Source organism: Odocoileus virginianus, unplaced genomic scaffold (genome assembly GCF_023699985.2).
Source record: "Odocoileus virginianus isolate 20LAN1187 ecotype Illinois unplaced genomic scaffold, Ovbor_1.2 Unplaced_Scaffold_16, whole genome shotgun sequence".
Lineage (NCBI taxonomy): Eukaryota > Metazoa > Chordata > Mammalia > Artiodactyla > Cervidae > Odocoileus > Odocoileus virginianus.
The window spans coordinates 1,116,658-1,182,918 of NW_027224278.1; the positions used below are offsets into that span (position 1 = coordinate 1,116,658).

The following is a 66,261-nucleotide window of genomic DNA, read 5'->3' on the forward strand; positions in this document are numbered from 1 at the left end:
GTCAGCCACAGTAGAAATTAGCATCATAACGGTGATATTAAAACTCATGGAATTCTCCAGGCGAGAATACAGGATTGGATTGCCATGCCCTTCTCCAAAGGATCTTCTCGACCCATGGATCGAACTAGGGTCTCCTGTACTGTGGGCAGATTCTTTACGGTCTGAGCCACCAGGAAAACCCATATTGGATTAACACTTATATAATAAAGTTTTTTCAAAAAAAAAAACCTGTGTATTTGGAAATTTTACAACATACCATTAAAAATCACTCAAAATAAGACTGATATTTAGAACTGAACAATAATAAAAATGCTATTTTAAAACTCAGTGGCTCATAAACTCAGGTGAGTCTTAAATACATCAGTCTATTTGCCAGACTCCCTCAGGCTACTCTGGCACACTCAGACTTCTTCCTACTCTTCAGGAAGGATTTACCTGTCACTGCCCATCCCTATCCTCCCAAGAAAACTTCTCTAGAGCAGCTGTTATGACTGTCTGTCGGGAGTGACTCCAGAGATCTCTCCAGTTGGCAGTAAATCTTCACCAAACTGAGGAGTAATTGCATGGTGCCTGCTCACAGTACAAAACTACAACAGCACAATGAATATATGTAACTGTCTAGAACATAGGCCACAGTGGGTTTCTGGACTGCTTCCCAGGAGCCCAAGAAAAATAGGGTCTGGGGAGAAGGTTGTAAAGGCAACTTTAAAAAATTCTGGGGAAAGGTGGGAACTTTGATCTGTTTCCCCAGGGCACCCACATTTTGGAACATTTTTGTTAGGTAGTTAGAATAGGAAAAAGGAGTCCAAAATGGTGGTGGCTAAAAGACAAGGAAGGGAAAAGCCCATGAAAATAGAACAAAGGAAGGTCCGAGGACCAGAGTGAGGACCTCAGGAATCCTTGCTTGCCCAATTTACATAGGGCAGGCCCAGGGGGAGGAAAAACATATAAAACAAGGCGCCAAATGCTGTAGGTCACTCTCTCTCTCCCACGTGCTCTCTCTCTCTCTCTCTCTTCTCTTCACATCTTCTGGCTCGGCATGCTCTCATGCGTCAAGGATGTACTTTCCTTTTATTTTCTAAATAAAACTGAGCTGTATCATGGAACTGTTAACACTGATCTGTCCGAGAGCTATAACACAGTCTGTCTGAGAGCTGAGAGTTATAACACAGTCTGTCCGAGAGCTGTGACACGCCAAGGGCTTTAACGTCCATCACTTCAAATTTTTGTTGTGAGGAGACAGAACTCCCCTGACTTTCCTGCTGGCTCAGATGGTAAAGTGTCTGCCTACAATGCAGGAGACCCTGGTTCAATCCCTGGGTTGGGAAGATCTCCTGGAGAAGGAAATGGCAACCCACTTCAGCATTCTTGCCTGGAAAATCCCATGGACAGTCCACGGGGTCGCAAAGAGTCAGACACGACTGAGTACTTTCTTTTCTGACAATTTTTGTTTACTAACAATAATTTACCAGACTTTCCTGGGGGTCCAGTGTTTAAGAATCCACCTTTCAATGAAGGGGATGTAGATTTGATTCCTGCTCAGGGAACTAAGTTCCCACATGCCATAGGGCACCTAAGCCCATGATCTGCAACCAGAGAAGCTGATGTGCCACCACGAAGACCCAGCACAGCCAAAACAAAGAGAGAGAGAGAGACTCAATATTTTAAAAACATTGAGGGAACACCAATAAAGACATTACTGGACTACTGATAAACTAGTCTACAGGCACCACAGACCCCTTACCACCATGCAGTGTCAGGGCTTCATTCCTTCTGCTTCACACTGACCTGTCCAAGGCCCCACACAGCTAGTAAGCAGCACCGTTAGGAACAGAACCCAAAGCTGTTTGACGCAAAAGCTACAAACCTCCGCCCTTAACTCAAAGCCAACATGTCTCTCTAGTTCTCTCCACACAGGCTCCAGGCCCCTTCCTCCTGGGGAGGCTCCAGGGTGGGGTTGCTGTCAGTGTGTAGAGTAGCCACACTGTACAACTCCGAATGAGAAAACCACTCAGACACCACCACCCATTCCTTTCAACACTAGACAACAGGGTCCGTAAACTACCAACAAAGGTTTTCACGAAGAGGATGAATTACCTGGAGAAATGAAAGGCCAGGGCTGGTCTCCAAGGTCCCCTCTCTTCACGTCCCTGCTGGCGACTGGGATACAGGAGGGTGTGTGTCATTTGCTTTATTTTTTTTTTATTTTTAATTTTTTTAATTTATTTTTATTAGTTGGAGGCTAATTACTTTACAATATTGTAGTGGTTTTTGCCATACATTGACATGAATCAGCCATGGATTTACATGTATTCCCCATCCCAATCCCCCCTCCCACCTCCCTCTCCACCCAATTCCTCTGGGTCTTCCAAGTGCACCGGCCTGGGCTGGTGATCTGTTTCACCCTAGATAATATACATGTTTCGATGCTGTTCTCTTGAAACAGCCCACCCTCGCCTTTTCCCAGAGTCCAAAATTCTGTTCTGTACATATGTGTCTCTTTTTCTGTTTTGCATATAGGGTTATCGTTACCATCTTTCTAAATTCCATATATATGCGTTAGTATACTATATTGGTCTTTATCTTTCTGGCTTACTTCACTCTATATAATGGGCTCCAGTTTCATCCATCTCATTAGCATTTGTTTTCTTTGAAGGGGCCTGGGAGACGGAGGGGCGGGTATGTTTACAATATGGGCTAAGCATCTCCTGTTTACCTGCTGCTCCTGGCTCTAGAACCTGAAGGGAGTGCTACTTGCTGAATTCCTGTGCAGGGGCCCCAGCCTCCCTGGGCCGTTCCTCAGCTGCCACTCTGAGCCACTGCTGGAGGAGCTGGGGGGCGTCTTATGAAAATGTGCTGGTGGTCTCCTGGGCAGAGAACTCAGGGGAGCCTACAGAACAGTCACGTGGACAAGCTGCCCGGTGAGGTCATGAAAGCTTGGCTGAGCGAGTATTTAATGGTGAATGCATTTTCTTGTTGGCATATACTTTCCACTGCTAAACTATTTGCATCTCCAAACCCCTGCACTGGGCTAACACTTCCTATGCCTGAGCTCACAGACTCCCCTGGCCCCCCACCATCACAGATGAGAAAATGAAGCGTGGAGAGATCAGAAGAATTGCGTCAAGTCACATGGTTGGCAGTAGAGCTGGGATGCAGTTCCAGGTGGGAGAGGGTCTATTAAAATGGACCCAGCACAACAGAGCAGACGGGGCCTCAGTGAGAGCCCACGTGCCGCCAGCTCCACCCAGAGCTATGTGAGTCAGGCTGGCCAGACAGCCCCCTGAGGATGACAGCTGCACCTACCCCATGGGGCTTCTGTGAGCATTAAGTGGGCTGGCCCATGGAGTGCACTTCAAATGGATGCTCCCCACAGTCTCTGAGACTGTGCCCCTTGAAATCCCCTGCTGTCTTCCCCATCCCAGCTTTGCACTTTTTTCCAGCTGTATTATGATTGACGTTTGCATTCTTAAGAAATCTACTGCAGAGACCAAACACCAGTGCAAAGCCTGGGGGTGGTGGCAGTTTCCCAGAGGAATGCTGATGAGCAGGGTGGGTGTGAAGGAGCCAGGGGCACACCCCACACCCAGGCCCACTCTGCACCCTGCCGTCCACTCCCTGACCCTCTAAGGCCCTCTCAGTGAGTCCCTGACACTGGGCCCAGGCTTCACTCAAACTTCAGTGACACAACATTTACAGAAGGACCAGGGTCTGAGTTCCTTGGCCAGAAGGGCACAGACGACCACCGAGTCACCGGTAAGCCCTCCATCAGAGAAGCTTTCAACGACTAAAACTAACATCTAGCCCCTCTCTGCTTAAAGACACGTGGTTTGAGTTCATTTAAGAAAGTCACAAAGAACACAACTGATCATATTATTTAAAACTAGAGCAAGAGACACCCTCCACCACGTAACACTGGTGTCTCTAGTGCAGCCATGTGATCCAGTCCTTTTAGAATTAACGTCAGGAAAACTGTATTCTAAAAAGCAGGCAGGCTTCTTTCAGCGCGCTACAGAGAGTCCTGTGCTCCTACTGAGGTCCTCCAGCAACCACATCGCCACCGCCAAACAGTAGTGCTAATGACGACGGTGACGACACCGCGAGGACGTGGGTACTTCTGCATCTAGAGATGTGCTGCATGCTTTGTGACATCATCTCCCAGGACCCTCAGCCTGGGAGGTGGGGGTGGGGTGGGTGGGGAGTGGGTACAAATTCTCTTCAACCCACATCACTGACGAGGAAACAGGCATCAGAGGGGAGGCACGTGGCCAGCCGGCTTCAGTGGTGGAAACAGGATGTGACCCAGGCCCCTGATCCAGGCCTGAACTCCTAACAACTGGGATCCCCGTGTGTCGAGCCATCAGCCACAGTGTGTGCTGAGAAGCCAAGGAGATACTCAGTGACACAGCCCCAGTTTCCAGGTCAGGTGCCGGGCTCACTGCTCACCTTTGTGCATGGCAGGGCCGTTCTCCTGGGGAGCCACCTTCTCAGTCCCCGGAGAGCGGGGTGGGGGGGGCTTCCTTTTCTGCATGCTTCTGGGCCTCCCTTACCCACTGAGCCTGCTTGCACTTCTGGTTCAGCTGCTTGACTTTGGTGGCACAGGCGGCCAGCCTCTCCTTGTGCGGCCGTGGCCCTTCTCTTCCCAGTGCTTCCAGGCTCACTCCACAGTCTCCGCCATCTCCACCTGATGAACTTCTGCTGCAGGGGCGTCTTGTCCTCTTTGTTCTCTGCAGACAGCTGCCAGATACGGTGCCCATGGAGGACTTCTGCCGAGAGAAGACGGTCAGAGGAAGTCACAGCTCAGAGACAGGCCACTGCTTGGAGGGGGTCGGCTCCCTTCCCAAGACCCTTGGGCACCTTCGAGAGGCCCGTGGCAGGAGGATCTGGGCTTCGATCCTGCTCTGCCCTTCACTGTATTTGGAAAGAGGGCTGGACAAGCACCAACAGTCTAAACTCTAATTTCTCTTTTGGAAACTGTGGATAATCAAGGAAGCCCTCCAGGTTGTAGAGGTGCACTGAATCTTTTGCAAACCTCAACACTGACTGAAATGCAGGCAACACTCAAGAGAAAGGATGCTCCTGCAGCCAGCTCTGGGCACGCAAGGTCAGGGCATCCACAGCTAAACAACAGGAGCAGGAAACCACATGCTCATCACTTCTCAGCCACAGAACTACCCTACTGCTTCTCCCATGACAGTAGATGAACCCATGGATACAAAGAGCCCCATGACACCAGAATTCAGTCACAAATCAGGTTTCAAAGTGATTATATGTAAAAACCAAAAAGCATCTCTAAAACACCCCTCTGAGGTATTTTATCTACTTTGGAGTCTCTCATTGATTGTTAGTTACTAGACAACCACCAGGGTGCCAATGATGCAGTGTGAAAACCTTTCAATTCTGGGAGGATTTCTCACTGATTTGCAGGAAGTGAAGCTGCAGGCAGAATACACAGGAGTACAAAGGATGAGCTGGGTCCCTGGACCCCAGCCACTGGAAGTCTAATGACATACGACTGGCAGAAAAACAGACAACTTCTTGTTTTGAGTGATAGCTACACAGATGAATGTAACTGTCAAAAGTCATCAGACAAAAAAACCAAGATCTGTGACTTTTCTTGTATTTCAATTGTTATCGTCCAGTCACTAAGTCCTGTATGACCCTTCTTCAACCCCATGGACTATAAGGTTCAAGAGAAAGGCTGCATCAGGTTTAGAATAGGGCTCAGTCACTCAGTTGTGTCCGACTCTTTGTGACCTCATGGACTGTGGCCCACCAGGCTCCTCTGTCCATGGGATTTCCCAAGCAAGAATACTGGAGTGAGTTGCCATTTCCTTCTCCATGGGATAGTGCTGACCCGGGGATCAAACCCATGTCTCCTGCTTTGGCAGGTGGGCTCTTTACCACTGAGAAGCCAGGGAAGCCCTTTGTGTAAATTACACCTCCTTAAAAGCAGTAACTAACAGTGACTCTAGACAGTGACTTTTCTCATAAAACTAACTTCTCATAATCCAGAAGCAATTACTACAAGATTATAAATGTCTGATTTAGAAGCACAAATGTAATTTTTACATAATATAATTGGGGCCAAGTGTGTATTCTCCTACTTTGCCCCGACTGATGCCATCTGTCCAGGCACCATAACGGTTGTGCACTGTCTCACTGCGAGACTCCACCAGGACAGATCTCACCCCCTGGTGCTCAGGACGCCTTGCAGATGATCTCTAAGGCAAACACCTGATTATTCTCTTCAGAACTTCCAGGAAATGAAATACCAGAATGAAAGGGTATGGGCATATCATCAAGACCCAAAGCGGGCCATCATTTTATAAACTAAATGTTCTGCAAAACATTTAAGCACTGACAATCTTTTCAGAAATTTGGATTCATGAAATGATAAGAGATTTTATCTTTGTTGCCTTTAGACAATAACAAAAGCACTCAAGATAATTCAGTGTTCTTATGAGCAGATCATATTAAAAAAAAAGAAACCTTTTTTTGAATATGGAGCAATCCCAATATTTGAATGAAATCTGGGTTAATTGCAAGATAATTTATAAGAGCTGTACTGTGTGTATTTTCACTTTTTTTTTCCATGTATTTTTAGTAGCTGGAGGCTAATTACTTTACAATATTGTAGTGGTTTTTGCCATACATTGACATGAATCAGCCATGGATTTACATGTATTCCCCATCCCGATCCCCCCTCCCACCTCCCTCTCCACCCGATCCCTCTGGGTCTTCCCAGTGCACCAGCCCTGAGCACTTGTCTCATGCATCCAACCTGGGCTACAGAACAGACTTTTGGACTCTGTGGGAGAAGGCGAGGGTGGGATGTATTTTCACTTTTGTGTCCCCTGTACTGAGCACAATTCCTAGCGTGATATATGATATGTGCTCAGCACAAAAGACTCAAGATAAAGGGCATTTTCACTTTAGAGGAAGATGTGGAACAGAAGCCCTTTAAATAGCAAAGTGCACTGAAAACGGCAAATCTGCCAAGTTTATGAAAATTAATGCCTTCCCCTCCACAGCTCTGCCCTTCCTGCTCAGTTCCATCCCAAAGTCAGGCAATGTGGCAGAACCAGGCCGGCACCTGGTGCCGGGGGGTCAGACAGCTCAGGGCAGGTGGTCAGAGCCCTCAGGGCAGGTGAGCAGGGTGTCCACATGGAGGCGTGGCTGATGAGGAAGGTGCAGCCCAATCAAGTGGGGTGAGGAAGGAACTTCTAGAAGAGAGGGCTCAGCAGGGAAATTCAGGGCCTCCAGAAGAGGGGGAGGCTGACATCTGAGGCACTGAAGAGGGCACTTGTGCAAGGGAGAGGGTGAGGGTAGAAATAGGGAGACTAGGGAGACAATGGGAAACAGTCAGAATGAAGTGTGTGTGTGTGTGTGTGTGTGTGTGTGTGTGTGTGACAAACATACATTCCTAACCCTGTGTGTGTGTCTCTCTCTCCAATACATACATTCCCTAACTGTCCTTGGAAAAGGCCAGAAGCAGCGGCACTCCTGCCCATGTACTGGTTTATAAGTGTCATTAAAGGCTGACTCCAGGGCCAAGGTTAGGCAAGGACAAAATGAGCTTGGAAAAGCTTGTTCCACCAGGAAGCAAGGAATCCCTCATAAAAGAACAGAGACACGTAAAAAAGCACATGGCTGCCAGCCTGAAGCTCCCAAAGCAAAGACAACCTGAACATCCAAAGGAACAACGATACTGTTTAATTAAAACTTTGATGATAAACAGGATATTCATAGTCTTAAAGTAACTAGCCACAAAACTGCTATCAATTACGAATGTGAAGTGCATGTGAAAGCTCATGTTGTGAAACCCGGTAGCCAGCACCTCAATCCTGAGATCAATGTAAGGCTGTCACAGCGGGCAGAGAGGGACCAGGGTCACCCAGGTGGGAGCAATGAGAAGAGTCAGTGCCAGTTCTGAGAGACTCTAGCCAAAAAAAGGAAGCCTTGAACCCCACCACGAGGAAGCTCCAGCCAGAAGATATTAAGAAGAGGTGGCAAGAATATACAGAAGAACTGTCCAAAAAAAAGATCTTCATGATCCAGATAATCGTGATGGTGTGATCACTCACCTAGAGTCAGACAGCATATTAAAAAACAGAGATATTACTTTGTCAACAAAGGTCCGTCTAGTCAAGGCTATGGTTTTTTCAATGGTCATGTATTGATATTAAAGTTGGACTATAAAGAGAGCATTTAGAGTAGTCCTTATACAGCAGGAATTTTGGTTAAATTATTATAAGCTTTGAGCAGATATAGAACAAAACAAAATGTGGCCCAATGTTTATAGAGTCTGAAAAAAAATCACGGAACTGTACTACTTTATATGAGTCTGCCAAAATTTGTACGGATGACACACTAGAAGTTTATAAAATAAAAATACACAAAAGCCTTATTTTTCCATGTTTTATGGCTGTTATTCAATTTGTATTAAAATTGATGATAATAGGTCTAAGAGAATAACCATTTAATGCAAGAATAAATGAAAACAAGAAAAAAAAAAAAGCTGAGCGCCGAAGAATTGATGCTTTTGAACTGTGGCGTTGGAGAAGACTCTTGAGAGTCCCTTGGACTGCACAGAGATCCAACCAGTCCATCCTAAAGGGGATCAGTCCTAGATGTTCATTGGAAGGGCTGATGTTGAAGCTGAAACATCAATACTTTGGCCACCTGATGTGAAGAGCTGACTCACTGAAAAGACCCTGATGCTGGGAAAGATTGAGGGCAGGAGGAGAAGGGGACAGCAGAGGATGAGATGGTTGGATGGCATCACCAACTCAATGGACATGGGTTTGGGTGAACTCTGGGAGTTGGTGATGGACAGGGAGGCCTGGCGTGCTGTGGTTCATGGGGTTGCAAAGAGTCGAACACGACCGAGAGACTGAACTAAACTGATACATGACCACTGGATAAACCACAGAGGTTTGTGACTGAGGGGACCTTTTTATTAATAAGCTGATGTCTCTTCTTTTCAATACAAGGTCTAGGTTTGTCATAGTTTTTCCTCCAAGAAGCAAGTGTCTGTTAATTTGAAGACTGCAGTCACCATTCGCAGTAATTTTTGAGCCCAAGAAAATTAAGTCTGTCACTGTTTCCATGTTTTCCCCTTCTATTTGTCAAGTAGTGATGGGACCAGATGCCCTGGTCTTGGTTTTTTGTATGTTGAGTTCTCAGCAAGGTTTTTCACTCTCCTCATTCATCCTCATCAAGACACTCTTTAGTTCCTCTTCACTTTCTCTTTTTACAGTTTTACCATCTGCATATCTAAGGTTGTTGTAGTTTCTCACAGAAACCTTGATTCCAGCTTATTACATCCAACGTAGCATTTTGAATAGTATACTCTGCATATATTTCACATAAGCAGAGTGATAATGTGCCGTCTTGTCACTCTCCTTTCCCAGTTTTGAACTGGTCAATTGTTCCATGTCTTGTTCCAACTCTTGCATCTTGACCTGCATACGCATTTCTCAGGTGACAGGTAAGAAGGTCTGTTACTCCTGTCTCTTTCAAACTGTCCACAGTTTACTGTGATACACACAGCCAATGTCTCTAGTGGAGTCACTGAAGCAAAAGTAAATGCTTCCCTGGAATTCCCTTGTTTTCTCTAGGATCCAATGAATGTTTCCAAATTGTTCTCTGGTTCCTCTGTTGTTTCCAAGTCTAGAAACATCTGGAAATTCTTGGTTTATGTACTGCTGAAGAATTCTGAGTATTACCTAGCTAGCGTGTGAAAGGGGCCCAAAGTGCATGCTTGTTTGTACGTCCTTTGGCATTACCCTCCTTTGGTGTTGCAATGAAAACTGACCTTTTCCAATTTCATAGCCACTGATGAGTTTTCCAAATATGACGACATATGAACTCAGTGCCCCAGTTTAACAGCATCATTAACAGTTTAGCAGTTTCATGTTAATGAATGCTCACAGTTTTTACTTAAACCATTTGATTTCTCCTTCACATCTGAATGAGATCCTTGTTGGTTTTAGGTTTGGCTCATTCATCATTTTGTGAATGTGCTACCATCCTCTACTGACCTGAAGAGTTTCTATTGAAATACCAGCTGCTAATCCTTATGGGGATCCAACTGTATGTTATTTATGTCTTTCCTCTTGCTGCACTTAATGTTTGCTTTTTGTGCTTAAATTTTCAGTGTTTGATTAAAACGTGTTTTGAAGTGTTTCACTTTGGGTTCATCCTGTTTGGGACTCTCTGGTGTGTTGGGATTCAGGGAGCTATTTCCTTCCCCATTTAATGGAGGTTCTCAACTTTTATGTCTTCAAAAGTTTTCTCATGCCCCCCCGCCGACTTTTTTTCTTTTTTGATCTTCTCCGTTTGGACACCTATGATTCTCATGGTAGGGCATTTAATATTGTCCCAGAATTCTCAGAGCTTTTCCTAACTTTTTTCCTTTTTTTGGCACATCCCACTGTGTTTCATTTATTTCCTCTTTTCCACCTCCACCACAGTTCTTTCTCTGTCTCAGTAATTCTACTGTTGGTTCCTTCCAGAGTGTTGTTAATCTCAGTTATTTCATTGATTATAACTGCTTTACTCTTCTTTATTTCTTCTAGATCCATGGTAAATGTGTTTATTTCTTCTCAGTCTGGGCCTCCAGTGTATTTATTGGCAACTCCACTTAGCTTTCAAGATTTTGATCATCTTTACTATCATTATTCTGAATTCTTTTTCAGGAAGACTTCCTATCTCCTCTCCTTTTGTTTCGTTTGGTGGGTTTTTATCACGTACCTTCAGCAGCTTCATATTTCTCTCCCTTCTCATTTTGTTTAGATTGCTGTGGTTTTGGTCCACTTTCTGCAGGCTGGAGAGTTATGGCTCCACCAGCTGTGGAAGCTGATCTTTGTGTGTGGGATGGGACTGGTAAGTTGTCAAGGTTTAATGCTTGGGGTATCTTGTGCCTGTGCTCTGTCAGGTGGAGCTGGCTCACTTCTCTATGAAGTGTGATGAATTTTCCTGTAATGCACTTTGTGGTGTCTGTGGGTTTGGTATGGCTTTGGGCAGCACCTTTTTAATATTCATTTCTGAGTTCCTGCTTTGCTGGAGAATAGGTGTGGGTTGCCTTGCACTGAAATTGCTGGCTTCAGCTAGGGGCTTGATTTCCATTTAGGCATGGAAACTTTTGGATGTGTTTCTCTTTTAATGTTCACTGATGTCAAGAGTTCAACAATGATACAAAGATCTGGAATTGACCTCATGGCCCCTAACAGTAGCATCAAGAATTCTGCACCCACAGAATAGAAGACAAAACCCAAGGGTAGTAGAGAAGCAATTCTCCACAGCCAGAAACAGCCAAAGGGATTCACAGAGTTATACAGAGCAAAGAAAAGTGAGGAGAGAGATAGAGGTTTCTAGGAGGAGAAAAGGGAGAGTCAAAAGGGAGGGAACAGGAATTAAATCCGTAAGTGAAAATATATCCTAAAGATAGAATTCCTAAAGGTAAAAACATTGATAAAAAAGTTTCAAAAAGCAAAGATTAAGAACCTAGAATAGAATTTAAACTACTCTAATTACTGGAAAAAAGATAGAAGCCAAAATAATTCTCAAACTTATAATGTAGTATATAGAAATGAAAGTAAATGGAATGATAAGGAACAAAAATGTTTAAAATGCTTTTAAAAAACATGAAAATAATAAAGAATAATCTAACAATTTCTCTAGAGTTGCTGTGAGCTTAGTGGTGTCAGATCAGTGTCAGACAGTCTCTTTTTCCTGCTTCTACTTGTTATCAAAGGCTATTGTTGTCCCTGAATTGCAGTTTCTGCATTAACTTCAGAGTTTCAATTTGTTGCACCTGTCCCTTCTGGGCCAGTTCACACTTCTTTGCGTATTTTTAATTCCTCAGTTTGCAATTCTCTTCCATGACTAGTTTACAGCTGACTAGTTTGCACCATAACATGAGGGGACAGCGGGCCCTTATTTGACCTCACTTGCTCAGTGGTGCAGTGGTGAGGGGGGGAGCACTGAAAACCAATACCACTGGGATATGTGGGGGTGCTTGAGGTGGATGGACCACAGTGGGCTTGCCACTGACTTAGGTGACACGTATTTTCTTGGTCTACCCGGCTCAGGCTCCTGGCTGATCTGTGTGGGCACTGTCCAAAATGGGCCCTGTGTTTCATGTACTTCCCAAGTCTAAACCACTCAGGCTCTTGGGTGTTCTGCAAGGGCGCTGACCACAATCGGCTGTGCGCTTTGGTCCCTTCCTAGGTCCAAGCTGCTCAGGTGACTGGGTGGCAGGCAAGGCACTGTCCCAGGCAGGCCGTGGATCTTATGTACCTGGCAGATCCCAGCCACTCGGTTTGTTGTCTTTGATAGAAGGGCAATTTGCAAAAGTGCCGTGTGTCTCCAGAGGGGCACTGAACTCAGGTTTTTACCCTCCTGGCTTATGTGAACTGTGCAAGAACCCAGAAAGACATGATTAACAACTGGCAGCCTGCTCAGAGCTGGGTGGGAGATGTCATCTCTGGGGCTGATATAACAGCAGCTTCTTGCCTTCTACCTCTGGCTGATGCAAACATTCCTCTCTGCCTTCGTGGAGGAAAGGGCCATAAATGGCAGCTAGCTTGCACACCTTTGATATTTTGTAATGTGCAATCTTTTGTTCTGTGAGTGTGCCAGTTTTCACTATGTGACCTTAGAGACTTCTCTCAAGAAAGGTCCTTTTTTTGCATTTTTGTCTTTGGTATTCCCATAGTTTAGGTTGCTACATAACCTTAGCTCTGTCAGATTGTTCTCAGGGCATTAAAGCTGGGATCCTTACCATAGGGCAGATGATACAGCCCAGGAAACCCTCCCAGGCCCACCTCAGTGATGGTGGACAGGAGCATCTGAGCTTCTTCTCTGCTGGTAATTGCAGTTAGGGACATGTGTTTTTGTTTTTCTTTCCTCTGGTTATGTTGCTCTGTGTGACCTGAGAGTTCTCCACTGTCACTGATCTGAGAGGGTTTACTATTGTCTGCAGTCTTCTCCGCCTTTACAACTTCCTCTTCAAGACGGGTCTCAGCCCCTAAACACTTTCTCTCTCTTTATGTCTCTCTTATTTTGTCCTAACTCCGTTTGAAGAGAATTGTTTGACTTTCTGGGTATCTAGGGCCAGTCAACAGTGTTCACAATTTGTTTTCTGGAAGTTCTTCCATGTGCAGTCGATCCTTAGATGAATTTGTGGGGGAGAGAGTAGTCTTTACCTCCTATTCCTCTGACATCTTGAGACCAACCATCAACCTACAAGACCCATTTTATTAACTGAAATGCTCTTGCTCTTCAGCCACTAAGCCATGTTTGACTCTTCATGCCCGCTTGGACTGTAGCACATCAGGCCTCTCTGACCCTCACTGTCTCCCATATTCTCCCTGAGATCATATCCTTAGAATCGCTGATGCTGTCCAAACTTTCAACCTCTCTCACTCACTGCTCTTCCTGCTTTCAACCTTTCCTAAAGATCATGGTCTTTTCTAATGAGTCAGCTCTTTGCCTCCGATGGACAAAGTTTTGGAGCTTTATTTTCAGCATCAGTCCTTTCGATGAATCTTCAGTGTCGATTTCCTTTAGAATTCACTGGTTTGATATTCCTGCAGTCCAAGGGACTCTCACAAGTCCTCCCCAGCAGAGCAGTTCAAAATCATCAATTCTTTGGTGTTCTCACATCTGTACATGTCTACTGGAAAGACCAAAGATGTGACTCTTATAGGCCTCTATTGGCCAAGTCATGTCTTCGTTTTTTAAAACACTTTCTAAATTTGTCATAGGTTCTCTGCCAGGAAGCAATCATCTTGTAATTTTAAGGCTGCCTTCACCATCTGCAATTAATTTAGAGCCACAAAAAATGAAATCTGTCATTCTTTCTGCATGTTCCCCTTCTATTTGCCTTGAACTGGTGGGAACAGATGCCATGATCTCACGTTTTGTAATACTGAGTATTCAAATGTATAGCTTAGCAAATGTTTCCCTCTAAACAGTGGCAATTATTGTTTTCTTGTAACTTTGTTTTCCCTCAGTGTTTAGAGTAAGAAATTATTCTCTAAGTGTTTTCTAAGAGTATCGCTGCTCATTTTATGTAATACTGATAGCTTTAATTTTCCTGCTGGAAGCATATGCCTTATGCTTCTATGACAACTGGGTGACGTGTTGATAAAATACCCAGCCTATAAAATATTTCCACATTAACATAATGTCTTGAGCCTATTCAAGATATCTAGCTGGTTTTTCCCTAATATGGAAACTAGGCAAATACAAAGGATGACAATACCAAGAAGATGTGATATGGAGAGGGGGCAGACAGCTGAACCACCGTGGCATGAAGGGACAGAAGTTTGGTTCATCAATGGTTTCTATTGTAATATTTAGAACAAAAAGTTAGTGATGAAGGGAAATTTTACCTACTGAGATATGGAGAAGAGATTCTGATTTGTACATCATTTAATTGCAAAGTTAGGCTATCCAGAATAGCCTGATTATGACCTATGCACTGTGCACTCTGCATCTGTTTTACCCATTAAAGTGAAATATATTTTTTAGAAGTGGGGTAGCTCTTATCCCAAAAGCAACTAGTTGACCACTGGGAATATTATTCAGATATATTCCTATGTTACTGGAACTTGAATTTTTAAAATTTTATCCAGTGTAAGAATAGCAGCTGCTTTCTTAGAACAATTCTTTAAGCACCTGACAGTTGCAGTTTTATGGGCTCAAGGTCTCATCAGATGTATGAAACCCATCTCTTATTACAGAAAGAATAGCATGAGATGAGCCAGATTATGGCATAGCCTTTCAGCAAGAGGACCTAAATTGTTCAGCCAGAAAGTGATTAACAAATCTCGGGTTGCCCAAATAGTTCATTTACTCTCTTGGGAGTGCCCATTGTTTGGCCACTTTAATGAAGATGCTGTAAATATTATTTTGACAAAAAACAAAAACAAAAAACTTGGAACAAGATGCAAGTCCTGAAGCCATTTAAAGTGGTATTTACTGTAGATTTATGGCATACTTTACTTGAGGAGCATAATTTCTACTAATATGTAAGTTTTTAAAACTATGAATTGAGGGGGCTTATTTGATGATATTAACTGTATGATTAAAGGAATCAATTTTTATAGTTTAGCTTTGTTTTTCTGATTTACCTGGGTTTAAAAAGTTACTAAATAATTTTCTCCTTTGGTTTCAGTTGCAGCTCTATGATAATCCAAATTTTGAATGAGTTTATCCCCAAATTTGGTAAAAATGAAAGAAGGGTTAGGAATAAAAATGTCTCTACACTATCTTCATTAGTCCGAGATTGTAAGAAGCATTTTAAGCAAGGGGTAATGTGGATGATCATAACTCTGACTTTCATCTTGAAACTAGAGGACAGGACGTATTTTCAGCCTGAACAAGTTTAAGTATGCCATTCCTACGAAAGCCTTCTACCATCCAGATAGTTGCTGATACAATTGCTCCAACTCAAAATGTTTTCTCTTCTCCATCATCAAAATCAGTTAGACCACAGAAGCATATTGTGATACATCAACCTGCAACTGTTGTTGTTGTTGTTTTTAATTGAAGGATGATTGCTTTACAGAATTTTGCTGTATTCTGTCAGACCTCAAAATGAATCAGCCATAGATATACGTCTATTTCCTCCCTTTTGAAACACCCTCCCATCTCCCTCCCCATCCCACACTCTAGGCTGAGCATTTTTCATGGGACTTCACATAGCATCTACACTAAATCAAATGGCCCGAATGAGAATTTTGCAGCTATGTCTACTTTTATTTCTCAGTACCACATCTTATCTCCATTACAGAACAGGTATTTTGGACTGAGGGTGGAGACTTCTAACTTTCCAGATTTGTACGGTAATATGGCAGCCCATGGAGAAGGCAATGGCGACCCACTCCAGTACTCTGCCTGGAAAATCCCATGGGCGGAGGAGCCTGGTGGGCTGCAGTCCATGGGGTCACGAAGAGTCGGACTCGACTGAGCGACTTCACTTTCACTTTTCACTTTCCTGCACTGGAGAAGGAAATGGCAGCCCACTCCAGTGTTCTTGCCTGAAGAATCCCAGGGACGGGGGAGCCTGGTGGGCTGCCGTCTATGGGGTCGCACAGAGTCAGACACGACTGAAGCGACTTAGCAGCAGCAGCAGCAGCATGTCAGCCCATGACAGTGCTTTTCCTAAACTACAACACACAGGCAATTCATGTTTCCCAGGTCCAAAGATCCCTGGTACATCTGCTGCCTCTCTTTCAAGGTCAACTCATCAACCATCTTCATTATTTGAAAATCATCCTAATACAACTGATCTACCAAACAGGTGTCAGATTATGCAGGATAATGAAGATTAGAATTAATGTTGGGAGATATCAACAAATTCCTACAATTCTCTTATTTGAAGAATCAAGTTACATGTTCATCTTCATAGTGTCAATTTCTATTTTGAAATAATTGAGAGTAAAATGAGAGTATTATTTCAGTGCCTGGCTATTTTACTGTGCTTTAATATAAACTCTTCTATTCAAGGAATCATTCAATATGCATCCTATGTAAATTACACCTAATGAATTGTTTAAAAAATATAAAATTAGAACAAAGTGAAAAGATGAAATGTAAATAAAATGATTTTGAAATCATCCAGGCTGAGTTGACTGGGTGTCTAAGTTAAGACAGTATGGGAGAAGGGACAGATACAAATCAAACTTAGAAAAAGCAAATGAAGAATACGTACTTTAGTGCTTCCTCAGTTTTATTATATCATGTCAGTTATCAGGAAGAAAGCTAAGAGGTTAGACAGCAGGTTGTCTTCATTAAACAAAAATTTGTTTCGTACTTGAAAACACTGAGATGTACTCAGTAACCATGATCACCATCATACCATCACTGGAATACCAACAATAACATGACATAGTCAAAGATTGCACCACAGTCAGCAAAAGATAGGTATTTTACAAGCGAGATTATAAAGGGTCATTTTTGTTCTGCTCTCCTTATATAATGTCTTCATTTCATCCCACCAAGACACCACCCTATATTTCCTAATGTATATTTTGATGTTGCTTTCCTGTTCCTGAAAGACAGACTTAAATCCTTGTGGTGAATGCAGCATCTCATCATGGTTAACCAGTTCTTGGAAGACATGACATCTGTTTCCCTTAGTAGTTTCATTATCTATCTGTTTCACTGAACTTCTAGAGCTACAATCAGGCTAAATATTTTCAGTCATGCTAAGCCACATTTCACAATTTTCCTAAACTCTCGCATGGAATTGGAAAGAACCTGTTTGCCTACCTACCAAGTTATTCACATGTATCAGATTCTTCTATATGTTTCGTGTCTACCCAAGTTTCCTTATGTATCTTGCACATCAGTTAAGACTTGAAAGAAAGAAAGTGCAGTCGCTCAGTCATGTCCGACTCTTTGTGACCCCATGGACTGTAGCCCACCATGCTCCTCTGTCCATGGGATTTTCCAGGCAAGAATACTGGAGTGGGTTCGCCATTTCCTTCTCCAGGGGATCTTTAAGACTTAGTACCTGCCAAATGATGTATTTTACATACTTACTGAATTAACAATAAAGAGATGTAATAACCAATCAAAAGCTATATACATTACTCAACAACATCCCATAGCCTCCACTATTACCATAATTGACCTTTCTTATTTACTGAGAATTTAGTAAGGTGATGTCTCTTCTTGTTAATGCAATGTCTAGGTGTGTCATAGATCACACACATCAAGAAGCAAGTGACATTTAATTTGATGACTGCAGTCACCGTTCTTAGTGATTTTGGAACCAAAGAAAATTAAGCTTGTCCCTGTTTCCACACGTTTACCCCTTCTATTTGCTGAGTAATGATGTTACCAGATGCCCTGATCTCTGTTTTTATGAATATTGAGTTTTCAGCAAGATTTTTCACTCTTCTCTTTCGCCCTCATCATGAGGCTCTTTATTTCCTCTCCACTTTCTTTTTTTTTTTTTTTCTGTCTTACCATCTGTATATCTGAGGTTGTTGATGTTTCTCCCAACAACCTTGATGTCAGCTTGTGATTCATTCACCTGGTATTTTCATAGTATTCTCCACATATGTTTCACATAAGCAGAGTTATGAACTGGTTTGTCACTCTCCTTTCCCAGTTATGAAATGGTTAATTGTTCCATGTCTGGTTCCATTTCTTGCGTCTTGACTCATGTAAGAGCGGTTTCAACTTTTACCTCCTCAAGAATTTTCCATGTACCACAAACCCCCCCCCTTTTTTTTTTGTTTTCTCTGTCTGGACACCTGTGATTCTCACCATGGGGCATTTTTTTCCATCTATTTTTATTAGTTGGAGGCTAATTACTTTACAATATTGTAGTGGTTTTTGCATACATTGACATGAATCAGCCATGGATTTACATGTGTTCCCCATCCTGAACCCCCCTCCCACCTCCCTCCCCATCCCATCCCTCTGGGTCATCCCAGTGCACCAGCCCTGAGCACTTGTCTCATGCATCCAACCTGGACTGGTGGCGATCTGTTTCACACTTGATAATATACATGTTTCGATGCTGTTCTCTCAGATCATCCCACCCTCGCCTTCTCCCATAGAGTCCAAAAGTCTGTTCTATACATCTGTGTCTCTTTTTCTGTCTTGCATATAGGGTTATCGTTACCATCTTTCTAAATTCCATATATATGTGTTAGTATACTGTATTGGTCTTTATCTTTCTGGCTTACTTCACTCTGTTATACAGAGTTTTATCATCTCATTAGAACTGATTCAAATGTGTTCTTTTTAATGGCTGAGTAATATTCCATGGTTTATATGTACCACAGCTTTCTTATCTGTTCATCTGCTGATGGGCATCTAGGTTGCTTCCATGTCCTGGCTATTATAAACAGTGCTGCAATGAACATTGGGGTACACGTGTCCCTTTCAGATCTGGTTTCCTCGGTGTGTATGCCCAGAAGTGGGATTGCTGGGTCATATGGAAGTTCTATTTTCAGGTTTTTAAGGAATCTCCACGCTGTTCTCCATAGTGACTGTACTAATTTGCATTCCCACCAACAGTGTAAGAGGGTTCCCTTTTCTCCACACCCTCTCCAGCATTTATTGCTTGTAGACTTTTGGATGGCAGCCATTCTGACTGGCATGTAATGGTACCTCATTGAGGTTTTGATTTGCATTTCTCTGATAATGAGTGATGTTGAGCATCTTTTCATGTGTTTGTTAGCCATCTGTATGTCTTCTTTGGAGAAATGTCTGTTTAGTTCTTTGGCCCATTTTTTGACTGAGTCATTTATTTTTCTGGAATTGAGCTGCAGGAGTTTCTTGTATATTTTTGAGATTAATCCTTTGTCTGTTTCTTCATTTGCTATTATTTTCTCCCATTCTGAAGGCTGTCTTTTCACCTTGCTTATAGTTTCCTTTGTTGTGCAAAAGCTTTTAAGTTTCATTAGGTCCCATTTGTTTATTTTTGCTTTTATTTCCAATATTCTGGGAGGTGGGTCATAGAGGATCTTGCTGTGATTTATGTCAGAGAGTGTTTTGCCTATGTTTTCCTCTAGGAGTTTTATAGTTTCTGGTCTTACATTTAGATCTTTAATCCACTTTGAGTTTATTTTTGTGTATTCACCATGGGGCATTTTCATTGCCCCAGATGTCTCAGAGCTTTTCCTGTTTTCCTTTTTTTTTTTTCCACACTCCACTGTGTTTCATTTATTTCCTCCTTTCTACCTCCACCTAATTAGTTCTTTCTCTGTCTCATTTACTCTACTGTTGGTTCCTTCCAGAGTTGTTAATCTCAGTTATTGCATTGATTAATACTGCTTGACTCTTCTTTATTTCTTCTAGAACTGTGGTAAACATGCTTATTTCTTCTCAGTTCGGGCCTCCAGTGTATTTACTGGTGACTCCTCTTAGCTTTCAAGATTTTGGTCACCTTTGCTCTCATTATTTTGAATTTTGTTCAAGAAGACTTCCTATCTCCTCTCCTTTTGTTTGTTTTGGTGGGTTTTTATCATGTACCTTCACCAGCTGCATATTTTCTCTCCCTTTTCATTTTCTTTAGATTGCTGTGGTTTGGCTCCCCTTTCTGAAGGCTTATGAAGGGTTATGGTTCCACTTCATTGTGGAACCTGACCTTTGTGGGTGGGATTGGACCAGTGACTTGTCAAGGTTTAAGGCTTCAGCGAATTTGTGTGTGTGCACTGCCAGGCGGATCTGGATCTCTGTGTTCCCCATCCTGAACCCCCTGTATATTTGTTCCCCATCCTGAACCCCCCTCCCACCTCCATCCCCATCCATCCCTGTGGATCTCTTCTATCTGGAGTGCAATGAATTTTCCAGGATTGTGCTTTGGGGTGTTTGTGGGTTTGGCATGGTTTCAGGCAGCCCCTTTTATAATATTCACTGTCATGTTTCTGTTTTGCTGAAGAATAGGTGTGGAGTCTCTTGTACTGGGCTTGCTGCCTCAAGCGTGGAGCTTGCTTTCCATGTAGGCATGGAAACTCTGGGGTGTGTGCCTGTCCTTTAATGTTCCCTGAGGTCAAGGGTTCTATGGTGATCTAAAGTTCCGGAATCAACGTCCTGGCCTCTGGGTTTCTGTCCCCAAGTCACAGTAGCATCAAAAATCCACATCCACACAATACAGAAGTTAAAATCCCTAGGTTAATGGTGACACAACTCTCCTCATCCAGAAACAGTCAAAGGGATTCACAGAGTTACATAGAGCAGAGAAAAAGGAGGAGGAAGATAGAGGTGCCTAGGGGGAGAAAAGGGAGGGTCAAAAGGGGAGAGAGCAATCAACTCGGGAAACAAATCCCTAAGTGAAAACAGATCCTAAAGATTTTGTTCCTAAAGTTACAAAGTTGATAACAATTTTTGGAAAGCAGAAATTAACAACCAAGAATAAAATTTAGACTCGTTTAAATAGTGTAAAAAAAAGAGGCCAAAATCATTCTCATATACATGAAAGCACGTTTAAAAAATAGATTTATGCTTATTTTTTTCATTTTTTCCCAGTTTTATTTTTTTTTAATTTACAATATTGTATTGGTTTTGTCATACATTGGCATGAATCCACCATGGTGTACATGTGTTCCCCATCCTGAACCCCCTCCCACCTCCCTCCCCATCCCATCCCTCTGGGTCATCCCAGTGCACCAGCCCCGAGCACCCTGTATCATGCATCGAACCTGGACTGGCGATTCATTTCACATATGATAATTTACATGTTTCAGTGCCATTCTCCCATATCATCCCACTCTCACCCTCTCCCACAGAGTCCAAAAGATTGTTTTATACATTGGTGTCTCTTTTGCTGTCTCACATACAGGGTTATCATTACCATCTTTCTAAATTCCATATATATGCATTAGTATACTGTATTGGTGTTTATCTTTCTGGCTTACTTCACTCTGTATAATAGGCTCCAGTTTCATCCACCTCATTAGAACTGATTCAAATGTATTCTTTTTAATGGCTGAGTAATATTCCATTGTGTATATTTACCACAACTTTCTTGTCCATTCGTTTGCTGATGGACATCTAGGTTGCTTCCATGTCCTGGCTGTTATAAATAGTGCTGAGATGAATATTGGGTTACACGTGTCTCTTTCATTTCTGGATTCCTCGGTGTGTATGCACAAGCAGTGCGACTGCTGGGTCATATGGAAGGTCTATTTCCAGTTTTTTAAGGCATCTCCACACTGTTCTCCATAGTGTTTAGAAAGGTAATAATAGTCAATAGAAATAAAAGTTTAGGGAATAATAAAGAACTAAAAGTTTTAAAAGTTGAAGAAATCATAATTATAGAAATAGATCTCAGAATTTCTAAGAAGTTGTTTTGTGCTTTGTGGTGTCAGTAAGCATCAGATAGTCTCTTGTTGAAGCTTGTACTTGTCAAAGGCTACTGTTGTCCCTCAAGTGAACAGTCTCGGCATTAACTACAGACTGTTATTCCATTGAACCTGTCACCTCTGGGTTGGTTTACACTTTGCTAATATTTTCTTCTTCTATTTGAAAGCCTCTCCCATGTCTGGTTTGTAACTTGAACAAGGGTGTGGTAACCTCTTATTCAACCCCAGTTGCTCAGTGTTTTGGTGGTGAGGGGCAGGACACTGAAAACAAATACCACTGGGATATGTCGTTGTGCTTGAGGTGGATGAACCACATTGGACTTGCCACTGACAAATGTGACATGCCCTTTCTGGGTCCACCCATCTCAGTGTCCCATTTGCAACACGAGGGCACTGTCCCAAGTGGGCCCTATGTTTCATGCACTTCCCAGGTCTAAGCCAATCAGGCACTTAGGTGCTCGGCAAGGGCCCTGACCATGTTTGTCTATGTGCTTTGTGCTCTTCCCAGGTCCAAAAACTCAGATGACTGTGTGGTGGGCAAGGCACTGTCCCAGTTGGGCCATGCATCTTATGCAGCTCTCTGGTCCCAGACACTCATTTTGCTGCCTGTGCCAGAGGACACAGTCTCAGCTGTGCAGTGTGTCTCCTCAGGGTAGCTGACCCCAGGCTGTTACGATCCTGGTCTATGTGAACTGTCCATGAAGCCAGGAATTCACGGTTAGCAACTGTCATCCAGCTTAGAGCTTTGTGGGAGATGTCTTTGGGGCCAAGATACCACTAGCCTATTTCCTTCTGGCTCTGGCAGTCGTACACATTCTTCTCTCCCTCCATGGAGGAAAAGGTCTTAAATGGAAGCTGGCTAGGTCTCCTTTGGTATTTTCTAGTGCACAGTCTTCTGTTCTGTGAGTGTGCCATGGTTCACTATGTGGTCTTAGAGCCTTCTCTCAGGAAAAGTCCTTTTTAAAATTTTTGTCTCTAGTGTTCTCATGGTTTAGTTTTCTATGTCACCTTAGCTGCATCAGACTGTCCTCAGGGCACTAAAGTGCCTCAGGGCACTGGTTCTAACCATAGTGTGCTTGATACAGCCCAGGCCTCCCTCCCAGGCCCCACTGAATGATGGTGGACAGGAGCATCTGAGCCACTTCTTGGTTGGTAGCTGCAGTTACTGACATAATCTGTGTTTTTGTTCCTTCCCCCCGCCCACAGTTCTGTTTCTTCCTGCACTGACACCTATGAGAGAGGGTTTCCTATTTTGTGCAAATTTCTCTTCCTTCATGACTCTCTCTCCAAGATTGGTCTCCATCCCTAAAAACTTTTCCTCTCTTTATATCTCTTATTTTATCTTACCTCCTTTCTAAGAGACTGGTTTGTCTTTTTCGGTTTCTAGGGCCTATCAACATCATTCACAAGTTGGTTTCTGGAAGGTGTTCCATGTGCAGTCGATCCATTGATGAATTTGTGTGGGAGAAAGTGGTCTGTGCCTCCTATTCCTCTAACATCTTGAGACCTAACCACGACCCTGGAAGATCCATTTTATTAACTGAAATCTTGTTGTTGTTCAGTCACAAAGCCGTGTCTGACTCTGCGAGCCATTGGACTGCAGCCCACAAGGCCTCTCTGTCCCTCAACATCTCCCAGAGTCTGCCCGCGATCATGTCCATTGAGTAAGTGATGCTATAGAACCTCCTCCTCCTCTCTAACCCACTTCTCTTCTTGATTTCAATGTTCTCTGAGAATCAGGGTCTTTTCTAGTGAGTCAGTTCTTTGCTCAGGTAGTCAAAGCTTTAGAGACTCAGCTTCAGCGTCAGTGATTCTAACACATCTTAAGAGTTGATTTCCTTTATGTTTGACTGGCTTGATCTCCTTGCAATCCAATGGACAATCACAAGTCATCCCCGGCAGAGCATTTTGGTGTTCTTACATCTGTACATGTCTACTGGCACGAACAAAGATGTGATTCTATGGACCTCCATTGGTCAAGTCATGTCTTCACTTTTTAACATACTTCTAAATTTGTGGTAGCTTTTCTTCCAGGAAGCAACTGTCTTCTAATTTTATAGCTGTTATCACCAACTGCAGTGAATTTAGAGCCTCAAAAGAGGAAATCTGTCACTGTTTCTACCTTTTCCCCTTCTATATCTCATGAAGTGGTGGGACCAGATGTCATGATCTTACTTTTTGTAATATTGAGAATTCTGTTTGGTACTTGGTACTGTTTACCAAGTGTTTTCCTATCAACATTGACAATTAATGTTTTCTTGTAACTTTGTTTTTCCTCAGTGTTTAGGATAAGAAATTATTTTCTAAGAGTATTCTAAGATGATAGTTACTCATTATATATAATACTGCTGATTTTAATTTTCCTGCTGGAAGCAGTTGTGCCATGCTTCTGTGACAACTGGGTTAAATATTGATAAAATACACAGTCTATAAAATATTTCCCCATTAACATAACATATTGAGCCTGTTCATGTTATCTAGTTAGATTTTCTCAAATGTGGCAACTATAGAAATACAAAGGACAAGATCCAAGAGATATGATGTGGAGAGGGGGCAGGAAGCTGAACCACTGTGGCATGAAGGGAGATAAATTTTGATCATCAATGATTTCTGTTGAAATATTTTGTAGCAGACGTTTAAAGTGATGAAAGAAAATTTTACATACTGAATTATGGAGAAGTGATTCTCATGTCTACATCATATAATTTTAATGTTCAGCTAGCCAGAAGAGCCTGATTATGATCTATGAACCGTGCACTGTACATCCATTTTACGCATTAAATGGGTAGCTGTTATCTCAAGTCCAGCTAGCTGAACATTGTGCATGTGGTTCAGACATGTTCCTATGTTATTACAGAATTGAATGTTTAAAATTGTATCCAACGTGAGGATAGCAACAGCTTTCTTAGAATAATATCTTTAAGTAACTGAGAGCTATGATTTTATGGGCTCAAGGTGTCCTCATATATATGAACCTGATTTCTTATTACAGAAATAATAGTGGAAGATGATCTAGATTTAGGGAGAGCCTTTCAGCAACAGGGTCTGAATTTTTTTTGTGTGTGTGTGCTTTATTTTATTTTTTTCTTTTATTAGTTGGAGGCTAATTACTTTACATCATTACAGTAGTTTTTGTCATACATTGAAATGAATTAGCCATGGATTCACATGTATTCCCCATCCCGGTCCCCCCTCCCACCTCCCTCTCCGGGTCTGAATTATTCAGCCAGAAGATTGTTAAGAAATACTGGGCTTCCCAAGCAGTTCATTTAGGACCTTGGCGGTGAGCAAAGAGTTTGCCCAACTAAATAAAGTTGCCTAAAATTGTATTTTGACATATATATATACACACACACACACACACACACACACACACACATATACTTATTTGCACGTGTGTGTGTGTGAGTATAAAAAAAAAGTACAGTGGCTTATAATTCCTGATAGGTATAAGAGCAATGGAAAAAATTAAAATGCAAAAGTAGAATGATTCAAAAGCCTTACTTGGTTATTGAATATATGTAAAGTGGAAATACTTCAAAATGTGTTTTCTTGCCCACATCTAAAATATGAGGACTTTTTTATATCACTCCCCTCTTTCCTTTTAATGAATATCTACCAATTTTCAAATGTTTGTCCAGGTTTAATGACAAAAAATAGACAGATATACTGTTTGCATAACAGAAAATATTGATACCAAGCTTAGATCTCAGGATTATTTCTAACTCCAAGCTCCATTTAAACAGGAAATAACCAAAGTTGTTGTTGACTCAAACACTCCAAGAGCTGGGGAACCTGAAACAGAAATCGAACCTGCAGCTGAGATTTTCTGTCACATTTATCATCAACCTCTAAGCCCAACACTTTATTTCCTTTCTTGCTCTAAGCAGTCTCTTCTTAAGATTGAAAAGTATGAAAAAAGAGAGAGAGAGGTAGGAGATTGTAGACCTCCATGTGTTTCAAGAGTAATTTTAATCAGAGAAGTTAGAAAAGGCCAGAAACAAAGGAAAATAATCAAGCAATATAAAATAATAAGGATTTAGCCATTAAGCAAAGTCAAGGATCTTTAGTTCCTCCTCAAGGGCCATAGATAATATTCTGAGCAATATCCTGTGCGCAGTTTTAGAGATGCTAAAGCCCCAACCAGGCTGAAATTTAAGTACATAGACCACATAGTAGGTGGAACTAGCAGGTCAATGATGTTGTCTCCCAATATCCTCAGTAACAGGCCATAGTAGAATGTCCTAAAACTGATCACACACCCCATGGCCTACCCTCACTCTGTCATTAAACTCCTTCCCCTGAAAGCATTTGGGGAGTGTGGGTCTTTTAATCACCAGCTGCTAGGATGCCTTGCTTGGTCCTACAATAAACACTACACTTGCTTTCACTGCAATACACAGTCAGTTGATTGACTTTATTGCACAGAAGTGAGCAGACCCAAGTTTGGTTTGGTAACAGTACTGAATAATAAGAATGTGTGTATAGAAGGGTGATAAATCACTTTTGTTTCAGGAACCAAGTAGATTTATTGATGTGATTTTTCTGTGTAAAAATTCTTTAGGAATGAGATTTTGCAGGTTTCATATTTTTGGTTGCTATTTATGTAAGCAGCCTGTATTTAAGTTGATACAGAAGTAGACACTGGTTGAACATTACCCTTCAATTGCTAGGAGACCAGTGACTTTGTGATGTCACAGCTACCCTTCAATTGCCAGGAGACCAGTGACTTTGTGATGTCACAGCTTTTTGACTTTGAGAACCACTGTGATGGTCTAGAGAGTTTATCTCTGTAGGCCAGCCAGGCAGCATTTGAAGTTGCGGTGTGTAAAATCAGACAAATGAGAAAAGTATCTGAAGAAAGATTTCTTTGAGATGGCACATTTTTCTTCAGAAATTCAAGATGTGCCTCCTAAAGATGAATCAACTGGTTCAGAAACCTCCATTAGATCTCCTTTGTGTGATTACACACTTACTGAGGACTCAGTTTTGAGATCTATGATTGAAGAAGCAGCTTTTCAGGCTTTGTGTGAGGAAGTTGTGATAAAAATGCCACGTTACACATTTTCTGTCTCTGAAACAGATGAATTGAACGATTTTATTTCACTCAATTTTCCTCAAAAACTTTGGAAGATAGTTGAAAGTGATCAGTTTAAATCTATTTGGTGGGATGAGAGTGGCACTTCTATAGTGATCAATGAAGAAGTCTTCAAGAAAGAAGTCTTAGAAAGAAAGGCCCCTTTCAGAATATTTGAAACTGATAGTATGAAAAGTTTAGTTCGACAGCTTAACCTTTATGGATTTAGAAAAAAGCAACAAACTTTTCAAAGATCTGCTTCACTAGCTGACTTTCTGGAAGAAGAAAACAATGTCTCTGTTTTGAGCAAGGTATTCCAAACTTTTCACTTATTATTGGCAATATGTAAGATTAAATCATGTAACCTAGGAAGCATGTTCACATATGTAGCTAAAACTGAATTTAAAATTGAGATAACAAACTGTTGAAAAGTTTTATTTTTTGAAGTTGAGAACAGCTAGAGGTTAAAATATTTATTTGATATTTAACAAACATTCCTAGCAACTTGAAACTGGATACAAGCCCTGAAACTAATTAAAGTGGGATTTACTGTATATGATTACGACATATTTTTACTTGAAGATCATAATTGTTTCTAACATGTAAGGTGTTAAAACTACTAATGGAGGTATTTTATTTGATGCTATTTCATTTGTATCATTAAAAGAATAAATGTTTATAGTTTAGTTTTGCTTGTCAGTTTTACCTTGATTTATAAAGAAACTAAATAATTTTCTCCTTTGATTTTAGTTACAGATCTATCATAATCCAAATTTCAAAAGAGGCTATCCCCAACTTTTAGTAAGAATGAAAAGAAGAGTTGGGATTAAAAATGTCTCTCCAATATCTTCATTAGTTCGAGATTACAAGAAGAAGCATGTTAAAGCACGGGGCAACATAGATGATCGTAACTCTAATTTTCTTCCTGAAACTAGCGGGCAGAGTGCATTTTCAGCCTCGACAAGTTTAAGTGTGCCTTTCATACGAAAGCCTTATACCAGGCAGACAGTCGCTAATAGAAGTGCCCTATCTCCGTGTGATTTTCCTTCCCCATCATCAATATCAGTTAGACAAACAGAACAGATTGTGATAGATCAACCTGCTGTTTTAAATCAGTTGAGCATTTTAAATTGGCACTCACATAGCAGCTACACTCAAGCAAATGGCCTCATTGAGAACTTTACTATGACAATTACTTCTATTTCTCAGAACCACATCGTATCTCCATTACAGAGCAGTTATTTTGGACTGATGGTGGAGCCGTCTAAATTTCCAGTTAGGTACAGCGATATGTCAGTCTATGACAGTCCTTTTCCTAACCTGCAACAGAGAGCCAACTCATGGTCCCCAGTGCCAAGGATCCGTGATACATCTGCCTCCTCTCTTTCAAAGTCAACTCATCAAAAATCTTCATTATATGAAAACCATCCTAATTAAAACTGATCTATCAAATATGTGTCAGATTATGCAGCATAATGAAGATTAAAATTTACGGTGGGAGACATCAGCAAATTCCTACAATTCTCATATTTGAACAATAAAGCTACATGTTCATCTTCATAGTTTCATTTTCTATTTTGAAACGAGTAAATGGGGCCTTATTTCAATGTCTGGCTATATTAATGTGTTGTTTTATACACTCTTTAGTTCAAGGAAGCATTCTTTATGCATCCTAGGTAAATGACCCCTAATCAATTGTTTCTAAGCAAGAAAATGAGAACAAAGTGAAAAGAGGTAAAGACTGTAAAACTGATTTCTGAAATCATCCCTGCTGAAATGAATGGGTGTCTACATTATGATGGTATGGGAGAAGGAAGGGATACAAATAAAATTAAAAAATGCAAATACACAGTACATACCTTAGAGTATTCTAAGTTACATCATATTATATGAGTTGTTGGATAGAGTTATTGGATAGTTAGACAGATTGTCTTCATTATAGAAATTCATTTCATACTTGAAAATATAGATGTTGTAGCATATCCAAAATCATGATCGCCATCATACCATCACTGGGATACCAAAGACAACATGGCATAGTCAATGATTGGCCCATGGTCAGCACAAGATAGGTATTTTACAAGTTGTATTATATAGGGTCATTTTTTGCTCTGCTCTCCTTAAGGCATGCCTTTTTTCCCTCCAACCAAGATTCCACGCCGTATTTCCTTATGCATATTTAGATGCTGTTTATCTGTTCCCACAGAGACAGAATAAATTCCTTGTGGTGATTGCAGCACCTGAGCATGGTTAACAAATTCTTTGAAGACATGATATCTGTTTCCTTTGCTGTTTCATTATCTTTCTGTTACACTGGCTTCTGGAGTTATAATCACACAAACTACTTTCAGTCATGCTAAGCCCCACCTGACAACTTTGCCTCAACTCTTTCTTAGTGTTGGAAGGAACCTCTGTTTGCCCTCCTATCAAGGTAAGCACAGATAACAGGTCTTTGATGTGTTTTTGATCTACCCTCTTTTCTTCATGTATCTTTCACATCACCTAAAACTTAGAGCCTGAAAATGACACATTTTAAGTACTTACTGAATTATAATTAAAGAAATGTAATAACCAATCAAATGCTATATACATTACTCAACAACATCCCATAACTTGCATTATCATCATAATTGACCTTTCCTATTTACTGAAAAATTTTTCCAAGTTGATAAATATTTATTATATTTACATGAATGTCACATGTGGTAATTCAAATTATAAAATGATTGCTGCTCTCATGAAGTTTACTGTCTATAAGAACCCATTCTAAGCATGTTGCCTCAGGCCCCAGTTCCCTAAAATTCAGTAGTAGTTATAGAGATATGTATTTTTTTTTAAAAAAGGGGAATCATTCAATTTAATCATCTAGAAAAGTCATGGAATAAGCAGGAATCAAAATAAATGGTAATCCTTAATATATTTCACAATGAAATACTCTGAGCAGACTGTGCTTGTTGGACTATCCAGATTGTCATGAACACTACCTAGAAATCTTGGCAATCTCAAATTTGTGGCCATTCTTTAGACAGGCGTGGCAACATCAAGTCATGTCCCTGTTTTATTATGGTAATCCACATAGAACAGCACAATGTTAAGTTCACCGTTCTCATTCTTGCAGCCAACAGACAGTGAAATCTGTGGAATATTTGCGTAGATAAGGGAGTTGTCCACACAGCACACTCTTTTTCTTTCACTGAAAACTTTCATTAAATGTAGGTGAGAATACCATGCTTTAGAGAGGTAAGCATTTTACAGCAACTGTGAGAGCTATTGAAATTGGTGTCCTTAGTTATCACTTCAAGCACAAAGTCCAATGGCCTTTGTTTTAGATTTCAGGCATCTTAGTATGTAGTCAAATTTGCTTGCTTTGAGAAATATCACCTTAAATGTGATTATATCTTCTATTTCATTACCATATACTGATTATTCCTTCTCACTCCCTTTTAACTTCTTTTCATGTTCTGGTTTGAGTGGCAGGTCCTTCTCAAAAAGAACAGGATTAATCCACTTAGTCCTCTGTGATAACTTGGAAAAGGCATGGATAAGGACATCCAATATATCGTGTTTAAAAACTACTGTTTTTGTTCCCTCCTGAAAACATATTATTAAATTGTACCTCAATTGCCCTACCAAAGGAAGCCTGGTTGCATGATACATTACCTTGGTGATAAATTTCCATATGGCTTTAGCATATCAGTACCTTTAATTCTCAAAAGCTTATAGAGAATATAGCTCAGTACATTAGGTAAACATTGTACATGAATTCAGTTTAATTTCCTTTAATTTTTTAATTTATTTTATAATTGGTGCCTAAAATAGTAAAAGTGAAACTGAAAATTTAAGTGAGGTAAATGCAGAAGATTGGGGCAAAAAGCAGAAATATTGATAGGAGAAGGTCAGAGGATGAAATCGGATGCTTAAAGTGTAACAAGTAAATGTGTAACTGCAGGGCCTGAAGAGGTCAATATGTCTTCAATATTGTTACCCTACAACATTATTTTCATTTTAGCAAAACACAGAATAGTCTTACATACAAAATATTCTAAGATCCCCTGGAGTGCAGAACAAAGGTATATCTTTTAAAACATTCTGATTTAAAATGTAACCAGATGAACATTGGGGTGCACGTGTCTCTTTCGGATCTGGTTTCCTCGGTGTGTATGCCCAGAAGTGGGATTGCTGGGTCATATGGTAGTTCTATTTCCAGTTTTTTAAGAAATCTCCACACTGTTCTCCATAGCGGCTGTGCTAGTTTGCATTCCCACCAACAGTGTAAGAGGGTTCCCTTTTCTCCACACCCTCTCCAGCATTTATTGCTTGTAGACTTTTGGATAGCAGCCATCCTGACTGGCGTGTAATGGTACCTCATTGTGGTTTTGATTTGCATTTCTCTGATAAAGAGTGAATATACACCATGGAATATTACTCAGCCATTAAAAAGAACACATTTGAATCAGTTCTAATGAGATGGATGAAACTGGAGCCCATTATACAGAGTGAAGTAAGCCAGAAAGATAAAGACCATTACAGTATACTAACATATATGGAATTTAGAAAGATGGTAACGATAATCCTATATGCAAAACAGAAAAAGAGACACAGATGTATAGAACAGACTTTTGGACTCTGTGGGAGAAGGCGAGGGTGGGATGTTTCAAGAGAACAGCATCGAAACATGTATATTATCTAGGGGGAAACAGATCACCAGCCCAGGTTGGATGTATGAGACAAGTGCTCGGACCTGGTGCACTGGGACGACCCAGAGGGATCGGGTAGAGAGGGAGGTGGGAGGGGGGAGCGGGATGGGGAACACATGTAAATCCATGGCTGATTCATGTCAATGTATGACAAAACCCACTACAATATTGTAAAGTAATTAGCCTCCAGCTAATAAAAAAAATAAATTAATTAAAAATAAAATAAAATGTAACCAGAGTGAAATCATTCAACTACAAAATAACTTCCAACATTAAGCCTACAAACAAGTTACAGAGAACTTCTGTGCAGTTCATAGGTGTCCCTTCGGTGAGTCCTTGGGTTTTCTTTTCCTTTTGTTAATTGTGTTTTGAGCATATAAGATTGTGACTGTGCTTGTGTGTGTCCATCAGAGTAAGAACGTGTTTGTGAGTGTATGTCTGGGTTTTCTTTTTGACTTTTATGTTAGAGATTTTGGCTGAAGAGATGGTTAATCCAAAAATACAAGAGGCACCAATTAAAATGCCCATTCAAAAGTCTACTTTCTCTTTTTAAAGTGCAAGACAAATGGGTGAGTTTCAAAGGTTGAAAGCATTTCAATAATAACCAAGCTACTCCATCCAAACATAGTTGAAAACTATGGTAGTCTCCCAATCAGCCCAGCAAAAGTTAAGTGGGATCTTAGATGTCTATTACGTCTGGCAATAACAAAACACCCACCTTCTAATATGGCAGTACCAGAGAAGGCTTAGTAGATGCCTGGGGTTTCAACCAAGTCCTTCCTGTAAGAGGATACTACCTTCCTTCATAGCCAGGAATGTACTGTGAAGAATTAATGGGGAGCCTGGAGGCTGCACACTCACCAATAATGAAGAACACTCTTAGGAATCAGATGACACTAAGGATGAAGTCTGGAATTCTGTTCCCACATGGTGGGAGTTGCCTTCCCCCTTCCCAAGTGTATCAGACAGACAGTTAAAATAGAAGGAATAACATATAACATGGCCCACATTCTTACCTAATACCTTAAGTGTCCAAGCCCAACCACACTGCTAAGATGCTGACTATACAGGACTTCTGGGCTTCAACTCTGTGTGGCAACCATCAAATAAAAATTTTATGAATATTTGAGATGTATTGATAGTGCAAATCTATAAAGCCAAAAGTCTTGAGATCTGATTCAAAGAGGAAAACTGTGTACTCCCCGTCATCAGTTTTATGGGGCTTTCACATGCATTCACTCACTACCACAATCCTCAACCTTCATCTGAAGGCACAAGCTGTGACATTAAGAGGAGAGAAATGGTCTGTTCACAGAGAAGGAGAGTGGCAAAGTCAAAATGGATCCAGTCACCTACCAGCTTCCATGCTCAGTAATGTAACCCCTTGTAAGCATTCCTAAGGGTGACGAGGATGCACAAATCAAAGATGCTGCTCACTGGATTACAGAGTTTGACTGAGAAGCTATAAGTTTGTTTACCTCTCCCCCCATTTCTAAGATCACATACCATGCATGTTAATACATAAGAAGACGGGCAGCTCTAGCAGACATTCAGAGACAGTGCCTGCTTCTGTCTAAGACCAAGGTTGTTGGTCCAAGGGGCATGTGGGCTAAGGTTACCATTTCAGGATACCACATGACTCCGCAGGAGTTCTTCTCTGGAAAGCTCATGAAAGGCATTGTGAGAAGTACATTTTGAGGGAGGAAAAGAAGGAAACTGACCAGAGCTGTGTTCTTAATAATTGTCCTTAATCTCAGTTATTATCCCAGGTACAATGCCAGAGTTAACATGCTATCTGAACCATCTCCCAAGCACTGCCAATACCAATTTTTTGATGTTGTTCAGTCACTCAGTCTTGTCTGACTCTCTGCGACTCCATGTACAGCAAGAACCCCGGGCTCACTGCCCTTCAAATAGCCCACAGTTTTCTCAAACCCATGACCTTTGAGTCAGTGATGCTTTGCAGCCATCTCCTCCTGCCCTCACTCTTTCCCAACATCAGTTTCTTTCCAGTGATTTTGTTCTTGGCCCCAGGTGGCCAATATACTGGCTCTTCAAGTTCAGCATCAGTCCTTCCATGAATAGTCAAAGTTGATTTCATTCATGCTTTACTAGTTGAATTCCATGCTCACCACAGAACTCTTACACATCTTCTCCAGCCCCACTGTGGTAAAGCATCAGTATTTTCACACTCAGTTCTTGTGGTCCTGCTCTCTCCTCCATATGTTACACCTGAAAATTAACTTTGATTGTTCAGATCTTTTTTCAGTAATCTCTCCACCTTTTAATATGGTATCTAGTTTGGTCATAGCTTTTCGTCCAAGGGGCAAGTGACTTTTAGTTTCATGGCTGCAGTCACTTTCAGCAGTATTATCGGAGGTCAAGAAAGTAAAACCTGTCACTTATTCATTTGTATCCCATTGATATATCTCAAAATGGTTGGACCAAATTCCATGATCTTATTTTTTTTTGTGTCTGTTTGTTTTCATACTGATTTTTAATCCAACTTTTCTGCTCTCCCCTTTCACCTTCATCAGAAGGCTCTTTAGTTCCTAGTGTTTTTCAGCCATTTGTGTGGTGTCATCTTATAATTAAGGTTATTCATATTTCTCACACAGTAATTTTATTTCCAGCTTCAGATTCTTTCAGCAAGTTACTTTCCATGATATATTCTGCACAGAAGTCAAATAAGCTGGATGACAGTATATAGCCTTGATGTATTTCCTTCCAATTTTGAACCAGTGCATTGTTCCTTGTCCAATTCCAACTGTTGTGTCTTGACCTATATGCACGTTTCCCAGGAAACAGGTATGGTGGTCTGGTATTCTTATCTCTTTAAGAATTTCCACAATTTGTTGTGATCTGCACAGTCTAAGGGCTTCCCTGGTGGCTCAGATGGTAAAGCATCTGCCTGCAATGCGGGAGACCCAGATTCCCAGGGTATGGAAGATCCCCTGGAGAAAGAAATGGCAGGCTACAGTCCATGGGGTCACAAAGAGTCAGACATGAATGAATGACCTCACTTTCACACACAGGCTAAGCTGTTAGCAGAGACAATAAAGCAGATGTAGATGACTTTATGGAATCCCCTTGCTTTTTCTGTGATCCAAACACCAATTAAGGTTTACCTATTAAAACTAAATGACTAAATACACATTCCTTTTTTTTTGTATTATTTTTCTTTCTCTCTTTTTCAAGCTATCATCTACCAATTGTTACATTCCTGGGCACTTGCCATCTTCTTATACAAGAATTAAATTATGTCCATGCCAGTCTCTGACCTTTGACACCCACTTAAACATTTAAGTTTCCAGAGCAGAAATAAGGAATCTGTGCTCTGGGGAAATGTCAGGACCGTTTGACAAATAGCTAGATTTTTTTCAGGAATTGACTTTTGAGCACAATTCCTGTATCATCTCTTATCTGGAAAAGAAATACGTTTCTTCAAGCTGATGAAAATTCCTCATTAGCAGAAATTTCAGGAAAAATAAATGTGCTTGTCTGCATGTTCAAAGTCAAAGATGTACCAGTTATGTGTGTATGTGTGTAACCTCCAATCAAACAGATTAATTCATGTCAACTAATGTTTGTTGTTTTACTGACTTGTGGAAAGGAGTTAAAGAGCTTGCCTAGAAAGAAAATCAGAAGTTCCAATTTTAGCCTCCAACTAATAAAAATAAATAAAAGAAAAGAAAACTGAGAGGACTTTGAGTGCAACTCTCTCCATGGAGGCATCACAAATAATACTTCTATAAAGGCAAAAGTTTCTTAGCAGAAGACCTTGCTCAACAGAGAGGACTACATGGTATCTAGACACATCTGGGAAGAACTGAGGGAAGATGGTAGAAGGAGGACGAGAGGAAAAGGATCAAACCTGTGTCTTGCGCTGGGAGATCAAGAAGCACGGAATAGTTTGAGGATTCAGGCAAGTCACTTCACTATACCTTAAATTGCTTTCTATTAAAAGGAAGCAAGGTGAAGAAGCTGATGAAATATAGTTTGTATAAAGTGAGAATCAAACAGAGAATGTGTGGGGTGGTCCTACATGCCCGAAACTGCAATGCAGGTCAACCAGTGTGCATAGGGCCTGGAAGATGAAACATGGTGTTAGAAAGCCAACCTGGGAGGGAACTGCTTATAACTATGTGGAGATGGAATGATGGAACTGGGACAACAATGTGTGTAGAAGGAATGCCTTTCGAGAAATCCCAAACTGACTAAGAAGCAGGACCTTAGGGCTCAGTCACACGGAGGAGGTGGTGACACCTTTGAATCCCCACTCTTCCCACATGCTAAGACCTACTATCAGGCAATAGAGAAAGACTAGCCAGACTACCATTCATGCTGCTGCCACCACAGGCTAGAAAATGATCTCATTAGGGCCATAACTTTTCTTCCCATGGCTGATGGCTCCTCTGCAAAACTGACACCACCAGGGCTCCTACAGTCCAAGAAGCTGTACCACTTCCTCCAGTGCTCAACAAGGCAGACCCAAGTGTTCCACAAGAGTCTTGGGGTAGGCTCCTCTGGTGACCATATGGAGAGGTTTTCATAAAACTACATCTGAGACCCAGGGTCAGGGAAACTGACGAAAATGATTGAAAACTTTCCCACCAGCTGAGCAAGCTGCAGATTAAATCCACACGATCAATTGTGCAGACTTTTTGTCTATGGGATACATAAAAGGACAATAGATTTCCAATGAATGAAAATGTCCAGGCTCTGGCAACTCTAAGAACAAACAGGAGTTATCCCAGATTAGAGTCTGACCTGTCCCTACTTCAGATCCAGAGTTCAGTTCTCCCCACATTTGGGAGACCTTTCTGGAGATTTGGAACTGTGCTGTGGCTCATGTTGAGACCAGAACACTGACAGCAGGGACCCTAGGTAACATTCATTATATTTATGATGTTTTGCTATGCTGTGTGGTCGATTCACTCTTTTTGTCAGTTGTAGGTTTTCTTATTATTCTTGCTTATTTGGTGTTCTAAGATTGTTTCAATCATATATTTATTTTTTGTATGTATATATTGTGTACTTGTTTTCCTGCTATCTGTGCCTTTTGTTGATGTTGTTTCTTGTCATTTTTGTTTTAATAGCTATATGTTTCTATATTAACTGTGATTTTCTGTTGTTCCATGGGAAAGCTCTTGCCATTTTTGTTAGATTTGCTTTCTTTATTCTTCAGGTGGCACTCTGCTCTGGTGTTGTTTCATGTCTTGCAAGTTATTTGCTTAGTTCTATTGTTGATTCTGTGTTCTTCCCTATTGTGATTATTGTTTCTGTTATTTTACTTGTTGTTTGATTTTAGTTTCTTACCATTATTCTGTTTCTTTTAATCATCTGTCTAATCTCTTCCTATGTGATCATGGTTTTCTGACCAGAAGTTGGGCCTGATCATCTAGAGTTTCAGCACTGTATCAAGGATCATAGACCACCAGAGAATTCCTGGCTCCAGTGAATATTAATTGGTGAGAGTCCTTATGAAGGCCTCCATCTAAAACTAAGGGCCAATTCCACCCAAAAGCCTATACTATCCAGAGCTGATGCCTCACACCACTCAAAAAGCAAGACAGAAACACAAGCCAAATCATCCTCAGATGGGCTGCCTAAAGTCAGACTAAACCTGTACATACCTGCAAAAGACACCACTGACATGGTCCTGCCATGAGAGAGAGAAGCCTCAGCTGTGGCCACAAGAATATAGTTGCCAAGCCCTATACCTCCAAGGACACACAACCACTGGACCACATTTGTCCACTCAGGGCACAGACCAGAAGCAAGAACTACAACCCTGTACCCTGGGAAGAAAAGACCATTAACATAGTGAGATAAACAAATGTGAAGACAGTAAAGTATGTTGCAGGCAAAGAAACAAGGTTAAAAAAAAACGCAAGACATAATTAGAGAGGAAATAGGAAGTGTCACTGAAAAAGAATTGAGAGTAATGATGGTAAAGATGATCAAACGTCTCAGAAAATAAATGGAGATCATGCAAGAAACATTTAAGAAGGGTGTGGAACAATGAAACAACAACAGCAAATGATTACCTGCACAATAACTGACATATGTGTACTGTAGGCTGATCCATGCTTTTGTACAGAAGAAGCCAGAACAACATTGGAAAATAATTATCTTCCAATTTAAAAATGCAGCATTAAAAGAAACACAAGCTTTAAATACCACAACAGACCTGACAAGTTAATTGATACTTAAGTAGATTTCATCCAAAACAGCAAAATGCAGTTTCTTCTCATGGGCAAATGAAATATGTCCAGGACAAATCACAAATTGGATCACAAATCAATCCTTGGTAAATTTAAGATAATCAAAATTGTATCAAGCATTTTTCTTACCATAATGTTATGCTTTACATGTCAGTTATGTGGGGAGCAAAACAAAAACAAACAAACAAAAAACAAAAATAACAAACAAAAACTAAAAACACCAATATATTGAGGCTCATGTATACACCTCTACATGGCCAAGAAATCAATGAAGAAATCGGAGAGAAAAAAAAAAAAAAATATATATATATATATATGTTTATATATTCATACAAACAAAAGACAAAATGTGATTTCATAAGACTTATGAAACAGGGAGAAACACTAAGAGTAAAGATTATAACAAAGGAATGTCTCAAATAATCAACCTAACCTTACAACTAAAGCAATTAGACAAACACAAAAAACATACAAAACCCAAAGTTAGTTTCGGGGGAAAAAAAATCATAGAGAATAGAACAGGAAAAAAAAAAGCATGAAAACAATAGCAAAGATCAATATTACTAAAAGGGGGCGATAGGAGAGCATAAAGAAAATACATAAATCATGAGCCAGACTCATCAACAAAAAAGGGAGAACACTCAAATCAATAAAGTTAGACATGAGAAAGGAGATGTTATAAGTGATGCCACAGAAATATCAAAGGATCATAAGAGACTACAACAAACATCTTTAAGCCAATAAATTGTAGAATCTGGAAGCCACAGACAAATTCTTGGAAACTCAACTAAGAGGAAAGAGAAAGTATGAACACAGCATTGCAAACACTAATATTGAAACTGTAATGAAAAATTTTCCCGTTAACAAAATCCAAGGTCAGGATGGCCTCAAAGGTAAGTTTTATGAACCATTAAGAGAAATGTTAACACACACACTTCTGAAAATCTTCCAAAATACTACAGTAGTAGGAAAACCTGCAAACTCATCATATGAGTACAGCATCACCCTGATATCAAAGTTAAAGATAACACAGAAAAGGAAAATTATAGACCAATATCTGTGCATGCAAGTGTGGAGATTGTGCAGCACAGGAGTGGCGTACGCACAGGGACAGCCAAAAGGGGTGACCCCACATCCAAGGTCAGGACCCAAGGTTACCCCAGCATCATTTTTTAGGATTTGAATTAGCTCAACTGGAATTCCATCGCCTCCCCTAGCTTTGCTCGTAGTGATGCTTCCTAAGGCCCACTTGACTTCACATTCCAGGATGTCTGTTTCTAGGTGATTGATCACACCATCATGATTATCTGGGTTGTGAAGATATTTTTGTACAGTTCTTTTTATTCTTGCCACTTCCTCTTAATACCTTCTACTTCTGTTAGGTCCATACCATTTCTGTCCTTTATTGAGCTATTGAGTCCATCTTTGCATGAAATGTTCCTTTGGTATCACTAATTTTCTTGAAGTGGTCTCTAGTATTTCCCATTCTATTGTTTTCCTCTATTTCTTTGCACTGAACACTGGGGAAGGCTTTCTTATGTCTCCTTGCTAGTCTTTGGAACTCTGCATTCAAATGGGGTATATCTTTACTTTTCTCTTTTGCTTTTTGCTTCTCTTCTTTTCACAGCAATTTGTAAGGCCTCCTCAGATAGCCCTTTTGCTTTTTTGCATTTATTTTTCTTGGGGATGTTCTTAATCACCGTCTCCTGTACAGCATCACAAACCTCCATCCATAGTTCATCAGGCACTGTGTCTATCAGATCTAATCCCTTGAATCTATTTCTCACTTCCACTGTATAATCGTAAGGGATTTGATTTAGGTCATACCTGAATGGTGTAGTGGTTTTCCCTACTTTCTTCAATGTAAGTCTGAATTTGGCAATAAAGAACTCATGATCTGAGCCACAGTCAGCTCCCAGTCTTGTTTTTGCTGACTGTATAGAGCTCCTCCATCTTTGGCCACAAAGAATACAATCTGTCTGATTTCGGTGTTGACCATCTATTGATGCCCATGTGTAGAGTCTTCTCTTGTGTTGTTGGAAGAGGGTGTTTGCTACAACCAGTGCGTTCTCTTGGCAAAACTCTATTAGCTTTTTCCCTGCTTCATTCTGTACTTCAAGGCCAAATATGCCTGTTACTACAGGTATTTCTTGACTGCATACTTTTGCATTCCAGTCCCCTATAATAAAAAGGACATCTTTTGGGGGGTGTTAGTTCTAGAAGGTCTTGTAGATCTTCACAGACCCTTTCAACTTCAGCTTCTTCAGCCTTGCTGGTTGGGGCATAGACTTGGATTACTGTGATATTGAGTGGTTTGTCTTGGAAATGAACAGAGATCATTCTGTCTTTTTTGAGATTGCATCCAAGTACAGCATTTTGGACTCTTTTGTTGACTAAGACTTCTACTCTAATTCTTCCAAGGGATTCTTGGCCATCTGAGTTAAATTTACCCATTCCAGTCCATTTTAGCTCACTGATTCCTAAAATATTGATGTTCACACGCACCTTTGCTATTTCCTTTTTACCAGTCAATGAGCAAAAGGTAAATAAGCTGGCAGGGATGTGTGGAGTGAGACGCCCATGGCCCTTTAAACCTGTGGTTCAGGCCTTCAGCTGTGAACTGCAGATCACACGGCAATGAAGGTGATTAAATACTATGGTGGGAGACCCCTGACTGACTTATATAAATCCTTTAAGCCAGCAATATTTCTTAGGATTAATGTGCTAATAGCAAAAGATTCACAAAAGATGCGACAGAGAAATAGCTTCTGGGACAAAACCTTTCCTCTTGGGACAAAGACAAGTAATCCTGTCAGCAAACCAGCTGCAGCGGTTACATGCACGGTCAGGTGAGGCCTGGCTAATGCATTTATCCACAGCCTTGTCCCAGCGCTCCTTATTCCAGGTCTGGCTGTAAACAGTTTCGGGGGATTAAGGGAGCCTAACAGGTTGAACGTTACTCAATGTGGAATGTCCTTAGCATTATTCTGAGTAGTCACTGAGAGGACCTCAACCTCTAACATGTTCAACACCAGCCTAAGAGTAAGGAGAAAGAGTTTAGGGTCAGTGGGCTTAGCAGAAGCTTTACTGAACACCCAGGGCAGCTTGCATTGTTCCTCAGAAGTCTGTTTCTCTCATAGTTGCTTGGACTCCTATACAGAAGCAACTCCCCCAACTGCACTCCTATGGGCCATGAAAACTTCACCGCAGGTATTAGACTAGCCCCATAGGGAAACTTGTGGCTCAGGCACAAGACAACTTATTAAAACCACTCCGCCTTGAAGCAAACACACCTACCCATTATGGAGATGTGATGCAAGAGTGCAGGCTAAGCAAGGACACGGAGGGAGGAGAGGAGAGAGAAGGTGAGTTACATGGAGAAAGTAACACAGAAATTGACAAGACCACATGTAAAATAGAGAGCCAACAGGAATTTGCTGTATGACTCAGGGAACTCAAACGGGGGCTCTGAGACAGACTGAAGGGTGGGATGAGGAGGGCGGCGGGAAGGAGGTCGGGAGGGAGGGGACACTGTTGTACCTATGGCTGATTTTTGTTGATATGACAGAAAACCACGAAATTCTGTAAAGCAATTATCCTTCAATTTAACAAGTTTTCAAAAAAAGCCAAAAACTACTGAAAAGAATGAGCTTTGGTGTTTATAGAAGAAAAAAAATGCAGCATAGTTGATTTGACCCAAAGGCATTTCCACAAGGCAGGACTTTAGAACACCCTTTCCTCCAAGGACAGGCTCCAGGATTCACCAGTTGATAAATCACTTACCACCTTACCACAGAAAGAATTGGGTGCAGTATTGTTGTTTAGTCAGTAAGTCGTGCCTGTCTCTTTCACAACTCCATGGACTGTAGCCCACGACACTCCTCTGTCCATGGAATTCTCCAGGAAAGAATATTGGAACGGGTGGCTATTTCCTTTTTCAGGGGATCTTCTCGACCTAGGGACTGAACCAAGTCTCCTGCATTTACAGTCAGATTCTTTACCATTGAGCCATCAGGAAAGCCCCAATGCAGTATATCATCTTGTTAAATTAGAAACCACAGCAGCCTCTTTAAATACAGATGTTTCATATGAACACACAGAAAGCAGGTAGCCCTAGTTTTGGTTCCCCCAGAATCACACCCTAAAATAAGAATTCTAGGGCAAGTAGTTTCCTTGGGAGATGTGCTTTACAGGGGAAGGATGGAGAGCTTCCATAGAGATAGGAAAGGAGCCAAGAAAAGGTACATTTCGAGAAAGATTAAGGGAGCTTAATCCTGCTGGAGAACTCTGCAAGCCTATGGAGAGTTGTCTGAGTTATCATGTTTGAGGATGAGGGAGCTGGGGTATTTATACTCCAGTTCCTATGGGTCATAAAGCATCAATTCTCTGACATTTTCAGTCTGCCCTGAGCACTGACAAAGTAGGTTTCAGGTACAAGGAAAAAACCTCCAAGCCACTGATGAGATGCTGGCAGTTTAATGTCTGGCTGGTATGTGCCATAGCCATGAGGCAGAGGGGACATGGGCAGGATCTGCCACACAGGTCTTCCTCAGAAAATCTCCCAAATATTAGGCCAGGAGACAGAGTTTTTAGGCAAACATGTTGTTTCCCCCAGAGTATATTTTTCTTTCTTTTCCTTCAAGCAGATCGCAATTTTCTGGAGCTCCATCACTAGGAAGAGGCAAAGGTACAAAAGAAGAAGCAGGTATTAGTTTGCTAGGGCTGTCAGAACAAAGTGTCACAGACTCGGTAGCATGCACAACAGAAAGCCATTTTATTTTGTAAAAAAATATTTTTTAAATTCTTTTTGGCTGTGCTGGGTCTTTGTTGCTGCACAGGCTTTTCTCTAGTTGTGGCGAGTGGGGTTACTCTCTAGTTGTGGTGCACAAGCTTCTCATTGTGGTGGCTTCTCTTGTTGCAGAGCACGGGTTCTAGGTCACACAGTCTACAACGGTTTCAGTTCCCAGGTTCTAGAGCAGAGGCTCAACAGTTGTGGTGCATGGGGTAGTTGCTTCGCAGCATGTGAGACCTTCTCTGATCAGGGATCAAACCTGTGTCTTCTGCATTAGCAGGCAGGTTCTGTGCTATTGCTGCTGTTGCTGCTGCTAAGTCACTTGAGCCGTGTCCGACTGTGTGCAGCCCCATAGAGGGCAGCCCACCAGGCTCCCCCCTTCCTGGGATTCTCCAGGCAAGAACACTGGAGTGTGTTGCCATTTCCTTCTCCAATGCACAAAAGTGAAAAGTGAAAGTGAAGTCGCTCAGTCGCATCCGACTCTTAGTGACCCCGTGGACTGCAGCCTACCAGGCTCCTCCGTCCATGGGATTTTCCAGGCAAGAGTACTGGAGTGGGTTGCCATTGCCTTCTCCGTCTGTACTACTGAGCTACCATGAAAGCCACAGAAATTCATTTTCTGACATCTCTGAAGGCTGGAAGTCCAAGATTAAGGTGTCAGCAGGTCAGGTTTCTGCTGAAGCCTCTCTCCTTGGCTTGTAGATGGTGGTCTTCAACCTTCCTCTTCTTATAAGAACCACAGTCGGAATGAATTAGGGTCCACTCACATGACCTCATTTAATTTTAATTACCTATCTTTAAAGTCCCTATCTTCAAACAGAAGCACATTCTGAAGTGCTGGGTTTAATGCCGCAACATGTGAAGTTGGAGGGGGGTACAAAATTCGGCCTATGACAGAGAGTTAATGAGCATATTCATCACTTAGATTTGTAAAATTTGTTAAGAAGGAAAGCAGTATTTTAACCAGGGTCAAGTAAGGGTCAAGTTAGGCAAACATTGAACAGGTGGAACTTTAACCACTGTCTTAATTTGGAAGAGACCTTTCATGAGTTCCTTGGGATCTCAGTTCAGGATGTGAGGATCACCTGCAATAAGATCAGCCTTGCCTTTCAGTAAATCTTAGCTCTATTGTATTAAATCCTGAAATGGAGAAATGATAAGGACCTAACAGAAGCAGAAGAGATTAAGAAGGCGTGGCAAGAATACACAGAAGACCTGTACAAAAAACGTATTAATGACCCAGATAATCACAATGGTGTGATCACTCACCTGGAGCCAGACATTGCCTGGAATTCGAAGTAAAGTGGGCCTTAGGAAGCACCACTACAAACAAAGCTAGTGGAGGTGATCGAATTCCAGCTGAGTTATTTCAATCTTAAAAGATGATGCTGTGAAAGTGTTGCAAAGCCAGCAAATTTGGAAAACTCAGCAGTAGCTACAGGACTGGAAAAGGTCAGTTTTCATTCCAATCCCAAAGAAGGGCAATGCCAAAGAATGTTCAAACTACTGCACAATTGTGCTCATTTCACATGCTAGCAAGGTAATGCTCAAAATGTTCAAAATCCTTCAAGCTAGGCTTCAATAGTATGTGAACTGAGAACTTCCAGATGTACAAGCTGGATTCAGAAAAGGCAGAAGAACCAGAGATCAAATGGCCAACATCTGTTGGATCATAGAAAAAGCAAGAAAATTCCAGGAAAACATTTACTTCTGCTTTGTTGACCATGTTATAAAGCCTTTGACTGTGTGGATCACAACAAACTGTGGAAAATTCTTAAAGAGATGGGAATACCAGGCCACCTTCCTTGCCTCCCGAGAAACCTGTATGCAGGTTAAGAAGCAACAGTTAGAATTGGACATGGAACAATGGACTGGTTCAAAATTGGGAAAGGAGTATATCAAGGCTGTATATTGTCACCCTACTTATTTAACTTATATGCAGAGTACATCATGTGAAATGCTGGGCTGGATGAAGCATGAGCTATAATCAAGGTTACCGGGAGAATTATCAATAACCTCAGATATGCAGATGATACCACCCTTATGGAAGAATTTGGGGCAAGGCCAAGTGAGGGAGGGAGTGAAATGAAAGGGAGAGGGCTGGTGGTCCAGGAACCCACCAAGCCACAGACTTCATGTGATGGACTGGTCCTCTTGGTCAGCAACCCCCTATCAGTGGACCACATGGAGACGGATGGAAGGACTCAGCTCTCTCTGACCCCCTGTATTCTGTGTCAGCAGAATTGGAAGCTGCTCAGGCACGTGAGGCTGAAGTCCAGCCCAGGACTGTGAGCTTGGAGGCTGCTGTGTCAGGCTCCTGGCCTTTGTGGCATTTGTGATTCAGTGTTTCTGCAGCCACATGAGGCCCTGGGAGCCCTGGGAGATGAAGTTCGGCTGTCTGTCCTTTGGACAGCCTTATTTGGGTATCATCTTAAACAGTGTCAAGACCCTGGATATGTGGTGGCGGCCCGTGGTATGTGGCCACTGGCACTGTACCCTGGCCGTCCACATCACACACTGGGACTGGGAGAACTCAGCCTGGTGGGAGATGCTGGAGCAGAGGCTGGGGATGCTATCCTCCCAGATGCAGGCCTTGCTGCAGGACTGGGACAAGTCCGGCTGCAGATTGATTGCAAGCAAGTAACACCCTGCCCCGCGCTGCCTGCACGGCCCCAATGCTGCCCTGGATCCCAGCAGGGTTGTGCTTGTTTGTTTTCTGTTGAACCAGTTTGTGGGGTGGGTGGGGCTGAGGTTTTTTCAGAGGAGCAGCGAGGATCCCTTGGCTGGGAGATGATGGCCCGATGTGCCTACCACCTCTCTGGGTCTCAGTCCCTGTTGGTGCTCTGAGGCAGAGGCAGGTCCAGGTTTGCACGTGGCACTTGTCTGTGTTTGTGTCCTCATATGTGTCTGTGTGCCTGGCAGAGACCATGAGAAGCGGTAAAGCATCCAGCCTGGATTCCATACCCGCACTGCCTGCAGCCAGGCCTAAGCAAGTCCCCTGACTCCCCAGGGGTGAGGCCCCACAGCAACACCTGTCTGCTGGTAAATTCCTCGGGGACCTGATGTCTGCTGGCCCCCGCTGGGGCCCTCCTGCTCTGTCCCTGTGGCCTGCAGTGGGCAGACTGAGAGCTGCCCGTGGCCTGGCGGGTTCATGGAACACCAGGCCTCTCCCTTTCATTTTGCTCCCTCCCTCGCTTGGCCTCGCCATGAGTTCCCTTTGCCGAGGTGAGCCTGTCTGAAATGCTCAGCCAGAGGACCCAGTTCACCTCGGGTTCCCTCCATGATACGGTCTTAGTCTCAAGCAGGTGCAACTTTGAATGACCTTGTTCTCATTCTGTGTCCTGTCTTTGCACACATCTCGTGGTCATCGGGGGCACTTTTCTGTGTCCCAAAAACCTAGATCCTGACCAGGCGGAGGAGCTGGAGAATCAAGCCCTGCTACCCGACCTGCAAGAGAAGTAACATGACTGCTCGCCAACCCCACTGGCTGTTGCAGCCCATCCCAGGGGGCGAGGGGGGAGGGGAGACACCTTCCAGGTGGACATCTCTGAGCACCTGATCCTCTTTGGGCAGGAGGCCTGTCCAGACTGGACTCTCGAGAGGAAAGTGACCAAGAGACCAGCACATGCTGATACCATGCAGTTACTGCCGCGCTCTGGACTTGCCCATCTGATTCTGTCTGAATCAGCCCCACGCTGTGGTGCCCACTTGGTGCGGGGCCAGGGGCAGGGACTCCCCTCACAGGATGCTTCTCTGGACTCAGCAAAAGACTCCGGGACTTTGACCTTTACGAAATGATGGCGTTGCCACTCGTTTTGGCCCTGCTGGGTCTGTGTGGTTGAGAGAAATCTATTGTTAGGAAACCGGTTAGTGTTTCTCCCTCTCTGTTCTGGTCCAATCTCCCTGATGTTGGAACAGTGTCCAGGGGGTGATGGGGTAAGGCTGGGGGCAGGGCCGTGCATTGGCAGGTAGAGAGGCCCGCAGGCCCAGAAACAGGCCACGGTTTATCCTTGCACATGACCCTTGTCCTATTGTAAAGTGTCCCTTGGCTGTCAAAGTGTGTGTGTTGGACACAGTGCCTGGCCGCCTCACGTCCAAAGACAGGCTCCTAAGTACAGCTGTGAGGGCAGAATGACAAGGGCTGGTGTTCACCTTGTCGAACCTTGTACTTGTCTGTGGCTTTGGGGTAATGTGTTTGCAAGGTGCTTGATGGTTGGAGTGACCCTGCTTTCCAGTCAGCCTCTTGGTAGGGGGGGCCTGGATCAGGAGCTGGGATGCTCAGCTGCTGATCAGAAACTTGTGGCATTATCGGGATACCCAGGAGGAGCCCCTTCTGCTGCAGGGTGCATGACTCATGGAAGGTGACACCCCCAAGGTCAGGAGCCCAGCTGGGCCATCTGCTGAGTGACAGGAAAGGCCCAGGGACCAGTCCACCCTGGGTTCACTGCAACGCTCAGCTCATGGGTCAGACCCTTGGATGGGCCTGTGAAATGCTGCTGTTTCAGATGAAAAGAGACCATGGGGACTGAACTGAAGCCTGTCTGGTGCATGGGCTTCCAGCCTCATCTGGCTCACCCTGTGCCATGTGTGAATACAATGGACAGATAGAAAGAACACAGACTCGCAGTTCTCCCTTGATTGTTTATTTACTCCAGTGGAGTTTTGCTTTACTTTATTAGAGCCAGAAATCAATCTTTGATTACAAGATAGTGCTCTTGAGTGTCCCTAGGGATCTGGCAGCTCAGGGATTCGGCTTGTTCTTGACCTGCTCACAGAGGGCGCACTTACAATCTGAGGACTCTCCCTGCTCCTCCTCTGACTCAGGGGCCTCATCTGGGGCCATGACTAAGAGGCCCGCCATCAGGATGGAGTAACAAGTGCTGTACAAAGTCATCAGCGATTCGTAGTCTGGGTTCACCGGGGGGCTCTCAGGCAGTTCCCCTGGGCTGTCCCTTCCAGCAGTAGCTGGGGGCACAGATGTGGCACTGTTGGATGGGCCTTCTCCACTGGGGCCACCCTGCTCACTGGGGAGATGGTTTCCCCCAGCCTGGCTGGCTACACTACCCATAGACCAAAGGTCAGAAAACACAAATGAGCACTGGCTGGGGGTTCTGCAAGCAGTGGGCATTCCCTTCTGGACTTTGTTGCCAGCCTCTTGGGTGAACTTGTTGTGGTGGAGTCGGGGAGAGTGTCTGGTCGCCATCACTTGCTTCTTTCTCTTTGGGGTCGCTGTTGTTCCAGTGGCAGGCTGAGAAGTTGTTCTGGGGTCGCCTTTCCTCTGTATGTTCTGCAGGAGGAGAGGCTTGTCTCTCTGAAAATTGGAGTTGCGATAGATCTGAAAGGAAATGAATCACTTTAGCCACGAGAGGGGAGAAGAGCCCTTCCTTGCCGCACTCTCCCCACAGCCATCGGGTCGTGCCTAGGTATGGAGACAAGGTCTCTTCATTCCTGGCAGGTTATGAGGCCCTGGAATGTCACTCCCTAGAGCTCCCCCGGGGCCATCCTTGCTTGAGGTGTTCCCGACCCTCCCTGACATCAAGTGGCCCCTCAGGATCTGGTGTCACCACCAAAGATCCTAAGGGGGGGTGGTGGCGGGACACGACAGACTCTGCGTTCTCCTCTTCCCTTAACCACTCTCTCCTGAGAACAACATTCTCCTGGGGAATGAAACCCATCAGCACTCAGCTCATCTAGTCTAGTCTCCCCAGAAGTGCATTCTACATTACCATCATCTTCTTTCTTCCTGCAGAGCGACCTGAAGGGCGGATTTTTCTGAACCCATACAGGTTCATTTCACGAATGAAGCTCTTTATGCTGTCTGTCTCGCAGATCTGATCCACGCCTCTGCGCTGGAGGACCTCCATCTGGAAGAGATCTGCCTCGATGACCACCGTGTCTCCCTTATCATTCCAGTGCACAGAGGTGAAGGTCGCATCCTCCACGATCCTCCAGAGCTTCCTGGGGAAGGACAGCCCAAAGCTGGCATTATTCTCATCCTCGTTGGCCATTTCTGGGTTTGGGCCCTGTGGGGGCAGATTGTCATGGAGGCCTGGATCTGGGCTCTCGGGTTGGTCACCCTGCTTCTCCAAAGCCTCCCCTGAATCCACATTTGGATCTGGGGAGGAATCACGGGGGTCCCCTGCTGAGGGCTCCCCATCAGTGGATGGGGCCAGCAGCGCTGCCTGTGCCTCATGGGAACTCTGATTAGCCATTGAACCAATCGAGCTCAGGAGCATTATCTACCCAAGCAGTGAATGCTCAGGGCAAACGGGCCTCAGACCAGGGTCGGGGTGCCCCATAAATACTCTCTGGAGATTCTAGAATCTGGGTCATGGGACAGGCAGCCAATTAGGGGGTCAGCTTCCTTATTGTTTCATGATGTCACAGAGGTGATGTGGAGAGGCAGCCCTGGCCCAGTGTGGGGGAGGGGGGAATGGGGATGGAGATGGGATCCCCAGCTTGTCTCTTGTCTGAAAGTACAGAAAAGTTTGTTTCAGGTTGCCTGCAAAGGCTCCCATCTGCTGCCAGGTGCCTTGTTTCAGGGATCCAGGCCCTGGATGGGTTGACAAACGTGCCCCTGGTTCCACTCCCTCCCTACCAATGGGTAGGCCTGTGGCTGGCTTCTGCTGAAGGGCCAGGTCCTGGCGAGTCCTAGGTCTCCTGCCACCAAGATAGATCCCAGGGGTCAGATGGGCCCCTGGTGACTGTCCCTCCCAGAAGATGGGATCCATAGTGGGCAGATTGGCCTTGCCTGAGTTGGTGGCCCCCCATCATTCCCCTTCTTCTGGCTTTATTGTCTTCAGCTAGCTGCTGCTGGTTGGTCAGTCCCGCTCAGTTGGCCCCAAAGTCAGAGTCCTGTTGTCCTGCCCCCACTACCCCCCAGGTCGAGCTCTCCCCAGCGTAAAGATGTGCTCGAGCACAGTGGAGCGACCTCATATTCCACTTGACTGTTCCCAAACACCTGAGACATAGATTCCCCAGGATGTCGTGTGGGAGGGCAAAGCCAGGTGCTCTGCTGAGCTTACAGCCTCCCACATTCTGCCCACCCCAGGCATCATCCCACTGCAGATCACAGGCTGGTGTCTTCAGTTTCCAATTTTTCTATAAACACCACTCTGATGGCCCTAGAGCGTTCACTTTGGGAACACCTGCGTGTGCTTTTCCCCTCTCCTGAGCCTCAGATTCAGCCTCCCTGGAGGCTGCTTTGAAAGCCCTGTTTCCTTTTGTCAGTGGGGTGCTTGGGCTTCTGCTACCTGCAGTCCTGGCTGCCCATGTCCAGCTTGAGTCTATTTGGATAACTAACCTTTGAAGTACTTGATTGGGGGCCCAAGGCACAGCCTGTTCTGTTGAAAACAAACACTTCACTGGTCCTCTTCGAGGCCAGCTCTGATCTTCCCCGCCCCTGCCCCTGTCCCCACCTCCACTGTGGACCTGTTCTCAGTTACCCAGACGGCAGGTCCATCGAATGATTTTGTTGGCTTATGGGTTAGGTGCTTTTCAAGGGCCTTCCTTAACACACAGTCACTCCCAGGGACATGTCTGACTTGTTGAGCTAGATGTGACCAAAGGAAGCCCCCATCTACCTGTATTTGAAAAAGGATGAGAGTCCACGTGTGGGAATGGATGAAACTCCACTGAGAATCATCGGTCTTCACTGCACATGAACAGTAGAGCAGTGGGTTTGGAGATGTGTGTTCTCTGGCATTTGTGGGCCACTGTTCTTGAAAATCACCATGTAGGAAACAGACTGCCACCTTGGAAAGGCAGACTTGGAGGACTCTAGGGCATTGTCTCCCACCTCTGCCAGTAGCAAGGTCATTTGCCTTGTGTGAGGGTCACGGCCTGGTGTCTGAAAGGGGAGATCTAAGAGGGTGTGGAAGAAGCTCTCCCAAGGGCCTTTCTGCCTAAGGACTGGCGGCCTGGATGAGCTCCAGGTTTCGACTTGGGCTTCTCTGTGGCCTTTCTGCTTCTAAGCAGGTTGGCAAATCTTTGCATCTGGTCGGTTCATCTGACTGGGACATGACTCTGGAGGCTGTAAACATCGGTAGGGGCCCCTGGTGGCTGCTCGGAAGGGGACGGAAGGTCATGGCATCTGTGGGCAGCCTGGCTAGGTGGTCTTTCTTGCTCCCTTTCATGCTTGGGGCCCCTCCTCATGCCATGGGCCCTGAGGGAGCTGCGTTTTCTGGTCCCCGTCCTCCAGGAAGCACCCGGGCCCCGGCAGTGGGTTTGTGTGTCACCAAGGGGGTCTTTGTCAGCCGTGGCTTGGGACACTTGTGCTGTGCACACACAAGCTCTCATGGCGTCCGAGACCTGCTTTTCTCACCCTCACTCTCCTGACCCTGTGCTTGGCGTCTGCACGCCGATGTCCCCAGACCAAAGGCCCTCCACCTGCTCCCCTCCCTTGCTGCAGCTGCAGAGACCTGGAGCCTTGGGGGTCCACCTGTGTTCCCTTCCCTTCTGTATCAGAGGAGACTCCTGTAGGGCCTTATCCCAGTGGGCACTGGAACCATACAGTCAGGCTCTCCCTCCCTCCTGCTCGGTGAGAAGCTGGTCAGCCTGGCGGGTTCCATTGCACAGGAGGCCCCATGGCAGCAGCAGGGACAGGGCGCTGCCCTCACGCAGGAGGTGTTTGGACTGGACAAGGATGCCGGCCCCCGGCAGAGTCAGTTCTCAGCAAGCCACAGAGCAGCCCCATGGTGCCTCTGATTCTCCTTGTCCCCTTCCTTCTGTGGGCCTGCTTTTTGTCACCTCAGAGGCATCGTGTAGCACTGAGAAGAGGAAGGCGTGAGAAGTTGGAAGGTCAGGCCGTGGCCTGGGGTGGGTGGGAAGGGCGGGGGCTCCAGAGAAATTGAGACCAGAGCTCTGAGCCCACCCTGGCCCTCACTAGCACACACGTGGTCTTGGGAAGATGCCCAAGCCCCGTGGCCTCAGGTCTCCATCTGGGATGCGAGCGGGTGTGAGGAGCCCTGTGTGTTGGGCTACAGGATGCGTGTGAGTGATGAGACAGAGCTCGCAGGGCCTGGTGACTGTTGGCCCTGTGAAGGCGGGGCAGGAATTTCTTACACTGTTTCCCCCAGACACTCCTCCACTCTCCACTGGATGGGGTTGGCTACTTTGTGGTCCAGGGTGGGTTAGAGAATATGCACCTCAATAGGATGTGGAATTCCTAATTAGCCAAACAGAGTGTTTCATAAATGAAACTAAGAAGTTTCTACTTAGACCATAGTGGACCATAGTGTTAGTCACTCAGTCATGTCTGATTCTGCAATTCCATTGACTGTAGCTTGCCAGGCTCCTCTGGCCATGGAATTCTCCAGGCAAGAATAGTGGAGTGGATTGCCACGCCCTTCTCCAGGGGATCTTCCTGACCCGGGGATTGAACCCAGGTCTCCCACAATGCCAGCAGATTCTTCATTGTATGGGCTACCCAGAAAGGCCCATTTCCAGTTAGAGGACCTGTGAAATTTGGGTGTGGAGGAGTGTTCCAGCAGGACCCAAGCCGCTCCAGGAAATAAAAGCAAGAACCACTCTTTGCATGTGTCCCAGCTGGTCTTCCATCACAACCCTTACTTTTCGTCTTTGCAGCACCAATAAATGTTGAGTCTTTGATTACAGTGCCCAATTACAATGAAGATAATTAAAAGCTAGTTAACACCTTGAGTTCTGGATCCCCAGGGCCAGGAAAGAGAGGGTCGGTCCATGGATTTCTGAGCATCACTTCAAGGGAGTGTGATGGGAGTTCTTCAGGATTCCTAGCAGATACTGGGTAGAAAACACCTATGCCATCTTTGTGGTCAGCAGCAAAGTGGCCAGAGCCAGGACCCCTTCCATGCTGCCTCAGAAAGAGATCTCTCTGGGGCTTATCCAAGACCCAAAAGGATACCTTACAGCAATGTCCCATTTCCCCTCACTCCCACGATGCACCTCATATGACTGTGGCTCCTAGACCATCACTCTAGGTGTGGGTGTGTCCTGCTTCTCCCAGTGTCCCCACTGCTAACACAGGGCCTTTCACAGACCAGAGGCTCCATAAAGGTCTTTGCAATAAATGAGCCAGCGAGGAGGGGACTGCTTTACTCAGATTAACTGCTACTTCCTTTGATAACCCAGGAAAATCCAAATAAACCGAGATCCCTTAGCTATACAAAATGACATACAACAAGTGTAAAAAGCAAGAATTCACTACTATCACTTTTTATTTTCTAATTCTTCCACCAACTATGTCACTGCTAAATAAATTCACATTTCTCAAAATTGTTCTAATTCTAATTCCATGTTATCTTGTGCAGGACCATGAAATAGAATGGAAGTGTTCCTAATTTCTTTTACAAAACAGGAAAACTCTTCATCTTGAACTGGTTAAGTACAAACACAGTGTGTTCAACATCATTGACATAGTTAGATACTGGAATGCATTGCTCTTCTCTAAAAATTAATAGCATTTGAAAAATTCCTAAAGAAAACAGAGATGAGTCTCCTTGTCATTGTAGAGAACAGGAACACAAAGATGCCACACACCAGGTTCCCCCAACGGGCCTGGACTCTTCACTGCTGAGAAGGCTGACTGCTCCCTCTTCAATCACAGAGGGAAGGATCAGCCTCCCTTCCTGTCCCCCAGGACAAGCTGCTGGATGTGGGCCTGGAAGGAGCCTGGCTGCTGCTCTGGCTCAGAGTCCCCTTTCCTCCTCCCTCGCAGCCTCTGCAGAGGGGGTGGAAGGAGCTGGGACCCCTTCAACTGACTCTGTCCAAATACTCCAGGACTTTAAACCTGCTGGTCTCCGCATAGGCCTGGGGACCCCACAGGAGCTCGTAGCGAGCAGGGTCACTGTCAGGCACCAGCTGATACACCAGGTACCCCTCCTGCACCCACACTTGGGTCAGCAGCTCCCTGGGCTCCCCATAGATGAAGTGTCCCTACCGGGACACACCCCCATCCTGCTGATTGCTGCCCAGATCTCCTCCTCAGGGACACGACATCCTCCACAGCAATTAGGCACAGGATCACCACCAGGAGGCCGGCCTTGGGCAACCCCTGCCCATCCCTCAGCATCTCATTGAGGGTGAGGCCCAGAGTGGGGACGAGGATATAGGTGGGCTCACTGGGGTCCACCTCCTTCACCTCCAAACCAAAGATCAGCTGCAGGTACTGTGAGGTTTGACCGAGGACCACCAGGAAATGGTCCTGGTAATCTTTGAGGGCACTATTCAGCATGTCTGCCTCTGCGATTGGCTCCTTGGCAAGACACCTGCTGAGCAGGAATTGCACCAGCTCATTCTTCTTCACCCGAAGTGCATCTCAGAGCCAGGATCTGGCATTTTCCTGGTCGCATTAGGTGCTTGGCACTTCATCTTGCCTGCTGAGGCCATGGATGGTCTTCAGATTGGCTCCCAAGAGTGGCAGCCATGGCAGTGGGAGAGGGGCAGACACCCAGAGGACTCTGGAGGAGACTGGCTGTTGCAGCAGCAGCCACCTCCTCCAGGGTGCCTCGGACCAGGAGAGAGGAGGAGAAGGAAGCTGCATCTCCTTCCTCCACCGCCTCCTCCTCCTCCTCCATGTCCTCCACCTCCACCTCCACCTCCTCCACCTCCTCCTCCTCCTCATCCCAAATGAACTGTGCCTCCATCAGACCATCATCCTTTCTTGGATCATGAAAGACTCTCTCAGGCTGGCGGAGCTCATGCATCCCAGGCATGATGACTGGGGTCAAACAGCAGGCAGAAGTGAGGCAGGGGGACAGATGGGGACCCCAGGTATGCAGGAAAGGGAGTTGTGAGCAGCCTCGGCTGAGAAACCCACCCTGGGCGGTCTGACTCAGGCCACTTACAGGTGTCCTCTTCAAGGGTGCTCTCAGGCCTCATAGAGGAGCTCCTCCTCAGCATCCTGACCCATGGCTATCTGAAGGAGGATGTGAGGTGTGCAGCCAAGAGTGCTTGAGGTTGCGGGGCTGACATGGTGGGGTGATTAGGGCCTTTTGAGGCCCCCTCTGTTCTGGGATGGGGAGTCCCTGGTGCACACACAGGGGAACCAACTCACCTTGACTCCTGGCACTGCCTGGACCTCCTCTGCTCTCTGACCTGGGGACTCGGGCCTCAGCCCTCCACCTTCGTGTCCTGGTTCCTGGAGCCCTGTGAGAGAAATGGAGGGGCACCTCAGGAGAAGACTGTGGCACAGACTTCCGCCTTCTGTTACAGTGGGAGGGGTGGACTCTGTGAGGTCCTCCCAGTTGTGGGGTGGGTGATGCCGTTGGGGTTCCCTTGTAGTACCCCCTTTCCCCTGGCACAGCCTGGACCCTCCCCTTTGGGGACCTGCAGGGTAACTAAAAACAAGACCTGACTCTGTACAGAAAGCACCTAGGGGCCCCACATGTGGCCACACCTATCCAGGGCCTCCCACGGGTTCTAGCCTGGGGAGATGCTCAGTCATCACCTCCTCCTCACGTCCCGCCTGGCCTCCTAACACTGACCACAGCGGTGGGGGTCTCTCAGTCCTGCCTCGGGGTCTCGGGAGTCCATCCTCTGCGGATCTGAAGCCTCCACCCTCCAACCTAACACTCACCTCATGGGGGCCCTAAGCCAGAGGTGAATAAACTGCTCACCCCACTCTGGGGCCTCCAAGAACCACCATAAGGGCCAGGATGGCCTCTCTGCCCTGGCATCTAAGAGCCTCAACCCTTCCTCAACATGGAGCCTGAACTCTCAGGCAGGTCCGGGGAGTCTTCCGTCTGCAATTTTGGGACTCCCCTCACCACCGACCCCACCCCACCCGCCCTCTCTCACAAGGTCCGCAGTCTCTCTGAGACCCGGATGTCAGGAAATGCTGCACGAGGTCGTCCTGCCCGGGGACTACCAGGGTGCCCTGTGTTCTGGGGTCTAGCCTCAGACCTCCCTCAGGGTCCTCACCTTGACTCCCACTCGGACCTGAGCTCCATCCTCTCACACCTGAGGCCCGGCTCCTCACACCAGGGCCCCGGTCTCTCTGAGACCCGGATGTCAGGAAATGCTGCACGAGGTCGTCCTGCCCGGGGACTACCAGGGTGCCCTGTGTTCTGGGGTCTAGCCTCAGACCTCCCTCAGGGTCCTCACCTTGACTCCCACTCGGACCTGAGCTCCATCCTCTCACATCTGAGGGCAGGCTCCTCACACCAGGGCCCCGGTCTCTCTGAGACCCGGATGTCAGGAAATGCTGCACGAGGTCGTCCTGCCCGGGGACTACCAGGGTGCCCTGTGTTCTGGGGTCTAGCCTCAGACCTCCCTCAGGGTCCTCACCTTGACTCCCACTCGGACCTGAGCTCCATCCTCTCACACCTGAGGCCCGGCTCCTCACACCAGGGCCCCGGTCTCTCTGAGACCCGGATGTCAGGAAATGCTGCACGAGGTCGTCCTGCCCGGGGACTACCAGGGTGCCCTGTGTTCTGGGGTCTAGCCTCAGACCTCCCTCAGGGTCCTCACCTTGACTCCCACTCGGACCTGAGCTCCGTCCTCTCACACCTGAGGCCCGGCTCCTCACACCAGGGCCCCGGTCTCTCTGAGACCCGGATGTCAGGAAATGCTGCACGAGGTCGCCCTGCCCGGGGACTACCAGGGTGCTCTGTGTTCTGGGGTCTAGCCTCAGACCTCCCTCAGGGTCCTCACCTTGACTCCCACTCGGACCTGAGCTCCATCCTCTCACACCTGAGGGCAGGCTCCTCACACCAGGGCCCCGGTCTCTCTGAGACCCGGATGTCAGGAAATGCTGCACGAGGTCGTCCTGCCCGGGGACTACCAGGGTGCCCTGTGTTCTGGGGTCTAGCCTCAGACCTCCCTCAGGGTCCTCACCTTGACTCCCACTCGGACCTGAGCTCCATCCTCTCACATCTGAGGGCAGGCTCCTCACACCAGGGCCCCGGTCTCTCTGAGACCCGGATGTCAGGAAATGCTGCACGAGGTCGTCCTGCCCGGGGACTACCAGGGTGCTCTGTGTTCTGGGGTCTAGCCTCAGACCTCCCTCAGGGTCCTCACCTTGACTCCCACTCGGACCTGAGCTCCATCCTCTCACACCTGAGGGCAGGCTCCTCACACCAGGGCCCCGGTCTCTCTGAGACCCGGATGTCAGGAAATGCTGCACGAGGTCGTCCTGCCCGGGGACTACCAGGGTGCCCTGTGTTCTGGGGTCTAGCCTCAGACCTCCCTCAGGGTCCTCACCTTGACTCCCACTCGGACCTGAGCTCCGTCCTCTCACACCTGAGGGCAGGCTCCTCACACCAGGGCCCCGGTCTCTCTGAGACCCGGATGTCAGGAAATGCTGCACGAGGTCGTCCTGCCCGGGGACTACCAGGGTGCTCTGTGTTCTGGGGTCTAGCCTCAGACCTCCCTCAGGGTCCTCACCTTGACTCCCACTCGGACCTGAGCTCCATCCTCTCACACCTGAGGGCAGGCTCCTCACACCAGGGCCCCGGTCTCTCTGAGACCCGGATGTCAGGAAATGCTGCACGAGGTCGTCCTGCCCGGGGACTACCAGGGTGCCCTGTGTTCTGGGGTCTAGCCTCAGACCTCCCTCAGGGTCCTCACCTTGACTCCCACTCGGACCTGAGCTCCGTCCTCTCACACCTGAGGGCAGGCTCCTCACACCAGGGCCCCGGTCTCTCTGAGACCCGGATGTCAGGAAATGCTGCACGAGGTCGTCCTGCCCGGGGACTACCAGGGTGCCCTGTGTTCTGGGGTCTAGCCTCAGACCTCCCTCAGGGTCCTCACCTTGACTCCCACTCGGACCTGAGCTCCATCCTCTCACATCTGAGGGCAGGCTCCTCACACCAGGGCCCCGGTCTCTCTGAGACCCGGATGTCAGGAAATGCTGCACGAGGTCGTCCTGCCCGGGGACTACCAGGGTGCTCTGTGTTCTGGGGTCTAGCCTCAGACCTCCCTCAGGGTCCTCACCTTGACTCCCACTCGGACCTGAGCTCCATCCTCTCACACCTGAGGGCAGGCTCCTCACACCAGGGCCCCGGTCTCTCTGAGACCCGGATGTCAGGAAATGCTGCACGAGGTCGTCCTGCCCGGGGACTACCAGGGTGCCCTGTGTTCTGGGGTCTAGCCTCAGACCTCCCTCAGGGTCCTCACCTTGACTCCCACTAGGACCTGGGCTCCGTCCTCTCCCCACCTGAGGCCCGGCTCCTCACACCAGGGCCCCAGTCTCTCTGAGACCCGGATGTCAGGGAGTCAGGACAGGCCTAGTGTGCTCTTCTCACCGCAGGGTCTCCCAGGGCAGACGACAGGGTGGGAACCTCTGATGTCCCATCAGTCTTCCCTAGGGGTCTCCTCAGGACATTCCCTTGTCTCCAGGCAGGACCTGGGATTCTCTCCTCTCCCCAAACCTGGCCCCGTCTCCCTCACAAGGCCCGCAGTCTCTCTGAGACCCAGATGTCAGAAAGTGAGGACTGGCCTAGGGCATTAATTCCACACCGAGACCTCCCTGGGCCGAAGGTAGGGGCAGTGGTCTATGGGGTCCCCTCAGATTGGGGTCCAGGGTCCCCTGAGTCCTCTATCAGTGTAGTCCCTTTGACTTCTCGGAGGACCTGCACCCTCCCTTCTGCCCACGTGAGATCCCACCCATTATCCCAGGTCCCCAGTCACTCTGAGACCCTGATGTGGAAGTCAGGACACCCTGTGAAGTGCTCATCCCGCCGCCAGGGAGGCCCAGGGCTGGCAGCAGAGCTGTGGAACTGTGGGGTCACCAGTGTTCTCCCTCTGGGTCCTCATCCTGAGCCTTGGCAGATCCTGGGATGCCAAAGTCCTCAGCAGAGACCAGACCCTCACAGAAGGGCCTCACTGCCTTGAGGCCCCAGGAGGAGGCTGTGGACATTACATCAGGGGACCAAGCCAAGGACTTCTTCGTGGCTTAGGATGCCATGGGCTGAGATGATGTCCTGGGAGTCACTCAGCCTTCCCTGTGCTCTTTGCCTTGAAACTCAGCTAGTCTGGGCACTGCCCTCTGCCCACCTGATTTTGCTTCCTTTAGAGACCCAGGCAGTCTCGAGCCAGGACACCCGAGAGGGGAACCGAGATTGAGGGGCTCATTCCCACAAGCATGTTGTGGTTTCCCAGGGCTAAAAGCAGCGACGACCTGTATGTTCTGGGGCCCCAGAGCCCCCCTCAGTGGTCTACCTTGACTCCTAGCACGGCTGGGCTCCTTCACTCTGCTGACCTGAACGCGAGCTCTGTGACCCAGGCCTTCACTCCTCCCCTCCCAGTGAGATCAGTGACGTCCCATCTGGACGCCAAACCCCATGGTCTCCCAGGGCTGTCAGGAGGGCCGCACATGCATCCCCCGGGGACCCTCAGACTCCTCTGGTCCTCAGCTCGAGTCTCTTCAGGATGTGGGCCCCTCCCTCTGTCCACAGGACACTAGTCCACAGACCAAGCCTCTGATTCCCTGAGTTCACTGAGGGTGCCAGGTGGGGGGCTTAGTCTGTCAGGCCAGCCCAAGGTCCTCAGGAATCCCAGTAGGTGTGAAGTTGCATTCCATGGGATCCTCTGTTCTGGGGTTACTGAACTCCCTTGTCCTCACTGGAGGGGCCTCCTTGACCATTTAGAGAAGGCTGAAGTCCCAACACAGATGCTTGATGGGGCGCTGCAGCATGGGCGCTCCCCATGACAGTGGGGGAGCACAGGGAACCACACATCTTCTCATGGGGGCCCCTCACCAACCACCAGATTTCAGAAACCTTTTGTAGAAAAGATGTTTTAGCTGAAGAGGGCGAATAGCAGCAGGTGAGTTAGGGGAACCATTGTTCTGATGATTAGATAACATTAGCTACTGGAGTGCCATGATTTTCACTGTTCAATCCTCATTCATAGAGAGGAATACATTTCACATGTCGGTGTGGTGTATGTCCGATATATATGTAAAAAGCCTACAGATTACATGTGCTTATATACTTATATATGGACATACCAGGTATATGGAGGGAGCATGTCCTGTATGCGGCAGTACCCAGATGGAGGTGTGTCCACGTGGCCCTGAAGGACACAGATACTCACCCCCCTGTGGATGCCATGAGAGTCCATCAGCCCCATGATCACGGTGCTTTAAAGACAGGCTCCCCCCTGCCTGACATCCAGTCTGCTCAGGGCAGTGAGCCTGCAGGAGAGGTTGGAATCACCAGAAGCTGCAAGAGAAGGGAGGAGAGGGGGCAATGGAATGAGAGAGCAGGGCTGTAGCCTGAACAGAACAGCCATCTTCAGTGGGCTGTGCCTCTGGCCCTCACATCCAGGAGCCTTCTACATGCTCACACCCCCCTTCCTACACCCTGCCCTCCTCCATGGCCCTCGTGTCCATTTCAGGAGGGATGGTGACCCGATGGGGCTGGGGAGGCCATGTGGGCAAAATCCTGTGTCAGTCTCTCATGGGCAGTGATGCCTGGCTTCCCTGTGTTTTCTCCATTATGTGACCTGAGGCATCAGGTGGGAGGACAGCTGGATTCCCCTTGACTGTCAGGGAGACAGGTCAGGCCCCTGGGGGGATGGGACTTTGCACCCACATGAAGCTCACTTTGAATAAGTATCCTGCTACTGATAACCCAATGAAATCATGGACACTCAAAGTCTGGATTTCTCCAGCTGTAAAATGGGCCTCATACAAGGTGAAAGCATTGGTGTGAGTTCCCATTTGATGTGACCTGTCTGTAAAAAGCTTGGTCAGTGGATATAGCTATCTGAGGGTCAGAGATGTACCTTCCCCAAAATTGTAAAGGTTCATAACCAGTACATATCTTCTGAACCTCATGTTCACTGATTGATGAAGTTTTTCTTTTCTCCCTGAAAATCTTTTATGGGGAATCACACGTAAATGCATATGGCATAACTTGTCTAGACTGAGCAAGGGTGATGGTCACAGTCCTGGCCCAGGGCAGGGCAAATGCTCTGGGCTGTGGAAACAGCCAGGGGGAGGAGCATAAAGACCTCCAGGTGGACTATCCTGATCCAAATCCCCTCCACAAGGCTCTGTGAAAGAGGGTCCTCCCGGGGGACCTACTGAAGGTCTGGGGAAAGTTTCTTCTTTGGACCTACCGCCTCCTCTCCCAAGTGCATGTTTCCTTGGGTGTGGAACCTCATTCCAAATCTCCCCTGCACAGCCTGGAACTGGAGGGTCTCCTCTCCACCTCATTCCTTCAAAACCAGTCTTTCAAGGTGTGCAACACTCTGAGTTTCATTTCCAATGAAACATTTCTGATCCTAAAGTGCTGTTTTAGCTACTATCTTCAATTTCATTTTCAGCTTTTCCTTCTGGAAAGTAGTCAGAATAGGAATTATGTCCAGAACACATGAACCTGCTCACATAATGTGCCCAAAGCTGCCTCCTGATGGTTCGGATAGGACTCTAAAATGCTTTAGTCTGGCTGTGCATTTCCCAGCTTGATCCCTAGTGATCAGTCAACCTGAGAAGTCACTTGATGATGTCACACACCCAGGCACACACACAGAATATCTATACACCTATTAGAATGGCCAAACTCTGTTCCTGGGACAACACCACACTCTGTTGAGTATTTGTACCATTGAGAACTCCCATTCATTGTTGGTGAGAATACAAAATGGCACAGGCATGTTGGAAGATAGCTTGGCAGTTTCTTATAAAACTAAACATGCTCTTACTGTATGACCCAGTAACCATATGGGTCTTCACCCAAAAGACTTGAGAACTTATGTACACATGAATGCTATTAGTGACTTTACTTATTATTGCCAAAACATAGATGTAAACCAGATGTCCTTGAGTCAGTGTAAAGATCAGTTCAGTTCAGTTCAGTTGCTCAGTCGTGTCCGACTCTTTGTGACCCCATGAATCGCAGCACACCAGGCCTCCCTGTCCATCACAAACTCCCGGAGTTTACTCAAACTCATGTCCATCGAGTCGGTGATGCCATCCAGCCATCTCATCCTCTGTTGTCCCCTTCTCCTCCTGCCCCCAATTCCTCCCAGATTCAGGGTCTTTTCCAATGAGTCAACTCTTCACATGAGGTGGCCAAAGTATTGGAGTTTCAGCTTCAGCATCAGTCCTTCCAATGAACACCCAGGACTGATCTCCTTTAGGATGGACTGGCTGGATCTCCTTGCAGTCCAAGGGACTCTCAAGAGTCTTCTCCAACACCACAGTTCAAAAGCATCAATTTTTCAGCGCTCAGCTTTCTTCACAGTCCAACTCTCACATCCATACATGACCACTGGAAAAAAACATAGCCTTGACTAGACGGACTTTTGTTGACAAAGTAATGTCTCTGCTTTTTAATATGCTATCTAGGTTGATCTAGTGTAAGGATAAACTTTGGCATATCTAGACTTTCATTTACAATTGTCCAAACTAATAGAATATACAATGCCAAGAGGGAATCCTAGTGCAAACTCTAATCTCTGGGTGATTATGACATATCAGTGTAAGTTCCTCAGTTATAATGAATGTATTGGTCTGGTGGGGGTCTTAGTAATAGATGATGCTATATCTGTTTGGAGCCAGGAAGTAAATGGAAAATCGCTGTACCATCTCTCGATTTTTGTGTCCTTGGAAAAGTGCTTTAAAAAACAAAAACAGTCTTGGTCTTCCCAGGTAGCTCAGTGGTAAAGAATCCACCTGCCAATGCAGGAGATATGGGTTTGATCCCTGATCCAGGAAGATCTCACATGCCATGGAGCTAAGCTGGTGTGCTGCAACTATTGCCCTAGAGCCCATGGGAAAATGGATTGGCTACCCACTCCAGTATTCTTGGACTTCCCTTGTGGCTCAGCCAATAAAGAATCTGCCTGCAATGCAGGAGACATGGGTTCGATCCCTGGTTTGGGAAGATCCCCTGGAGAAGGGAAAGGCTACCCAACTCCAGTATTCTGGCCTGGAGAATTCCATGGACTGTATAGCCCATGGGGTCGCAAAGAGTTGGACAAGACTGAGTGACTTTCACTAGAGCCCATGAGCCACAGCTACTGAAGCCCAAGTGCCTAGAGCCCGTGCAGGACAGCATCACTCATCCCTGGGGTGTGGTGGCCTCAGTCCCCCAACTACCCCGAAGGTCCAGAAGCCAAAGACAATGATGATGAAGTCCACGGGGTCCACCAGAAGCATAAGCACATACATGTTGGTGACGGTGCTGTAGTCAGGGTGGATGAGGTCATAGAAGAACTACCTGATGGGCACATAAAACGGCACGGTCTGATGGGACAGATGCCCAGTGTGGGGTGAGTGGAAATGCAGGACCCACCAGAGACCCCATCATTCCAGCCTCTGCTGCCCTCCCCACAGCTCTGGCCCCCCTCCCCCACCTCCGGCCTCAAGACACTCTGCTGGGGGCAGAGGCCCCTGCTCTGACACAGACTCTGCACAAGTTCATGACTTCTCCCCTGAAGCATAACAGAAATGAGGGGCTGGTTTGTCCCCTGATTTAGTTACTCTCCACCTGTGAGACTTGGATCCTGATACTGAGCTCTGTGTGCTTTCATCTTCACTTGTGTAAAAGTTTTAACAAGACCCGAGGGCCTGGGCTGTGGGGAGAGTGACAGGAACCCTGGTCCTGCTGGGCCCTGGTAGAATCCGAGTAGCCCCGCTCTTCCCCCTTCCACCCTCCTCCCTGGAGTCGGTCATCATCCTGGGCTCTGGAGCTCAGCTTCTTCCGTCCATGTGCCTCCATTCTGGCTGTCTGCCCAGCCTCTGCTCCTCTTCTTCATGGTTCACAATTCAAGATCGTGTCCAGGTGAGCATGGCCCTCGGTCTCAGAGCTCAGATTCAGCCTTGAGGCACCAGCCTGTTTTCACTCCCATCTGCTGCCAGTCTGCCTCCCTGAAACTTGGGAGGGGGGTCCTGTGACCTTGGATGGTGACCTTGGGCTACATGAAGGACAAACCACTTCTTGAGTGCACCTTGGCTTCCTTCTACAGGGTGAGCATATACCTGAGAACCTTCCGATTTGACCTCACTGCCTGTCTGGTTGGACTCATTTGTGTGCCTGGAATTACATACCATGAGCTAGTGTGCTTAGAAGTGCAATGGATATAAAAATGAATCATCCTATTGGAAAGTGATTTTTGAAAGCAATAACAGCAGAGCCTTCGCTAATCAAACTCCCCAAGATAGCTAATCCCTAATGATCTCATGTGACTTCTGCCAATAAGAGTGTGGGCTGAAAGGAGCCATTTTGTCTTCCTGTCATGGAGAGTAAGAGGGGCCCCTGACTCCCCGATTGCCAGATTATACGCGTCTGTCTTTTCATTATGTGCTCACTCCCGTTTCAGGTCTTTCTCAACCACTGTGCTGGATGTGGCATGTGTGTGCCTTAACTTAGGCTAAGCTTGTTCTGAAAAGGAACTAACAAAGATACTACTTGATAAAATGAATGCAAGATATGTTATATCAATACAAGGAGACACAGTTAAAGCAAGAGAAGGAAAGTGAGATTCTGACCACAGGCACATCAATACATGCAAAGCATGCTGTGTGACAATCTCTAACATGTAGAGTTGCGTGGCATATCACAAGTTCAGTTTATGTTTCACAGTGGCTGAGATGAGAAACCCTGAAGGTGCTCAGCAGGATGACAGGAGGTACAGATCCCAAGAAGTTTACCCTGCAGACCTGTCTTCCCAGAGCAATGCAGCCATGGCTTTCTCAGAAGTGGCCTCTCTGGAAGCACAGCCTGGCATCCCCAGGCCCATGGATTGGACAGTCTCTCACTAAACCAGTAGTTTCAGAGCAAAAAACCATGAGAAAAACAATGCTTCTAGAAGGGTGTGGGCCAAGGTCAGGCTGGAGAGGAGACCCCAAATTCTAGCTCCCCAATGATCTGCTTTCAACTCGGGCATGACTTGGTGAATCCAGTGATAAGAAACACACACCCTTCAGGCAATTCCACAAACGTCGGATACTCAGGGTGCCTTCATCCCAGGGTGGTCTTCGCAGGTGGTGCTAGTGGTAAAGAACCTGTCTGCCAATGCAGGAGATATAAGAGACGTGGGTTTGATCCCTGGTTCAGGAACGTCCCCTGGAGAAGGGATTGGCAACCTACTTCAGTATTCTTGCCTAGAGAATGCCATGGACAGAGAGGCCTGGAGGGGTACAGTACATGAGTTTGCAAAGAGTCAGACATGACTGAAGTGACTTAGCATGTATGCAAGGGCTAGTTTGTGCTGATTCAATTAGACACTTATACAAATATTAGCTATTAAATGAGGTCATTAGGACCAATGAGAACAGGAGGATCTTTATTCTGCAAGTATGGCTTTAGTTCATAATCTTCGGGAGCAAACTGCACAGACGCTATAGACAGTTTTCACTTTATTCTGCTCTCTTTCTTCTCAGCATTTTATTGCTCACTGGAAGTTCTCCTCAAGAAGAAATAAAAGCAAATGAAACAAACCCTTGCCAGCTCAGGGTGTAAACGTGGAGATGTTTGTAGAGACTGACGTTGAAACACCCCTCCAATGTCTATATCATCAGGGTTAATTACATCCAACTGTGTTTCAAGTGCTTGCTGTATTGTTTGACCCAATGTCCACTCACTGACCATGCACTGGCCCTGGCACCATGCTTGTGTCTGCCTCACACTTACTGTCTTGCTGGTCAATATCACAGGGCAGACACCAGACCTCAGAGAGCCTCCCCCACCACTCACCAGCTGGGGAAAGTGAAAGTGAAAGTGTTAGTCACTCAGTTGTGTCTGACTCTGCAACCCCACGGACTGTAGCCCTCCAGTCTCCTCTGTCCATGGGATTCTCCAGGCAAGAATATTGGAGTGGGTAGCCGTTTCCTTCTCTAGGCTATCTTCCCGAGCCAGGGATCAAACCTGTGTCTCGTGCATTGCAGGCAGATTCTTTACCATCTGAGCCACCATGGAAGCCCACTTTGGGCCAATTATTTGATCTCATAAAGGCTGTTCCTTATTCCTGTTGTACAGAATGATATTAGCTCCTATGTTGTGTGAGGTGTGAGATGTGAAAAGACAACTAGAGTTCTCAGCGCCAACAACTGCTGGTTATAATCATGTGCTCACCTAAGACGATCCCTCTAACTATTTATTCATGTGAAGTGGGGGTCAGGCAGGTCCACTGGAGGGAAGCCTACCGCCGTGTAGATGATGGCCACCATCCAGAAGTGCCTGCTGGGTTGGGGGATGGACAGCATGGCTCAGAGGAAGATGAGGATGGGCAGCACGAGGGTGATCATGGAGGTGGAGACCATGTGGTTGAGGGTGATGACAACCACACCATCATGGAGTGGGGCACCAGCGTGTTGTACAGCACATAGAACAGCAGTAGGAAGCGCGGCTGCCCCACGTAGAACTTCTCCAACTCCTCGAGCTCATCATCATGGAACATCCTGCCAGAATACTGGCCTCAGTTCCTCCTGGGCACTGATTCCATGTGTCTAGACCCTGCCCGCCCCTCCCTGCTGCCTGGGTTCCGCAGAGGTCCTGTGCTATCAACCTCCTATCATGTTACAGAGAAAGACATGAGTATGCATGTGGTTCTAAATGTCTGGGGAGACCTTTTCCAAGTGGTCTTTGCACCCAGCAGGCCAGTGAGCAGTAAGGGTCACTCTCAGCTCCATCGCTGTAGCCACAGCTCTTATTTGTTCAGCTCTTATTTGACAGCACTGGCTGTCAGCTCGTGG

The 66,261-nt window shown here is 45.5% G+C and overlaps 2 protein-coding genes and 1 pseudogene across 4 annotated transcripts; 1 reads left to right on the forward strand and 2 right to left on the reverse strand.

The window, feature by feature from the left end:
• Positions 1-26,580: 26,580 nt before the first annotated feature.
• On the forward strand, positions 26,581-28,479 carry LOC110137457 (heat shock transcription factor, Y-linked-like). 3 transcript variants are annotated; one of them, XM_020893795.2, is made up of 2 exons: positions 26,581-27,230; positions 28,129-28,479. In XM_020893795.2, exons 1-2 carry the CDS (start codon positions 26,718-26,720, stop codon positions 28,354-28,356), a joined length of 741 nt encoding a protein of 246 aa, XP_020749454.2. In that variant the 5' UTR covers positions 26,581-26,717; the 3' UTR covers positions 28,357-28,479. The 3 variants fall into 3 exon arrangements, with proteins under 3 accessions (XP_020749454.2, XP_070318979.1, XP_020749453.2); XM_070462878.1 differs by having other exon boundaries at positions 28,153-28,479; XM_020893794.2 differs by having other exon boundaries at positions 26,584-27,230; positions 27,670-28,479.
• Positions 28,480-47,307: 18,828 nt separating this feature from the next.
• On the reverse strand, positions 47,308-48,930 carry LOC110137459 (heat shock transcription factor, X-linked member 3-like). Its single transcript, XM_020893796.2, has 2 exons — positions 48,362-48,930; positions 47,308-47,970 (listed from the first exon to the last, which is right to left on the reverse strand). The coding sequence occupies exons 1-2, from the start codon at positions 48,869-48,871 to the stop codon at positions 47,377-47,379; spliced, it is 1,104 nt and encodes a 367-aa protein (XP_020749455.2). The 5' UTR covers positions 48,872-48,930; the 3' UTR covers positions 47,308-47,376.
• A 4,423-nt stretch (positions 48,931-53,353) lies between these two features.
• LOC139033549 (melanoma-associated antigen 1-like) overlaps positions 53,354-66,261 on the reverse strand; it is a 149,894-nt pseudogene continuing 136,986 nt past the window's right edge.

What these genes read in the sequence shown, in the direction of transcription:
- LOC110137457 (XM_020893794.2), top strand. Translation starts at nt 26,718, where the DNA reads ATGGCACATTTTTCTTCAGAAATTCAAGATGTGCCTCCTAAAGATGAA. An exon ending in ATGTCTCTGTTTTGAGCAAG is followed by an intron (nt 27,231 to 27,669) that starts GTATTCCAAACT and finishes CTTTGATTTTAG; the next exon opens with TTACAGATCTATCATAATCC.
- LOC110137459 (XM_020893796.2), bottom strand. Translation starts at nt 48,871, where the DNA reads ATGCTCCTGAGCTCGATTGGTTCAATGGCTAATCAGAGTTCCCATGAG. An exon ending in CAGGAAGAAAGAAGATGATG is followed by an intron (nt 47,971 to 48,361) that starts GTAATGTAGAAT and finishes ATTTCCTTTCAG; the next exon opens with ATCTATCGCAACTCCAATTT.